Consider the following 71,453-nt stretch of genomic DNA (forward strand, 5'->3'; position numbering starts at 1 on the left):
CCCTGTCTGCCCCTCCTGCAATAAATTTTGCAGGAAGGTCACGCTGTTCTAAATCTTTGCCAGCTATCAGAAGAATTACAGATACGGCTGGGTTCAGCTAGTTCTGTGATTACTGGGGCATCCAAGTGTGCCAAAGGTGAAGAGTACACCGCGAGGAAGACTGCTTACTTCATCTTGAAGACCCCTCCTCACATGAGGAAGACTGCTTACTTCATCCTCAAGACCCCTGCCCACAATCACCGCAGAGCAGCACACAGATGCCAAGAGGAGGAGACTTATGATAATAAGGTCCTGGAGCTAGATATAATATTCCCTGCCTATACGCGGGAATTATGAATATGTATTTGGGTAATGCAATAGTGAAAGTATATAAACCTGTAACAAATGCTCACCAGCGCGCCTCTGGCTACGGTCGTGCACCCAGCGCTGTTGCTTTTGCTTTACTGACTCTGTCCCTCAATAAAACCCTGTTATCTCGTTTAGAGGAGTGAGCTCGTATTTCACAGCAAGGTTGAGCAAGGCGGCCAGGAGAGCTGCGAGAGTCTGCAGAAGAGACGACGAGCGCTGGCAGAAAGAGCAGGCCAAAGGGCTGGAGTGAGCAGGGCCGGGCTCACGGTCAGGCCTGCTGTCCTATACGGTACTGCCGCGGGGGGGCGGCGCAGGGTGGCTACGCGGGCCTCCCTCTAGGCCCCAGCGCCGGGCGAGGCCGCCGGGGTGTCCACGGCAAGGCGCCAGCCGTGATCTGGGGCCTCGCACCCCACCAGGCGGAGTCGGCAGTGTTGTCGGGGGCGCGGCCATGGCCGTCGATGTGGGGCGAGTTTTCGCTCTGCTGGCGGCCAAGGGCACGGAAGAGGCGAGGGCGGCTAGCTGTGGCCACAGCTCCAGGCAGGGCCTGCCCCGCGGGCCGGGGACCGGCAACGTGCGGGGTGCTGATGCTGGGCTGCGGGGAGAGACCGCCGGAGGCCCCCCGCTCTGCCACCCGGGTACGAGCGTTCCGCGGGCCCCGGACGGCTGTCGGTGATGCGCCGTGGCCACGTGTCCCCCAGCGTGTGTTCGCTGGGAGCCCTGCCCGTCCGTGGGCAGGGGAGGGGCGGTCTGGAGGCCCTGCTTCCTCCTTGGAAGAAGAGCGGCTCGGATGCTGCCTTCCCTGGGCTTTCTCTCCCTGCTCGCCCTCTACTGGTGCCAAACTCAGTTTGAGCTTATTCTGAGTAAGGCAAGAGCTTTCACAGCATCCGTGTGATGTCTGAGAGCACGTTCACCTGGGGAATCAGCCCTCACTGCTCTTCTTGGTGTTCCTGTCAGTCCGTGTCTGGGTTGGTAACACGTCCACTGTGAAAATAAAAACTGAGCTCCACGGTTTCACATAACACCCTCTGTTCTCTCCCTCGGACCACTCAGTCTGTCCTCAGTCCCAGAGAAGATGGTAGATGGTTTCTGTGAGTGCTGTTATTAGCACCATAATGTTCTTTTGTTTTAAGCCAGGGGCAGTCGCTCCTTTTATGCCACAAAGTGCCAAGACTGTGGCAGGGCTGCATACTTTATGATTATTTTTAATGCAACAGAAGAAGTGAAGAATTGAGATTGTTATTTAAGTGGTTTTTGCTTTTAATTAACAATTTTTGATTGATTTATCTAAAATATCTTCCAAATGCTTGGTTTTGCTTCAAAGTGGTGAATACCTTGAAGTGTTTGTGGCTGAAATCAATGACTATCAGATTTCAGTCAGGTACAGTCAGATGAGCAGGTTGGTAGCTAAGGTTTTCTTCACAGAAGAGAGGGGGTTATGGACAACTTTTTACTGCGCATCAGCCACTTTCATACAGCCCAGCACTTTGTTTGCCTATGGTACAAAATTTCATCAGTGCGTTCTCCGGAAGGGTTAAAGTGGCAGTTTTGGAGCACTTTTAAAGCAAGTGGTGTGTAAAGTTTTAATAATCCAGTCACTTCACATGCATCTGGCAGTTGAAGACTTTTACCTTTTGTTTTGAATGCAGAATGCTGAAGGTATATTGGCATACCGGTCTTTAGGACAGCTGTTGAATGATTGAATAGATGTTGGTTTCTCCTCTGTCATTTAGCAATGAGAATATGAGCACTGAGATACATCTACTGAAGTAGTATGGACTACTGATTGCTATGTGATGGAAGAGCTCCTAGAGAAATTGGTAAAATCTTGGCTGGGCTTTGAAGCCCACAACTAAAGTGACATTGAGACTGTGCCCAGTCTTAACTGTGTAACAGATTCATCCTCTTCGTGTGTCAGTTGCCTGCATCTTGTTAGTCCTGCTCTGCTGCAGTAAGAATGCAATTTCACTTATTTTTGTCCTATCAGTTGTATCATTCTTCTTGTCTTGTCCTCTTTTGTGGATTACAGAGATATGTGGGAAAGTTGTACATAGGCCACCGCCACAGAAATGGGGTTAACTACAGGCCTGATGGTTCCAAATTCACAGGAGCTGTTTATCTTGGCCGTGTAGAAGCCTATGGGATGCTGGAATGGAAGGATGTCAGAAAATTTCAGGGAACTGGGAAATTGCTGTGCTAATACTGCAATTCCTGTGCCTTTCAAAGTCAGCAGTGGTTTGGTTTGGTGTTTTTTGGTTGTTTTTTTTTTTTTTTCCGAGTAGCTCCCTTAGTATTTTAGTTCTTTAGAGCAAAATTGTCATGCTTTGATCTCCCATGAGTTAGGGTGCTATTTCAACAGCTTAGCTTCTGTACTCAACTTTCCCATGGGGAAATACCGAAGGAGATGATAATAGAATCATTTGAGCTGGAAAAGACCCTTAAGATCATCAAGTCCAACCATTAACCCAGCACTGCCAAGTCCACCACTAAACCATATCCGTAAGTGCCACATCTACATGTCTTTTTAAATACCTCCAGGATGGTGACTCCACCACTTCCCTGGGCAGCCTGTTCCAAGACCTGACCGCCCTTTCAGGGAAGAAATGTTTCCTAATATCCGGACTAAACCTCCTGTGGTGCAACTTGAGGCCATTTTCTCTTTCTACTTGGGAAAAGACACCAACCCCCACCTCACTACAGCCTTCTTTCAGGTGGTTGTAGAGAGTGGTAAGGTCTCCCCTGAGCCTCCTTTTCTCCAGGCTAAACACCCCCAGTTCCTCATCACTCTTGTGCTCCAGGCCTTTCACCAGCTCCACTGCCATTCTCTGGACCAGCTCCAGCACTTCAATGCCTTTTTTGTAGTGAGAGGCCTGAAACTGAACACAGTATTTGAGGTGCAGCCTCACCAGTGCTGCCTGGAAAAGTTTCTTGTTCACGTATCTAATGTATGTAATTTGGGTATTTATTCTCCTTCTTTGATGAAGAGCTTATTTGTTAGACAGTACTCTCAAAAGGCATATTAGGATGAATTAGAAACTGGAAAAGCACTGCATTTTAGGAAACTGTGAAGATAGCACTCTGAAGTTTCCAGGTAGCTAGTTGGCTGGTTTGCATCATTTTCAGCCCTGATGTTGCTAGTAGAAGCTGGAAATCTTGTTTTCTAAGAGCTTGCAGTCCTTCTTTATTTTCCTAAAAGGTATATCTGACCAGTCCCAAGTGTAGGGGAACAGTGCCCACCTGTTCCTGCTGATCCCTGGGTATCTCTGCAAGTCCTCAAATAATCTAAAACATAGAGAGAAACAACATAACAGTGTTTGCATTTAGAGGGCCAATCAACACTGAGGAGACATCAACAAGAACACAGCATTCTTGCTCAGTGTTGATAATGTGGCGTTAATTACAGATTTAGGAGAGCTTTAGTTTGAGTATATGATGTAAAATCTAAAGCTCGGGCGAAAACAGAGAAACTTGAGATCATAACCATACTCAGAATTTTATTCTTGCCAGTATATTCTGCCAGTGATAGTGCTTTTGTCCTACTCATTTATCTGTGTAGCTAAACAGCTCAGTGTGAAGTTGCTGATTTTTGCTCCAAATGGCTGTTTTGAGGTTGTGATAGCTCAGTGTGAACCTGTCTCGAACCATCTGTGTGGTCCAGATACGCATGAGTCTGCTTGAATTTGATGATGTTTATGCCTTACCTACCACAGTGTCAAGGTCAAACTAGGATACCTTTTGTAGGAAGACTGAAACTCCTGTCCTGTAGTGCGCTATTTGCTGCTGAGACTCTTCCGTTGGCATGTCGTGTCATGCTTGCAAGACTATAGATACCCTAAATTTAGTTACATTGTAAGAAAAGAAATGTGCCATTTCCAGAATCTGTGTCTGCGCCAGATGTGTTTCAGAAATGTTTGTTTTGAGAAGGTAGTAAAATCTAACCAAAAACCTGTCCTGGACCAAAAGGCTGCAATCTAAAATTGATCACAGAATAAAATTAAAATAAAATCTTGCCTAGGCCTTAAAAGCGTCAGGAATTGTAATCTAAACATATACATCCTACTGTAGTTAAATTTAGGGCCTTCCACTGTTCGTGTGCTGGAAGATTTGTGTTTGCTGTTAATAGACCAAAGTGAACGTGAAGGCTTTGCTGTTCAGATTGGCTTTGGCAGTTATTGCTCTGTCAATAGTAAGTGGACCAGTAAGGCCAAAAGCAGCCAGATTGGTTTAAATACAATCCAGACTTTAACTGTACAAATTGTTTGCTCTCTGACTGATACTCGTGAGTTTACTTGTTTCTTAAGGGGCTGTACAAATCTGATGAGCGATTTGGACCAGGGGTTGAGAGCTATCCAGATGGCTGTCAGGATGTTGGCTTGTGGCTCAGAGATCATCTAATTAAGCTATGTACTGAAGTACCTGGTTATTTTCCTGTCTTGGATTATCCAGCGCACTACAGGTACACTGATGACAGATCTCAGAAGGGGTATATTTCACTTGAGGAAGACCCATTTCTCCGTAGCTATAAACATCTCCCTTTTGATGGTAATGATATTTTACCTGAAGGAGTCTTTGCATATTCTCGTAACATGGATCGTCTTACTCTGACTCACTCCTTCCTGGAGAGTGTGATGCTCTGTATTTTCAGAAGAAGCTGCCTGAGGAGGACCCTTGGCCTGTTGCAAATGTAACCTCCCTGCTGGTTCGAAGGTAGATGCACGTGCATAAGCAGAGGTAACTGCTGATGATTTGTTTATTATGTGTGGATTTTTAACAATTACTACCCATGGGTGTTTGTTGTTTTCAAATTTACGTTGCAGGATAAAAGCTGCACTCGAGATTGGGTTTTGTGGCCTTGAGATTACAAGTTGCCAATAAGGGTTGTTTTTTGTTAAAAAAGGAAGCAAATAACATATTCATCTCTCAATTTATAGATTTTATTCCTTTAAGTTAAACATTGGGTTTATCCTGGTCACACCTAGAAAAATAATCCCATTACTCATTAACAAGTCAGGGTTTCTGGAAGTCCAGTTTTGAAAAGAATTGGGAGTCAAGGGCTGTAGAGACCTGTTCTGACCTTCGCTGTCCGGAGAGTGTAGTCTGGCATAGAAAAAAAAATATGGGGAAGCATAGCGCCAGGTTTTCAAAAGTACTGAAAATATGGATATTGATAACTCTTTGTGGTTGTCTTGACTCTTGTTCTTCTTCAAGGCTATTCAAAATACGCTGTAACAAAAAAGTCAACAGCTAGTAGAACTGCCAACTGCACATCAGTTTTTATGTAGCTTGGTACTTGTATGTGCAGATGCTTTTTGAGCCCACGGAGGATTTCCTTGTTTGCTTTTCTGATAGGAACACAAGCTACCTACGTATATTTTATAGTCATAGTTAAAGCAGGTGATGAAAATTAGATCATAAACAAATGTCATGACTGTGCATGATAAATTGGGTCATAAAAACACATGGTAGTTAGATTTTGTTTTCTTATCCGTCCATCAAACATCTACTAAAATACTTTTAACTTGTCTAGATAAAATCTATATGCTACTGCCAGCACCCCATTCATATAAGCAAGCTCACACTATCTAAAATAGCTCTTAAAATGATAGCTGGCCTTATTTTCCCATCTTGCGGACCAGCATATTTTATTCTTGATGCATTTTCTTTAGCTGCAGTAGTGGTCCAAGAGTACCTAGCTGCTTAAATGTGCTGTGCTTTTCTCTCCTTTTCTAGGCGCTGTCAAGTGGAGTTCAATTCAGATGTCAACCTCATTCTCAGTGGAGCCCGCAATGCTTATGGGCCTTCAGGCCCCAGAGAACTTGCCTCGGAGCAGCTAATTAAGAAGGCAGCAAGAGGAGACTATGATGGGGTCTCTGCGATTCTGAGGAACGGGCTTGCTCATCCAGACATAGCTGACAAACATGGATACACAGCACTTGCTGCTGCGGCTGTAAGATTCTAAGCATGACTCTTTACCACATGATGAGAAAGTTCCTGGCGTAGTAGGCTGGATTAATTTTTTCTCTTGTTTCATTACATAGTATGAAGGAATGTTCAACAAGCAGGAAACCCAGAAAAGCGGTGTGGCATGAGTAGTGTCTGTAATGACTGGTATCGTGCCAACCCCCATGGTAAACAAAGAACCTAAAAGAAGCCCTTCAGTAAATATTAGCAGTGATTTCAAATGTCAGGTTTGATTTCAGGTTGTGATTATGCAGTGGGCTAGATCTATGTTCTTGGATGTGATTGTGCCCTTATTATTTTTGATCCTATTTGAAATCAGATGCACACAGAGTTGTTTTGTTTTTGCTGAAAAGCGGTTGTGGCTGAAACTACGCATGTACAACTCCAGTTTCTGTAGGAGGGGGATGCAATCTCTCCCCCTGCCTTTTTCTTTGTTTTTCTGTCAGCTGCCTCAATACTCAGCATTCACTGTAAATGCCAAGCAGAAGCTAGATAATTTAGAACACTGTATTTCTCCTATAGCCGTCTCAGTCATTTCTAGTCTCTCTGTGCATGAAACCTCGATGAATTCCTGCAAAATCCATTAGTTGAAATTAACCAAAAAAGTTATGTTCTGAACCCTGTAAGACATTGAGCTTCTGTTTTGAGGAAAATATCAATGTGAATTAGATAAACAGTGTAGAGCATCATTACCTCAAAATTGTGCTGTCAGTTCTTTCCATGTCCCAGGCAAGAAGTGTGTACTTATATATGCAAATATGGATGCTTCCCCTCTACAGGTTCCTTCCCGTAATGCTCTTGTCAATCTTCTTCTTGATAGTGGAGCTGATGTGAGTAAGTGTAGTGATGAAGGATTATCTGCTCTCTCCATGTGTTTTATTCTTGTTTATCCAGAAGAATCTTTTAAGGTTAATATTGCTGAGAGGAGCTTGCACAGTTACAAGGTTTGTTTACTTCTAATCTAAAATAACAGAATCATAATGTAGTATTTTGCCAACCTGCAAGCTTGCTTTTAAAATTTGCTGTATATAAAACTCAGAACTTTAATACATTTTACATTCTGAAACTGCAGAATAATCTCTGCTCTCACTGCACTCACTTCCTAAGTCGAAGAACATGCTCCTATGCAGTTACAAGCTTACTCAGCAGTTGAAATAAGGCACTATATCAATAGCAGAATGCAAGGCTGTGCTGGCTAGGTGTTTAACACAGTGAAGATGCAGTGGGAGAGTTAATGGGAATTACAAAAATGTAAGTAGAACAGTAGGATGTAGGTGATTCTCCTGGTACTACGTAACCTTGCTGGCATCATGGAGGTGGCTACTACGAAGAGATTGTTCTGTCAGAAGTCTGGTGATGCTTGGGGAGTACTCAAAAAGGAAGAGTCGTATCCCTAACCTTTCTTCTGCCACAAAATGAAACACCTGCTCTTACTTCCTGTGTAGGAACAGGATATGAATTTTGTAAGGGTACAAACCTGGGAATGGGAAAGCAATGAAAGCAAGGATGCTGGGACTCACCAGCCAGGATGAGAAAACAGCTGAAAAAGGGGTCTGGGCAGGAACTGTGTGGTCTTAGAAGTGCTTCCGCGTAGCCTAGAAATGGAGGGGTGCCTCTGGAACTTTCACATGAGGTTAGACAGATTAGGCTTGTGCTTTGAGGAAACTTGTTGGAAATTAAGTACCAAATAATCCTTGGTTGCTCTGAAGTCACTGTTCCAGTTCCAAGAGTACGATCATGTGGTCGTGCGAAACACTGCTAAAGTTGCAAGGCAACTATATGGGAAAGGGAGAAGGGGAGTGAGAGAGAACTGCTGCTGAAAACCACACAGAAAATCAGTGTAGAGCTATTACCTCTCATAGTACTATAAGGTAATTAGGAGTAGAGAGGGGATCTTTCTATGTTGGTCGTTGTCTGTAACAGTCTGTGAGATCTGGCGAGTAGACATACACTGCTTTCACTTTTCCTCTGAGTTGAACTTGCATCCAGATTTGGAAAAATTAGCCTTGTAGATCCTAGTATCAGATTCTCATGCAAGCTAATGCAGGTTGAAAATCTGTGTGTGTCTCGTGTTATTTCAGCAATTCTTTTTCTCTTAAGTTAGGTGATGTATACTGGAAGAAAGATTCAACTGTTCTGAACACGCTTTAGACACCATGGAATCATAGTAAAGTGAGGGTCGGAAACGACCTTAAGATCATCCAGTTCCAACCCCCCTGCCACGGGCAACCCCTCTAGACCATGTTGCCCAAGGCTCTGTCCAACCTGGCGTTGAACACTGCCAGGGACGGAGCATTTACCCACTTCTTTTTTGGGCAACCTGTTCCAGTGCCTCACCACCCTCACAGTAAAGAACTTCTTCCTTATATCTAACCTGAACTTGCCCTGAAATTGAACAAGAGAAATATTCTGTTATTTTAAGAAATTAAAACAAATGAACAAGCAAAAACTTAGTTACAATTTACTTCTAAATTATATCCCTAACAGCGCTTAACAAAATTCCAGTATCATTATATGCTGTATTGCGTTAAAGCTGTGATTAACAGGTGTGTTAATATACTGAGTCATGCACTGGAAGAAGATTTGTTTCATTTTAGTAACACTTCTTTTTTCTTTTTTTTAATCTTTAAGTGGACTGAAAAATCAGAATCCTCAGAAACTGTGAGTGATGCTGAAGGCATAGTGTGAGAGTAAGTCTCATGCGCTAGAAATGGGAGACCAACTCTCATAAATGGTTTTGCAAAAAGAAGGTAACATTATTTCACATATTTCACATAAATGTGCATCCGTTGCAAGGAAAGATATTTTTTGATTGTTTAACTGGGCAAACCTTGTTTACGAGTAGAAACCACTAACTGTTTATACGCTCTAATGTGGCTCACGGCAGCACTGAGAAAGACTATAGTTGAAAAGTGCAGTTCAAGCAAAGGACATCATGCTTGAACAAGACAAGATTTCTTGTTAGAAGATTGTGAAAAGCTTCTAAATATGCCAAGGAGAGTTGCAGTGTAGTGCAGACCTGAGGAAGGAGAATATATTTGTTACTTGAAGTCTTGACTACATAGGAACTTGCTTGTTGTTTTCTGCAAGTGTCTGTTCACCAGTGTCAACTGAAACAGTCCAACTGTTTTGCATTTGTGGATCTTTGAAAGGGACACATTTTGCTTTTTGCTTTGCTTACAGAGCAGTCACCAAAGATGTCAAAATTTTTGTGTGGGTTTTATGGCAGTGTAGGTCGTTTTGACATCTCAGACCCCTCAGACTGAAAGTTCGTGGTTGGCCTTCTGACCTCCATCCCTTATTTGTGCCACATTTTACTTTTGTGGCACAAAAGTAAAACATGCTCCCACCTCCCATGATTCTTGTTGTCTGAAATACTGTGCATACCGCATATTGTTCATTGGAATATAGAGATCTGCTGAATGTAGGGCTTGTGGGTAAAGCCGAGTTATTACAATGCCTGCAAAGATGAGTATACCGTGAGAACACTTTGTGATGGAATTTCTGGGTGATATCCAAGCATCCAAGTGCTGTCTGCTTCATTTTGTAGGGGTGTCAGATTCTTTTGTGTGTGTGGATAGTTTGCCTCCATAGAGATGCAGATGGCACCTGGAATATACTGTCCTAATCTAGCATAGCTCCGGTTCCAGCTTTTGTTTAAGAGAAACACTGGACCTTTGTTTTGTTGGGATGGATGGGTGAATGAAGTTTACTTGAGGAAAGAAACTTCCAAGCAGTCTTTGATGGCAGGAGGGAGGACTCTGTTTCTTTCATTAAACAATACGAAGACTAAATGTTTTACAAGTCACATGTGAGACTGGTAAAGACGCAGATAACCTTGCCTAGCTTTTTACCTGTCCCTATGCTGCAGCTTTTCATGACTGCAGAGACTGCTCTTTGCATGCCACTGCTTTAGTTTAGAGGGCTGAGATACACTGACTGTACTGTCTCCTCTTCAGGTCATAATGTTGTTGCCTGACTGGTGTATGACAGTTGTGATGTGACCCTAAAGACTGCCATGTCTTCCCTCTGCTAAGTGACAGTTGTAATGTCTATTACCTGCAAGCCATTTTAGTCCACTAGCTTTTCTTGGAAGGTGCTAATATGTTATTCTGGTATTTTCTATGTCAATTCTAGACGACAGAAGAGATGGGAAGCAATCCAGCTACTGCTTCATCGAGGTGCAGATCCCAACGCATCCTGGGCCCCACCACACCTTCTGTTCTTTGCTGATAAAGCTGCAGACGCAGAAGCAGTGGAACTCCTCTTAAAAAGGGGAGCCATGTCTGATGTGCGGCTTCCATCGAAGGTTTTACTGAATGATATTTCATAATATGGGATTCAAGGTGTGTACTGCAGCTTCAGTGCCCTACTGTAAAATATCTTGCATGTCAGAATCAGCTTTAGAATGGCCAGAAAGCTGTTTAAAGCGATTATCCTGTTCAAAGATTTATTTTTCTGTTTTTTAGTAGAAAGAACTCAAAGCTCCTTACTCTCCAAGTTTCTCTTTCTTACTATGTTTTCTGATTGCCAAGCTTGTGAGTGGTTGAGGAATATTTGCAAAGCTGGTCCTCACGTTGGTTATAGCTGTTGTGATATTTTAACAGGCCAAGTGTCTGGGGCCTTTAGTATTCCACAGTCTTATAAGTCTGGGCTCTAGATTTCTGGTGGCTGTCTGTGAGGCACAGCATATGGGAAGAGTGAGCTTGGATTATTCTTAAAATAATATTTATCACTATTTAAGTGCTGCTTCTGATAAACAGGAGTCTTAATGCTATATTTGTGTTTTCAGTTAGGGGGGTTAACTGCTCTCCACATAGCTGCCTCGATTCCTGGGGAGGAAGGGGTCCAGATAACTCAGTACCTCCTGCATTCTGCCCCAGATCTTAATGCAAGGGCAGAAGATGGAAATGAGCTATATGGTCCAGACAAGGTATGTTGCTTTTTGAGCTCATCTTTCAGCTATTGAAATTCAGATTGCAGAGGACCTGAGCAGGGAGTTGAGATTACTGCCTGCCTGATTTTGCAGTGAAAGCTTTGCATTTCCCTGAAAGAGCCTTAAAAAAAGAAAGAAAACCAAACCCCCAAAAAACTAGAGTCACTTGAGGTGTATTGTATTAGGTTGTAAATAAACACATGCTTCCGGTGCCCCAGAACACTCTGTCATGTCTTACATAAGACAGAGTCTAGAAGTTTCTTATGTGTAGTCCAGTACAAATCATAAAATCATCGAATCATAGAATAGTTACGGAAAGGACCTGAAGGTCATCTAGTTCCCACCCCCCTGCCATGAGCAGGGACACCTCACCCTAGATCATGTTGCCCAAGGCTCTGTCCAGCCTGGCCCTGAACTCTGCCAGGGATGGAGCATTCACAACATCTTTTAGCAACCTGTTGCAGTGCCTCACCAACCTCACAGTAAAGAACTTCTTCCTTATATATAACCTAAACTTCCCTGATTTAAGTTTAAACCCATTCCCCCTTGTCCTGTTGCTACAGTCCCTAATGAAGAGTACCTCTCCAGCATCCCTGTAGGCCTCCTTCAGATACTGGAAGGCTGCTATGAAGTCTCCACGCAGCCTTCTCTTCTCCAGGCTGAACAGCCCCAACCTTTTCAGCCTATCTTCATATGGGAGGTGATCGAGTCCCCTGGTCATCCTTGTAGCCCGTCTCTGGACTTGCTCCAACAGCTCCATGTCCTTTTTATGTTGAGGACACCAGAACTGCACACAATGCTCCAAGTGAGGTCTCATGAGAGCAGAGGAGACGGGCAGGATCACCTCCATCTACCTGCTGGTTGCGCTCCTCTTGATGCAGGCCAGGATACTGTTGCTTTCTGGGCTGCGAGCGCACACTGCAGCCCTCTCATGTTCACATCGACCAAGACCCCCAAGTCCTTCTCCGCAGGGCTGCTCTGAATCTCTTCTCTACCCAACCTGTAGCCATGCCTGGGATTGCCCCGCCCCAGGTGTACGACCTTGCATTTGGCTTGGTTGGACTTCATGAGGTTGGCATTGGCCCACCTCACAGGCGTGTCGAGGTCCCTCTGGATGGCATCCCTTCCCTCCAGCGTATCAACCGAACTACACGACTTAGTGGTGCTGGCAAACTTGATGAGGGTGCATCAATCCCATTGTCCATGTCACCGACAAAGATGTTGAACAGGATTGGTCCCAGTACCGACAACCACAACTCTTTGCATGTGGCCACCCAGCCAGTTCCTTATCCACTGAGTGGTCCATCCATCAAATTGATGTCTCTCCAATTTAGAGACAAGGATGTCATGCGGGACAGTGTCGAACGCTTTGCACAAGTTCAGAGAGATGACTTCAACTGCTTTGCCCCATCCATCAGTTCTGTAGCCCCATCATAGAAGGCCACAAAATTGGTCAGACATGATTTGCCCTTAGTGAAGCCATGCTGGCTGTCACCAACCGCCAACCATTTCTCATGTGCCTTAGCATGCTTTCCAGGAGAATGTGCTCCAAGATTTTGCCAGGCACAGAGGTGAGGCTGACTGGTCTGTAGATCCCTGGGTCATCCATTTTCCCCTTCTTAAAAATGAGGGGTTTTTTTTCCCTTTTTCCAGTCGTCGGGAACTTCACCTGACCGCCATGATTTTTCAAATATGATGGACAGTGGCTTAGCAACTTCATTTGCCAGCTCCTTCAGGACCCGCGGATGGATTTCATCAGGTCCCATGGGCTTGTGCACGTTCAGGTTCTTAAGATGGTCTTGAACCTGATCCTCTCCTACAGTGGGCCCAAGGTCTTCATTCTCACAGTCCCTGTGTCTGCCTTCCAAGACTTGGGCAGCGTGGTCAGAGCACTTGCTGATGAAGGCTGAGGCAAAGAAGTCATTGCGAACCACAGCCTTCTCCAAAGCCAGGGTAGCCAGTTCTCCTGATAGCTTCTGGAGAGGGCCGACATTATCCCTAGTCTGTCTTTTGTTTGCTCCATACCTATAGAAGCCCTTCCTGTTATCTTTCACCTCCCTTGCCAGATTTAATTCTAACTGGGCCTTAGCTTTCCTAACCTGGTCCCTAGCTTCCTGGGCAATGTCCCTGTATTCTGCACAGGCTGCCTGTCCTTGCTTCCACCTTTTATAAGCCTCTTTTTTCCCCTCTAAGTTTTCTCAGCAGTTCCTTATCCATCCATGGAGGTCTCCTGGCCTTCCTGCCACATTTCCTTCTAGTTGTTACACAACACTCCTGAGCTTGTAAGTCAGGATATAAGCATCCCTTCCCTCAACCTGGTTGATCCCTGAATATCAACCAGCAGTCTTGGCCCTCCTGCCCTTCAGGGCTTTATCCCACAGAACCTTACTAAGCAGGTTCCAGAAGAGGCCAAAGTCTGTTTTCTTGCAGTCCAGGGCAGTGAGCTTGCTGTGTGCCCTTCTTACTGTCCTGAGGATCTCAAACTCGACCATCTCGTGATTGCTACAGCCAAGGCTGCCCTGGAGCATCACTTTCCCAACCAGCCCCTCCTTGTTGGTGAGTACGAGGTAAAGCATGGCACCTCTCCTTGTTGGTTCCTCTATTACTTGCAAGAGGAAGTTGTCTTCCGCACAATGGAGGAACCTCCTGGACTGCTTGTGCCAGGCTGTACCGTCCCTCCAGCAGATATCCCCCATGAGGACAAGGGCCTATGAGCACGAGGCTGCTCCTATCTGTCTGTAGAGCACTTCATCCAGAGAGTCCTCCTGATCAGCAGCTTGTACAAGATCTCCTTTGACTGTGACTCACAAGCTCTCTGTTGACTCATCACCTGTCCCCAGACAGAGATCCATACTCAAATGTCTGAAGATATATATGTCTGTTATGGGACTTGCTTGCTTCATCTCCATGGAGTTGTATTTTAGTACTTTGTCCTTAACTAGTAAACAGGAGAACTTAATACCTATTTATCAACAGTATTTAGTTACAGAATGCCCAGACACAGTCTAGGCAAAATTTACTTTTTCAAATATCACTTTTATATTGATCTGGTAACCCTTTATTCATAGAGCTTAAATGAATATGTGAATGAGCCCCACTCAAGGCAGGTCCTTTGTGCCTGAAAGCTTGCTGCTTCCCTCTCACGCCCAACTCTCTGTCATTTGGCCCAGTGAAAGTTATTAACATCTATCTCTCAAATTTGCTATCCCCAGACTTCTCCAGTCGTTTTACTAAACTTCCTAGTGAGTGGTGCGAAAGCCAGCAAGACATGAATGTAAAGAAAGTAGGAAAAGGGTGGCTATTGTTTTTGTGGGGCTGAGCAAGCCATGGTAAGAACACTCCAAAGGGAGGCAAGCCTAGCAGTTCCGAAAAGCTGAAAGGGGCAGGATTGAAGTGTGGTTTCTGCATCCCTGTTTATCTTTCTCCAATACAAAAGCACACCAATAATCCAGAGCGGCATTCTGTTGGAAACTCAGCCATGAGCAAATCTAGAGGAAACCATTTTCAGTATTTTTTATGAAACCAACATTCTACCTTTTGTTCTGTCACTACAAAATTTATACTTTACATAGGATAAGTAGTAGAACAAAGAAAATATTTGTAGTGTGTTGCTGTTCTTTAACTATATTCCGTTCACTGGAAGGGTATCAAATATCTATAAAAATAAATCTGAATGCAATATATACAGCTAGAGGAGCTAGAGTGTGTGCTATGAAAGGGCTGACAACTGCATACAACATGAAATAGATTCTGTATCAAGTCTTTGTTTCTCAACCTTTTTCCATATGCTGTCTTCATAATTTTAAAGTCAATTTTGGTATTCTTCTGGGCAAAAGTGTTTTCTTGCAACACAAAAATTTAGGTTTCATGATTTTTAATGAAATAGTCCCATATCCAACAATTTCTACTGGTTCCTTATGTCTGATAAAGTAATGATCTAATAGGCTGTAAGGGATCAACCTGTCTAATCCTTATCTTTGTAGTAAAGGTTTTGGTTTTTTTTTTTTTCCAAATACGTTATGACTCAGACCAGGTGATTTTTAAAGCTACCCTTTCACAGTATCACAGTATCACAGTATGCTAGAGATTGGAAGGGACCTCAAAAGATCATCTAGTGCAATCCCCCTGCCAGAGCAGGAACACCTAGGTAAGGTTACACAGGAATGTGTCCAGGCGGGTTTTGAATGTCTCCAGAGAAGGAGACTCCACAACCCCCCTGGGCAGCCTGTTCCAGTGTTCTGTCACCCTCACTGAGAAGTTTCTTCTCAAGTTTAAGTGAAACCTCTTGTGTTCCCGTTTGTACCCATTACCCCTTGTCCTATCATTGTTTGCCACTGAGAAGAGCCTGGCTCCATCCTCGTGACACTCCCCCTTTATATATTTATATACACTAATAAGGTCACCCATCAGTCTCCTCTTCTCCAAACTATAGAGACCCAGCTCCCTCAGCCTTTCCTCATAAGGGAGATGCTCCACTCCCTTGATCATCTTAGCTGCCCTGCGCTGGACTCTCTCCAGCAGGTCCCTGTCCTTCTTGAACTGAGGGGCCCAGAACTGGACACAATATTCCAGATTCGATGGTGATGCTATGATTCATGCTAAAAGAAGTAAAAACTACTGTCTGGTGACTGAATTTTTGAGTGTTACTGAAGCTATGACAAATACAGGCCGATACTGCAAGTGTGCTGTGGTAAATACTGTAAAGCTTTAGGGCTTTGCCTGATCTGACCAGGGTCTGGGTTTCCTGCTGTAGAACTGTCAATAAAGGCTTCTCCAGTCACTAACGTGTCACATTTGCATGTGCACATTTGCAGGCAGTGATTGAACTCCTCAGACATGGGGCTGACCCAAATCTGCCATTGATTGGAGCAGTAAGAAGTGCCCTGTGTGCTGCTGTCAGTACGGCTTATGAGCAGCAGAGGACGGCAGCACAGAGGATTGCCTTGGTGAGATAACTTCTGGGTGTTTATTGGGTTTTTTTTCAAACCTCAGAAAACCAGAGAGTTCTGTCTCCTTTCTCTGTAATGGGTAATCTGATTTCTCCCCACTCTTCCTGTGTCTGTTCCTAATGCTGTTTATTTCTGTCCTGAGGAACAGGTGTTTTGTATGGAAATTCATTTTCATGTTCAAGTAAAGAGGATGATAACTTCCTTGTGTAGAAAAGGAAAAACTGCATTAAAGTCAGATGGGGTAGTTGTAGTGCCCACAGTCCTATCAAATCTGACTATAACCTTGTTTATGAACCCAACCAGCATCCACATGAAGAGAGCTGCGTTGTCTTTGATTGTTAATGCAAAATATTCAATACCACTGGTGATGAGTGAGCTTTCTCATTCATGATTAGGTCAATGGCAGCATTTGGCCTTGTGAAAACTGGAGTTTTTTCTCCTCATCCAAGGGAGCACAGGGCTGATCTTATTCAGAGTGGAAGTGAAAGGCTGCAGCTGATGGGTCTGGGAGAGGAGGGAATTTCCTCAGGTGGGTTCTGTTCTGAACCCTCCCTCACTAGTTGTCTGCGCTTCATGTGTTGCTGGAATATCGTGAGATATCCAGAAACAAATAGCTACTGCCTGCAAGAAGGTTTTACTTACAGAACATGTTTAGATTTGACAATTCATCATCAGCTCTAAAGGGGCAGAAGAAATGCATGGTTTGGTGCACAAAATGGTCTCACAAACAGAGGTTAAGCTCTGATGCTCAGCACTGTCTCTGTAGCTGTGGTATGAATGCAGTTTCTGGGAAGGTTTTCTTTTTGCTTGAATGTGTCATGATTTGCTGTCTTCAGGTTGATAAGCTGCTTGAAGCTGGTGCAGATATCCTTGCACCAGTTACTCTTCAGGAAGGACAGAGAAAAGCTGTGGGAACAGTTGTTGACTACGCCTATTATGAGTATTACCAGGTATAACTTCAGTTTCCATATCTGAAAGTCCTGTGCATTTGCATCCATTCAAATATATGGCCTGTTATGTCCTTATGAATTGACCAGGGCCTCCTTCAAAACCTTTTATGGAAATTTGATTTTCTCTTCTTTTTTTGGTGAGACTCAGTTCAGCACCAAATGAAACACTAATCAGTTAAGTTTCAATACCCTCTGATAGTTTTGCCTGTGAAGACAATCCTTGCTGTCCATCTTATCGTAAGATTCCATTCATAATCTGATTGAACAGGGTTACTCGTAGTCTTAAACTTGGGCATTAAAACCAAAAATAGTATGTGTTTCTGTGAGGCTACAACCAAATCAGGGGAAGTTATTATGGGTTATAAATCATGTTAATTTTTGATGTCTTGTAAGCCATGAGAGGACATTATTGGTCAAATTTAAAAATAATGGATTTCCTAACTAAAATACATATATTTAAATAAAAAATACATTAAAATATGTATTATGCATTATATGTTATAGATAAATAACTAAATATATATTTATTAAGTGAATTTACTAAAGGGATCTTTAATCATTTAGTAATGCCTTATAAAAAGAATCCCACTGTGAAGTATAATGAGAAACTTCTGCTGATGTGTTTTTTCTGTATATATTTGTTTAAAAAAACTACTTTAAAAAGGCCTGGGATTCTGTGACAGTTCAATTAAACCTCTTTTTTTTTTTTTATAGCATTCTTATTAACAAGAAAACTTACATGTTGAGCAGATTGCTTATGTCTGAAACATAAACAGCAGTTGTTCTGAAAAGAACGGTAGTAATGGTCACCTTGTTCACAGAGCAGCCTGCTTAGAGCTACTAAGGGTTTTTCATCCCACACCAATGTTCTACGTAGACATTACCTTGTGATCATAGCTGATTCTCAAACAGGAAAATAAATTAAGCAATTCATAGCTGTAATCACAGGTCAAATTTGATCACTGTACTCCATGTATCTTACTGTCTTGCTCTGGACGTTTTTTCTATGCTCTCCTTCCTGGCACTTGCTACAGGGAAGTAGCACGGGAAATTGAGGAGTGTAGTAGTGGGCAAACAGTGCCCCCCAGCTGTCTTTTAATTTTCAAGAAACTTCGTGGTGCTTCCAGACGTGCTGGGAGAAGAGCTCTGCAAGATGAGGGCAGCTTCCAAGTGCAAGGTCCTGCAGATGGGTCCATGCAACCCCTGGTATCAGTGCAGGCTGGGGGTGAAGCAGCGATTGAGAGCAACCCTGAAGAGAAGGACATGGGGGTACTGGTGGTTGAAAAGCTGGATGTGGCCCAGCAGTGTGCACTGGAGCCCAGAACCCCTCACCCTGTGTTGGGCTGCATCCCCAGAGCATGAGCAGCCAGTCAAGGGAGGGGATTCTCCCCCTCTGCTGCTCTCTGGGGAGACCCCCCCTGCAGTCCTGATCCAGCTCTGGGGCAACAGCACAAGAGGGACGTGGAGCTGTTGGAGCGAGTCTGGAGGAGGCCACGGAGATGCTGCGAGGGCTGGAGCAGCTCTGCTCTGGAGCCAGGCTGAGAGAGCTGGGCTGGTTCAGCCTGGAGAAGAGAAGGCTCCGGGGAGAACGTACTGCATCCTTTCAGTACTTAAAGAGTTTATAAGATGGAGACAAACCTTTTAGCAGGCTGGTTGCAATAGAACAAGGAGTAATAGTTCTAAACTTGAAAGAGAGTAGATTTGACTAGATGTAAGGAAGAAATTTTTTACAATGTGAGTGGTGAAACACTGAAATAGGTTTCACAGAGAAGATGTGAAAGATCTTCTCTGTGAAACCTATTCCAGTGGGAAGGGATGCCCCATCCCTGGAAACACCATCCCTGGCTTAGTGGTGCTCTGAGCAACCTGATCTTGTTGAAGATGTTCCTGCTTATTGCAGGGGGTTGGACTAAATGACCTTTAAAGGCCTGTTCCAACCCAAACTATTCTATTATTCTATGATTTTCTCTTGACGAAACATCTGGAAATTGTTTTAGTTAATTTCTTGAGCACTCACCAAACCGATAACTGGAACAACTAGGACATCTAACCTGGACATGTTCTGTGCTCCATAGCATGAACTGAGATCCAAGCCAGGATCCAGCAGGGACGATGCTGTGCTTTTAGAATTGGTTGGCTTTAACTCTGAAACACTAACTTGTGTGCTACTGTTCCCAGGTGTTAGTGAATTATCTCATGTTATGTTGCAGGATAGAATTGCTCACACACCATACCACATACTGCCAGCATTTGAGCAGGAAGCTTTTCAAACACGCCGATCACTGCTGGAACACTTTAGAGTGAAGCTCCGTGAGCGTGTCATCCTGAAAGAGAAAGAGTGGGATGAGGAAGAGCTGAGAAGATCCAAGAAATGTTAGTTCAAGTCTAAGATTAGTTCAAGATTAAAGGTAGCATCACCTGGTGTGAAGGGGAATTGATTATTATAGTTCTCATTATTGTCTGAAAAGGTAACTCCTAATAAAACCTGCTTATCCATGTTTGGTAAGGAGATGTAGGGGTTATGGAATCCTAGAATAGTTAGGGTTGGAAAGGACCTGAAGATCATCTAGTTCCAACCCCCCTGCCATGGGACACCTCACACTAAACCACGTCACCCAAGGCTCTGTCCAGCCTGGCCTTGAACACCGCCAGGGATGGAGCATTCACAACTTCCCTGGACAACCCATTCCAGTGCCTCACCACCCTTACAGTAAAGAACTTCTTCCTTGTATCCAATCTAAACTTCCCCTGTTTAAGTTTGAACCTGCCACCCCTTGTCCTCTCACTACAGTCCCTAATGAAGAGTCCCTCCCCAATTCTACAAATATTAAAGAGAATGAACAGGCTTTGTGAAGAAATCTGAATATGAGTTTAGTGCCTGTCAGCTGCTTCCTGGTAAATCCCTGTACAAGATCTACTACCATGTGTTAAGGAGTGATTGTAGGAGTTGGCTCTTCTTTCATGGGAGAACCTTGGAATTGCTTGTCATTACTGCAGGGATCAGGATACATGCAGTGGTCACTGCGGATATCTAGTGTACCTTCATTCCTTATGGCAACTGACTATCAGGTCCTCTCCCATTATGTCAGTGCTCTTCTGCTATTAAAGTAGCAACAATGAATATATTAATATGTTACATAAATCTTAATTTGGATGGTCTGAGTTACACCCTCAGTACTGGTCAAATGCGTGGTGAAATGAGGCTTAGATCCTAGGTCTCTGATAGGTCTTTGGGACAAAAGATGTAGCACACTTGGGAAGTGAACTCAGAATGTAAGGCTGTTACCTTTGCAGTTCAGCATCACCTGTGACTCTGTGGCTTGTCACAAGCAGGTTGTAAGAATAAGTTATCTGTATGGTTTCTTCCTCTTGGCTGTGACAGGCAGCAATTGGCTCCTATTTTCTTGGCTTCTGAAGCTTGTGGATGGAAGATGCATTTTATTATGTATCTTCAATTTTTCTACAGTAGACAAAGCCAAGCAGACTTTTAATGACAGTGGGTCTTGTGACTAGTATTTGAATTCTTATGTCAGAATACCAATTTTTGTTTTCCCCCCTGTTCTCTTTTGCTGGTGTAGCGGATTCAGCCATTCATAAACGTGTTTCAAAGAAGAAAGGAGGGAGCCAGCATGTGGAAGAAATGAGGTAGGACAGTACTACAGGATACTGCTCTCAAGGATTGACTATTACAAGTCAAAAATCCTATGCCCTGGGGATTTTTCTTCCTCACCAAAATTACTGTCGCCCTGCCATTTTTCTCCTTTCTAATGTTTCTCTCCAGTCTATCCAGACTTACCAGCTGCCATTAGGTTCTTTCTGGGCTCTGATCACATCCCTCCTTTTCAGCTCCAGACTTTGCTATTACTGTTTATAATATTCAGTCTTCTTGTGAGAAGCAGAGTGTCCTTGTGTTTTAAACCAATTAATGACATCAGTACATTAGAGGAGCATGCAAATACTAAGAATTAGGCCCGTACAAATTTTGTAGCTTACATTTCTCCAGAAATTTCAGGAATAAGTTGTACAGTTTGAATGTTATTCTTGGAACTGTGTATTAACAAAAGTTTGAGTAATAATGGAATACTGGCCTCAAGGATATTGAATTCTGTCACCAGTTTCTCATACCGTACGGAATTCACAGGCTTCTGAACTTTGCCTCAGTATTTGAATCAAGAGGAAGTAAGATAGGTGTCAGGAGCTGGGGCCTTTTTGAAGACAGAAATTTTGAGGTAGCATTTTTTTCTGAACCAAGATAGATCAATAGTAGCATAAGATGCAGAAATACCTAGAAGAACATGAACTAACTCAAACTAAAACCTGGAAAGTTAAACTAGTACACCAAGATTTTACAAATAAATCTCAATGATGACTTCCAGCAACAAATGAAACCTTAGTGAAACTTGCTATTTGGAAATGATCCTTAGATGCTTTTAAAAGGATATGAATCTGAAGTCCAGCTTGCACTTATATCTAATATTCTGCTTCCCTGTCCCACTGACAGCCTTAGTCCAAGCAATCTGTTTTATGTTCCAACTTTGGAATAACTGTTGTGGTGCAGAGGCCTATGAAAGCCCTTGTTTGTCTCTGCAGTATTCCAGGGTGTTCTGTGAGTGTTTTAAGTTTGCCAGCTTGGCTTTGTTATCTCTGGCCATATATGATCTGTTTGCATGCCAGTTTGAAAAGAGACATCTCCAGGCCGAGTGTACACTAAAGCATGCAGTGTGCTAGTGTATGGCAGGATGTGGATGTTGGTTTGGTAAAAGCTTGGTCATTTTTCTCACTAGGCTTTTCTGGGGGCTGGCTTTGCAGCTGGTACGCAGTCTGCTCCCCACAAACCCCTGTGATAAGCTGCAGAGACTCCTGTTCTTTATTGCTGAGCATTATTGTTGAACATTATTATTTTTGTATTGTAGCCGTTTTAATGCAGTTTTACTGTGATCTGCAAACATGCTGTCAGCTTGAGGAAAGCATTAACCAAACAACAGTGTGCTTTCATTTTACAACTGTCTTTGTTCTAGATTACCTTTATTTAAATACTGCTATCAGTGTGGACGTTCAGCTGGTGTTCAGCTCTCACCTTGCCAGCATTGTCATGAAGTCTTCACTTGCAGTGATATTTGCAAAAAGAAATCCTGGAATGAGCGGCATAGGCAGGAGTGTTTGGGATTGCTGAGCAAGTCTTCCCATCATTACGATCTGAGTACAGTGGTTTGTGCTTGTATACTGACTGGGGTATGTCTTCCATGTAACGGACCGGTAAAATGTGTTTTACAAAAGAATTTAAATAAGAAGGTTCAGTTCATTCACTTTAGTGGCTGTGATCTTTGTAAACCCACCAGCTTTAAGAGAGCTGCTACTGTGTCATTACTTGGAACGTGAGGAGAAAAGAATCTTTAAGGTGAGTGCAGAGCAAAGGAAATGCTCTCTCTGAGACTAAGGTTAGCTACTGTGAACATCCATAGACAACTTTCCAGGCTGAAAGACCACCATAGAGCAAACAAGTTAGGCAGGGTGGAGCTTTCGGTACAAATTCTACCAATTAATCATCTGTACCTGTATTTTAGAAGAGAAATCAATGAGATTTCTGACTTTTACGCATGGAGTCGTTAATACCACACCACTGTGCTTATTGGAAACCACACTTGTGCTCATAAAAATGAAGCCCCATGCTACCTAGCAGTAGAAGACTGGCAAGGTAGAAATTACACTATTTGAATTATATCAGATGCTCACATAGATTGAATGAGAAATCTGACGTATGAAGTGTGAGGTGGATACAGAACTGCTTTATTCACAGAAGTTCTGCAATTGATGTATCTTCTAGCGTCTGCCTTGAATGGGACTTTTAAATCTTGGATACATATAAAACCCTGTGTGTTTGGAATAGTGGGGTCTGTCCCACTGGAGATAAGTTATATCAAACATAGATGTTTACCAGTATGGGCTCTAGAGAATCAAAATATTACAGAACGGAACAGAATAGACATCAGACTGAAAGTTGGCAGCTGTATACGGCAGCTGTACACTGAAGGACTTAAACATGAAAAAAAGGACGTTCATTTAGAAAACAGAATTTTCCTACCTTGTGTTTAAAAATTTAGTGCATTATGGGTACAGCTGGGTGAAACATCAGGATGTTAACTGGTCGTTATTTAAGTTCTTTGAGGTAAGCTTTTTCCTGTATGGCAAATGCAAAATTTCATTAAATTCAGATTCAGTGACTTCAGAGCAAATGTGAATGCCTTTCTGTAGACAGAATTTTTCTCAGTAATAAACAAGCTTCCTCAGTAGTGTCTCCCTGTCTAGTTAATTTTGAGGTGGAAAGGGTTTTGTTTGTTCCTTTGTTATAGTATTTTCTCTCCCGTTGTGTCCTTGATTTAAAATGACCTGAAATTCCCTCAGATGAGTTTTAGCAATTCAGTCTGTTGCTCTGAGAGGCTCTGATGCCCTTCGCCCCCTTTCCTGATTCCTTTTCACTGTAGTACGATGTGATTAGCATTTATTTTGTACTTCATAAGCAAAACTCTCAATGTTTATCTGAGTTTTGAAGTAACTAATAGTATTAACTGCAGATACATTTACTGGAAGAAGCAAGTGTCATTTACACTCGCATATGTAGTCATTGTTTGCTAGGAAGTTTATAGGTGAGTAGGTAGCCGCAGCTACCCCAAGAGTTGTGTCTGTTAGCATCACATTTAATAAACTATGCCAGAATAGGAACTTCCAGGAATCTTGTACGTGCTTCCAGTTTATTGTTTCAGAGAAACAAAAGTCACACAAAGAAACGTGGCCGGCTTTGGGTTTTTTTTTCAGAGAAGAGTACAGCTCGAGCAGCTCCGGATGGAAGCAGTGCAGGATGCCAAAAGAATGTCACTGGCAAAAAGGGGGAAAATGGAAGAGAAAGAAAAGATGAAGAGAGAGGTGGAAGAAAGAGTAAAACTGGGACTGGTGGAAGAGAGCATCGCAAAGAATGACTGACTTGTTTCAAGTCACTCCTGCTGTTGTTAGGACAAGTTTTAATTCCACTGTTCTTTCTGCCTTGTGATGCGCTTCTGCTAAGCTTGAAAGTGATCTAATTTGACATGTTTTGAGAAAGTAAAGCCAAACCCGTCTTTCTAAGATACTGCATATGAGCTCAAGGATTATAATGCCATCGAAAACCGGTGTGTGTATGTATATGCAAGCTATGTGTTTCTATAAATTTTTGCAATTAGAAATACAGTGAACTTCAGATTGCTTTTAATGGTCTCATGCCACATATATATGTATATATATTTTAAACCACACTATTGCCCCTTATTAAACATCATCACAAATACTCCAGTAGGGAGGGAGTATCTGAGCATATCGAGAGTGACTACATGGCTGGGGGGATGAGGGCTAAGGTCAGCGTGAGTCCAGATGGTTTTCTCTTTAATCCTATTGCCAAATTGGAAAGGCTTAAGGAGGAGTGGATGTATCTTGAGGTTCAGCACGTTGTTGTGCAGCTGTGTCAATGACAACGGTGTGATTTTAAAACCACAGGACCACCTTTGGGGGTCAAGGATTGGTAGGGACAAGTAGAACTTTCCCGACAAAGAAGGTAGAAACCCCTCTTTGCTAACAGACTGGCAAACCTGAGGAGACTAGAATAAGATAGGAGGGAGATGATGACTTCAAGTGAGGAAGCGGTGAATTGGTTTGGCAAGCAAAGGTGCAGAGTGATGTGGTTGACGGTTTTCAAAATCTACAGAACAGGGAAGAACGGTGCACACTCACAAATAAGGAATTGCTGAGGGGACATTAGCAAGGGGTGTGTGGGGGTTGTTCCTCATCTTTCAGGAGTGTCTGTACGCTAATGCAGTCAATATGGGGAGCACACAGAAGAAATTAGAAGTTTACATGCCATTAGAGGGCTACAGTCTCAGTGAAGTCACAGAGATGTGGTGGGAAAGCTCACATGACAGAAGTGCTGAAACGGATGGACACAGGTTCTTTAGGAGGGACAGACCGGGAAAGGGATGAGCGGGAGTTGCCCTTACTGTGACAGTGGCTGGAATCCATGGAGCTCTGCCTTGGGGTGAACAAAGCCGGTTGAGAGGTTATGGCTCAGGATTAGCCGGCAGACTAACATGGGTGATGTGAGTTGAGGTATCTGTTACGGACTGCCTGATCAGGAAGTAGATGAGGTCTTCGTCAAACAGCTGGAAGAAACCTCATGCTCATAGGCCCAAGTCCTAAGGGAAGACTTTAAGCACCCCATGACATGATGGGGAGGAGAATCAAAAGAATGTAACTCCCATGGGTTGAAATAGGAACAGTCCAGTAATTAAGGTATAACACAAACCATTGCTGCTGCCAACAATAATAATAATGATGAAGGGAATAACAAGGGGAGAGAATACAACCGCTCACCATCCACGCACCGATACCCAGCCCGACCAGAGCAGTGATCGAGCCCTTCCAGGTAACTGCCCCCAGTTTCCATAGTGGGCATGAAGTGCTGTGGTATGGAATACTTCTTTGGCTAGTTTGGGTCAGGTGTCCTGTCTCTGCTTCTTCCCGGCTTCCCTTCCATCCTGGCAGAGCATGAGACTCACAAAGTCCTTGGTCAGAGTAAACATGACTGAGCACCAACTAAAAACATCGGTGTTATCAGCGCTGTTCCCAGGCTGAAAGTCAAAAGCACAGCGCTGCACCAGCTACTGAGAAGGAGAAAAATGACTGCTACAGCTGAACCCAGGACACAGGGTTAAACTCTGCCAGCGTGGGACATGAGTGCTGAGCATGGGGCTGGGGACCACACCAAATGTGGGGAAAGGGCCAAGCTGAGGGTCAGGGCTCACACAGAACTTGGAGGTGAAGGCCAAGCATGGAGCTGGAGCCAGGGGCGAGCATGGGGATGGGACTGCATTGACGCTGGGATGGGAAGGCTGGATGGGTATGGCTCTGAGTGTGGGGACGGAGACAGTGACGGGCATGGGTGCAGGAGCACTGGGCTGCAGGAGCCTCTGGGACAAGGCTGCAGCTGGTGGCAAACCAGGGTGGGATCATGGTACAGAAGCAGATAGGGATACCTTGAGACAATGTAGAGATGGACTTTTAGAATCCCTGGAGTTGAGCAGGATAAAAAACAACCAGTTGCAGTCAGGTGAGGGAAAGTCAGTAAGGGTCAACAGAGCACTCATCTGATGTTTGTGCTCGATGAGCTTAGCAAAGGAGTATGTATGGGAGGGTCCACCCTGGAAATAATTGTTTCCCTTTTTGTCAACCAACCCACTCCTGACATCCAAAAAGATTTTTCTAAACATGCTCCAGCACGGCAAGGGCAAGGAAGAGATGAAATTGTTAGCGTAGCAACTTTTGTCTTTAATGGGAGGAAGGATCACAAGGAGAAACTGAGGAACAATGCAAGTTCCCTTGCTAGTTCCCACAGCCCTTAGGGGTCCAGGACCCTTTTTCCCAAAAGGAAGGGGACAAGGGCAAGGATACAGTATACCACAAGGACTTTTTTCCCCTGAAATTGCCCAAGCCAATTGCTGCAAATATTGTGAATCATAAGGCCACTGGAAAAAAGATTACCCCTTTAAGCTGTGTTTTTCTCTGGCATCACAACCTATGCCAAGTTTAACCATGACTTCCAAATCCAGTCCCCTGCACCTGCACAGGAAAATAAATACACCCAAAATTCACAATTACTGGGAATCTGTTATACAGCAACCTTCAGTAAAGCCCACGTGATTTTAAATACCATAAACCCACGTCAAGAGTTCCCACACACCCGTCAGGGGAGGAAGGGGGAGGGGGGGAATTATCTGTGCCCAGTAGATATGGGCACCATGCATTCATCTCTGAACAGCTACAGGTTGGGCAGAGAAGAGATTCAGAGCAGCCCTGCGGAGAAGGACTTGGGGGTGTTGGTCGATGAGAAAATGAACATGAGCTGGCTTCAGTGTGCGCTCACAGCCCAGAAAGCAACCGTATCCTGGCCTGCATCAAGAGGAGCGCGACCAGCAGGTAGATGGAGGTGATCCTGCCCGTCTCCTCTGCTCTCCTGAGACCTCACTTGGAGCATTGTGTGCAGTTCTGGTGTCCTCAACACAAAAAGGACATGGAACTGTTGGAACAAGTTCAGAGGAGGGCCACGAGGATGATCAAGGGACTCCCGTATGAAGACAGGCTGAGAAAGTTGGGGCTGTTCAGCCTGGAGAAGAGAAGGCTGCGTGGAAACCTCAGAGCAGCCTTCCAGTATCTGAAGGGGGCCTACAAGGATGCTGGGGAGGGACTCTTCATCAGGGACTGTAGTGACAGGACAAGGGGTAATGGGTTAAAGCTTAAACAGGGAAAGTTTAGATTGGATCTAAGGAAGAAATTCTTTACTGTGAGGGTGGTGAGGCACTGGAATGGGTTGCCCAGGGAGGTTGCCAATGCTCCATCCTTGGCGGTGTTCGAGGTCAGGCTGGATGAGGCCTTGGGTGGCATGGTTTAGTGTGGGGTGTCCCTGCCCATGGTAGGGGGGTTGGAACTGGATGATCTTCAGGTCCTTTCCAACCCTAACTATTCTACGATTCTAACAAATGACCACAATACATGGACACAGTGGGACTACAATACAGCATGGGAATTGAATAAAGGTCCCCAAGACGTGCCCTTTTTCAGAAAAGGCACCCTTCCAGGTGGGCCACCTATCAATTACACGTTCTTTTGTACTATCTGAAAACAGCCCAACCAGCGTCTTAGGGACGCATTTACACAGCAAACCGCAGGCAAAGTTAACAACCCATTAACAACTACCTAAACTATGCCTGGACGGAAAACCTGCCTACCAATTTGTATAGGATCAAAAAGCCATCAATGACTGGGTACAAATATTCCACCTGATAGTGCCTGATCCATCAGTTCTTGTTGCCTTTATCTCCCAGGGTGGTGATCTCATAGCAGCCTTCCAATATCTGAAGGGGACCTAGAAAGATGCTGGAGAGGGGCTCTTCATCAGGGACTGTAGCGACAGGACAAGGGGTGATGGGTTCAAATTAAAACAGGAAGTTCAGGTTAGATATAAGCAGGAAGTTCTTTACTGTGGGGGTGGTGAGGCACTGGAACAGGTTGCCCAAAAAAACCAAGTGGGTAAATGCTCTATTCCTGGCCGCATTCAAGGCCAGGTTGAACAGCGCCTTGGGCAACATGGTCTAGGGTAAGGAGTCCCTGCCCATAGCAGGGGGGTTGGAACTGGATGCTCTTAAGGTCCTTTCCAACCCTGACTATTCTATGATTCTATGATTTTGATTCTCCCCAACTCCCTTGGGTCTGGGGAAAGAGGAAAAGAAGAGAGAGAAGGAAGAGAGGAAGGAGCTTGCAGAACTCATGGTGCTGGCCAGAGATTCCTCCTCCTGAATGTCAGCCGCCCGCAACAGGAAGGTTGCCATGAGAAACCTTGAGGGTCACAGGGATGTTCCCAAGGGCAATAAGGGAGCAGAGGGGACAGATTTCCCATGGTGTCTGGCACCAAGTCCAATCTCTCTCAGCTACTTGTGGTTAAAGGAACATCTCCATTTGCTGGGAGATGAGAATCTGCCACGTCCTAGGGAAGGAGATCCACAAAGCAGTTGTGATGAGACCTGAGAGGTGGGGAGGATCAGAGATGTTTCCCCTCATCCCTCCCCAGGCTTCCTCCTCGTGCACCCCCAGCCTCATTGCTTTCCAGGTTTGTCTGGGATGTCTAACCGTGCAAGGACAAGCTGGGTGGAGATGGACACATAGGACACTGCAGGGAATTTGGGTACCCAAGGAGAGGAGATGGAGGAGTGTCGAGGGAGGGGATTTTGGGAAGTCCAGCTGAGGTGATTGGTAGGCACCGAAGGAAAAGAACTGAAACAGATCCAAGTTAAGGGGCCTGGGAGGACCACTGTTAGGGGAATTTAGGCTATGGACCAGACAAAATAATAAGCATAGATCTAGGAAGAACTGAAAGGTCATGGAGAGAGAGCAAGGAGGATTTCTTTATGGACACATAACCATAGACTTGGTGGAGGCCCCTCCATGAGTTTGGGATGTGTCTTCACAGGCATGGGACAGATGTGACTATTCACTGTGAACCTGGGCTCCGGGGAAAGAAAGACTTATGGAAGGAAGGAGAGGGACTGATGGGATTGGGTAGCCCCTTGATTGGTCAGGGAGAGGCAAAGCCGAAGAGGCTTGGTCCCCAACATTGCAGCTTTCTTCTGCAGGATTGATGATATGAGCTTGCTGAGAAATCCTACCCCAGTCTCCCCAGAGCTCCCTAGATGTCTCTGGAGGGGCATTTCCAGGCTCCCTGGGATCCCATTACCCCAGGCTGGCACCTGAGGGGCCATCTGGGCACTTACCACATGGTCCAAGTTCAACAATCAAAGAGGTATGATTTGAGCTCTGGAGAGAGAGAAGAGGGCAATGGGATGAGAGTTAAGGACCCAGGACTCCAGAGGCGGATCCATACCTTATGCTGGGACCCAGATGTCCATGAGGGCAAAGAACATCCATAGTCATTGGGATCTCCTGCAGCCTAGACCAACCTCCAGCCTTATTCATTAATGAGGTTTAATAATTTGGGGTCACCTGTGCATCTGATTTGGTGTACCAGACGCTGAGGAGCAAGGCCAAGTTGAGCACTGTGATCTTCATCTTCCTCCTTTGATTTACTATGTTTATTAATTGGTTGTAAAGATGTTAGTGATCACTTGATTCACGCCTTACCTGAACATTTGAAGGTTCCATGCACCCTGTGTAAAACCACAATTGGGTGCCTCAATTTAGCTGAAACACCTTATGTGCGTGAATAAATATTTGTTCTTGTAATTCTGTACTTCGTGTCCTGACCTCTCTTACCTCAGTCAGTGTGAAGTTTTGCGACACCACCACCGTCATTGTCAGCCTAAGTCAGCGCTGTCACCGAGCAAGATGTGACCATTCAGAGTGGACACAATGAATTGTCTGCTTGTCCCCAAGCAGCCACTTGGAGCTGACTGCAGGAACAGAGCTCCCCTGGCTGTAGGAAGGATGTCTGTCCCCACAGCACCTCTGATAAGATGCGGGTTTTTTTGTTTGTCCAGGGCCCACAGGACAAGGATCCTGTCGAGGAAACTTGGAAAGAGCCTGACCCAGGTGGGCTGTGGCAGTTGAAGCATCCGGTATGCCTGGGTACTGGGGAGATTTCCTTCCCTGCCTATCCTGGGCAGCATCCTCTGACCAGTGTGGGGTAGGGGCAGCCATGAGAGCCTGGGAACTTGCCAAGCCTGGAACTGTTCATGCCTGTTTTCAAGCACTGCAACCTCATCGTGCGCAACAATCAACTGCAGTTGCAATAGAGCCTTAAAGCATGGTTGTCAGCCTGGCTTCTTTCCATGAGACAAGCAAAATGCTGTCCACGTGCCATTGCTAGAAGGAAAGGAGAACAACACTGAGAGCACTCTCATAGTTCTGGCCAATCCCGGGCAATTTTCACATCAGGACAAAGATCTGTTTCTCTTGCCTGTTTCTGAAAGGTAACCATTGAAGCATGTCAGGTTTCTCTCTCCAGCCCCGTTCACCTCTCCTCCCCAAGACAGCTTGGCTGAGGTGTCCCACAAGGGATGGGGACAAAGGCTGCTGTTCCCAAAGAACCACTCCAATCCCCCATCCCTATTGGGGTGGCCTGTCTACCAGTCTCTCGAGGGAGCAGAACATCAGAAGTGCTCATGTGCAACTGTCAGCAAACCCACCAACCGCTCTGAGCAACGGCAGCACTGAACTGAGTGGCCATACTGAGGCCCTCTGAGGTCAGTGTCAGAAGAGCAGAGCTGTGAATGCCAAGTTGTTGTCCTATTCTTCAGACTCATCCTCTCCTGAAGTGTCACAGTCTTTCCACATACCAAGCAGAAGCCTCAGCACTTGCTCCCTCTAAAATAACTAAAATAATCCACTGTGAGGATAATTCTACAAGGCTGGTGGGGAAAACCTGACTTGGATCTTGAAGCCCATGGGATATTTCAGGGGAAGCAAGAGGTCACCTGGTTTGTCTCCATTATGATACAGACTCCTGTCGTAGCTTCAAATAAAGCCTGCCTAGTTCGATTCAGATGGAAAGCTAGGAACAAAGAAGCACTGTGTGTGGCTGAGAGCTGAAAATAGCTGGGACTCTCCAGTGAAACATTAAAGGTCATTTCTGAAGATTACCCATTACATGATGAGTGCTTGTTCTTTACAGAAGACTTGGTATAGAGAAGAGAACTGTTGGACAGTTCTGAGAAGATATCAAGCACTTCTGAATATTTGCTTTGGAGATTGTTTAAAGGAGAGGCAGTCAACTGGAAAATTGTTCTGCCTTGTGCATTAGCTGCTGAAGCCACAGAGTGCTGAATAATTAGCATTTCAGAGGGCTATGACACAGCTGTGAAGTCGTTGTTCAAGGCATTGCATGCATGTAAGTAGTTAAGTGCAGTGGGCAGTGCAGCCCACCCAGCCACTCGCTCCGTCCTTGCAGTGAGCTCAATTCTTCCTCTATCTCGCCATCCCCTCCATTCCCCCTTCACTCACCTAGCATCTGTTGGTTTCCCCATCCCTTCCCACTTCATTTCTTCCCTCTCTCCATCCCTTCATCCCTCCATCCATTACTTTTTCACCCTTCCTGAGTCACTCACTCACCAACATCCACAAATATCACTGGGAGCACCACAAATGGACCAGCAATGATTTTATCGTCAGTAAATTGACTCGAGACTTTCTGTACCTTGGACCTTCTGTATCAGCAGTATCAGAGCATACAAGTGAAGCCTACTATGCAGGAGCTGATCTGCCTCCTTCTACAGCTTCATGCCCAACTGGAACATCATCTGCAAGGACCTGTAATTTAGGGGGCTGGAGGATACTGATTACCACCTCAATCAACACCTCTAGGGACTGTGAGAGCCATCTGGGGGATAATGGTCCTGAATGTGAGAAGAGAGAGAGGTGGGAAGCCACCAGATAGTATCTAAATGACTTGGAGGGGGGAGAGATGTGGGGCTCCTGGCCTGGCTGGTGGTTACTTGTGGTCACTTCCGATTTTCAGCTGCCTCTAGAGAACAATAGAGAGGTGACAACTTCCAGCAGGGCACAGAGGTTCTCTGTTCCCAGGGTTTCAGTCACCCCACCCCTGCCAGCAACCCCTATTTCCACAGTGCTGCCCCCAGTGTCATCCCATACACCCTGAGTGCGATCCCAGCATCACCTCAACCCCCTGAACTCCAGTGCTCCCAGTACTCCCTCAGTCCAGCCACCTGCCCCAGTGCCCTCCCACACCACTCCCTGGTTCCCTTTGTCTGCCCCAGTGGTCCCACTTCTGCTTCCTTTCTCTCCCACCTTTCCAGGGCCACTTCTTTGTTCTCTCCTCCTACCCCTGTGCTCCCAGGTCTGCTCTCTCGTTCACCCAGTCTGCACCAGTTCTTCTACTTCTGGTCTCTAATTCCCCTCATTTTCCCCAGCGCTGCACGGGGAGGGTGGACATGGAAGGGCTCAGCCATCTGGGGGTGGTGAAGGCGGACAGACAGAGAAGAATTAGATGAGTTGTACCTATTCATATGCCCCTTACAACACCCTAAAGGGCAACTCCTTTGGCTGCCTTTCTGTGGTTTGTTGCTCTTTTGGGGGTGTTTTTCTCAGAAGGTGATGAGCAGCTGCAGTTGATCCTGCAGCTTCCTGGAATTTGTACGTTCCTGGTGACCACCTGAAATGTGTTTTCAGAAGCATAGCCAATGCTATTTCACTGGGAAAAGAGAGGGATTTCTCAATGCCTGTGCATTCCATGGCCCAAGTGGTAGCTCTATGTGGGATTGCCAGCAACAAGAATGATGAGGGTTAACCTGTTTCTGCTATTTGGTCTGTGGCTTGCCCTCTAGGAGCCTGAGGGTAAGAGGAATAGGGAGGCTCAAAGCACAGGCTGAATGTGGAATTGTCCTGAAGGCCACATGCAGGCTGCATAAAGCAGCTCCGCTGCTCTGTGGGTTTGTGTAGGGTTTTGTTTTTAAAGCAAACAGTAGGGCTCTGCCTGGTCTTAGGGTCTTTTCCCACACTTTTTACTATTGTAATATATGTTAGTTAAACATCGCCATTCTGTAATTCTGTTGTGTGGCAGACTTTTATATAAAAGCAACAGGAATGGCCAAGTAAAACACATCTGACGCTAAAAGGGAGATGTGCACTTTTTTTGCATCATGCCTGCAGGACTGGATTCCTGCTGTGAGATCTTCCTGCATTTACTCTGCTCAACTCCACTTAGTTTTCCAAGACAAGCTGATGTCTCTAATTCTGTCTCTCCTGTTGCACAGGACGACTGGCTGTAACAGACCAGCTGCATCCAGGAAATGGCTTTTTGAGTTGGTGGCTTTGCGAACATCAAAGTCCACAAACTCGGTGGACCACCAGAGAAGTTATGAGGTGGCTTCTTTTGTTCAGAGCTCAGTGGCGATTGTTTTTTTGCAAGACCACTTAGAAAATATCTAAAAAATCCTATTTAAAAACTCCAAACAAACAAAGAAGCCCCAAACCCCAATTTGTAAGCCTTTGGAGACAGACCACCGTGGGTCAATTGGTCTTCAACTCTTGGTGCTTTTGCACAATCTCAATGAATCAGAAATCACTATTAACAATCCCTACACCACAGCGTCTGTCCTGTGCCAGCCCACCAACTGAATTACTGACATTTGTCTCGATGAAAGAGGAAATAGATTTTGTGGTAACATGATGAAGAGGCCGGCGTATGGATTTCCCCTGTGATTTGAGAGCACCATATGATTTAGCTGCTCTCTTTTGCCCAATTCCAAGTGGAAATAATCAAGATTATCCAAGTAAAGCAGCAAATTAATATCATGTCTGTCAAGGGGCTGGTCAGATAAAATCCGTTCAAGACCTCAGTGCAACTGCTATGGAAAACTTGGTTGCTTCTTTGTCAAAGGTCAGGAGGAATTTGAAGCTATTTTTATTCCAGTTGTCCCTCTCTTCTCTCTCCACAGGTGTGTTAACAACCGATGCAGCTTTCTGTTAGTTTGGAAGTTGATCTGTTCTTCGCAGTCCTGAAAGACATGCAGGAGGTGCCCTACAGGACACACAGAGAAGTGCTGGAGCATGTCCAAAGAAGGACAGCAGAGGAGGTGAAGGGTCCAGAGAGCAAGTCCTGTGAGGAATGGCTAAGGGAACTAGGAGTGTTTAGTCCGGAGAAGAGAAGGCTGAGGGGGGGCCTTCTCACTCTCTACAGCTACATGAAAGGAGGATGGAGAGAGGTGGGGGTCAGTCTCTTCTTCAAAACTTACAAGGAGCAGGACAAGAGGAAAGTGCCTCTCGAGCCCAAAAGAGAGAGCAGGTGGCTGTGGCTTGATCAGCATCACCTGAAAGGGGAAAAGGGAGGAAAAGAAGGTGCCCATAGCGCCTTGTTCTCCAGAAGACTTGTCCGCAGTGCAGGCGTCTGGCATAACGAGTTGCTGTACGTGCATTTGCCCTTTGCTGTGTGTTGCTGTGTGTTGCTGTGTGCATGCCTGGGCACCTTTAGCTGAAGTCCCCCTGTCACAGTGGCGGGGAGAAAACTTGATGGAAAACTCCCGTGTTATCAGGACATTGCTAATGGTCTGCTGCTGTTACTGACTGGCATTTCTCCCCTTTCTGGTGAGGAAGATAAAGGCAAGAGAGACAGAGCTAAGGGGCAGATAAAATACATCCCTCAAGGGGTTTTAGAAGGCCTCCCAAAGGAAAGATCTAGTCTCTGATGCAAACTGGAGTGACATGCCCTGTCCACGTGGCAGGGCAAGCTCGTGGCTGGAACTGAGCTGGCAGTGGAATTGGTTCCAAGTCCTAGCTCCAGTTCCCTCCTAGCTCCAGCCAGACATTGCTGGATGCCCCTGCTCTGCCAGCTGATCCCCAGTGTGTGAGAAAGGTCCGATCCAGGGTCTGCTTATGCCTTCTAAACAGCTCGTGATGTGTGAGCGCGCATCAGCATTGAATAGCTGAGCTAGTGAAAGGCAAAGATGTGTTCCTTGGCCTCCCTCTGCTCAGCTTTGGGCCAAGGCAGGGAGCAGGCCTGCTGTCCTGTGGCTGGTCTCTCCGCTAAGGTGGTTGTGTGTTCTCAGAAGCCCCAACAGAAGGTGGGGATACTCAAGGGCTGGTAGTTGCAAAGCAGAGGACGAGGGGCGGGCAGGCTGCTTTCCCTTTCCCAGGCAGTAGTCCTGGTTTTGGCTGAGACAGAGTTAATTCTCTTCCCTGTAGCTGGTGCAGTGCTCTGTTTTGGCTTCAGTCTGAGAGCAATGCTGGTAACACACCAGTGATTTAGTTGTTGCTCAGTAGCACTTATCCTGATCAAGGACTCTTCAGTCTCTCATGCTCTGCCAGTGAGGAGGAGCACAAGAAGCCAGGAGGAAGCAGAGACAGGACACCTGACCTGAACTAGCCACAGAGGTATTCCAGACCACAGCATGTCATGACCGGTATAGAAACTGGGTGAGTTGGACGGAAAGGACCGTTTGATGCTGGATCAGGCTGGGTATCGGTCAGCGGGTGCTGAGCAATTGTATTGGGCAACACTTGTGTTTTCTGGATTTTCATTTCTCTTTTTCTGTTGCTTCCTAGTATTATTATAATTTCTGTTATTGTTGGTGTTGTTTATATTATCACTATCTTTTACTTGCTTTCAATTATTAAACTGTTCTTTTCTCCACCCGCAGGTTTTACATTCTTCCGATTCCCCTCCCCATCCCACCCAGGGGGTGGGCGAGCGGCTGCCTGGTGCTGAGCTACCAGCTGGGTTTAAACCAGGACAGAGGGACACTCCAGTTTGCCCTCATCTGCCCTTACCTGGGGCACACGGTGTGCGGGAAGGGAATCTCCTTTACACAGACACCACAGGAGCCCACATTCCCTCAGCCACTCTGCTCACTGTGGTGATGCAGCCGGAGAGGATCCAGGCATGCGGCCGCTGGCAGAGGAGAGGGGACACAGACACAGACACACAGAGTGCAGCTTTGCTGAACGGGTTTATTGATCATGAGAGGGAAACGGCCCAGGGCTCCCAGGGGATCAGGTGGGGTCCTCCAGGGATGACCATCTCCTCATGGCGCTGGAGGGGGACACGATAAGGAGGTCACCACCACTTCGGTCCTGAAAGACAGATCCCTAAATGAAACACCCGCCCGCGGTGTCTGCTGGAACACGAGAGGGGCCTTGTCCCCGGTGTCTCTCTGCAGAGACCTGAGGAAGGAGAAGGGAATTGGAGACCCCAATATGCCTGGGATAGGGCTTGGCTCCTGTGAGATCCATAGGGCACCCAGACTCCCTTACAACAGGAAGCCTTGAAACCTCCCAGAGCCCTGCCCAGCCCTCACGGTCATCCTGGGGGTCTGTATGGCACCAGAGCCCTTGCCTGGCCTGCACAGTGATCCTCTGGGTCTGCTGAGCCCCGCTGAGTGCAAGGAAAGGCAGCTCTGTCCAGCTTGCCCTGGCACATGGATCATGGACAGTCCCCTCTGTTTCCCTCTTCCATACCCAAGCTCTGGCCACCCCTGAGGGCTCAGGGATTTCCTGGGCCTCAGAATCCCTTGTGGGGCTGGAAATGCCCTGATGCTGCTCACCTAGACACGAAGACCTACAGCCAGGCGTTTCTGGCGGAGAAGCACCAGAGGAACCTGGGGAGAAAGGGAGGGTTAGGGACACGCTTGGGTGCACTGGGGTGTACTGGCAGGCAGGGAAAAGCGATGAGCAATGGGGTCCTTGGAGAAGGTGCTTTCAGGGAGAAATGGGGTACAAGAATTTGCATGGTGGTACACAGAAAGCAATGGGGGTCCTGGGGAAGGGGTCACCTGGCTGCATGGCCGTGTATTGGGGCATCCTGGGGTGCTTTGGGTTGTAATGGGATGGATGGGAGTGCAAAGGGGACCCAGGGGAAGGGGGCCTCCCTGGAAAAACACTGGAGTGTTGTGGCCGTGAGGGGGGAGCATCTGGGGACAGCAGAACTCATGATACCTACCTCAGGCTTCTTCCCTTCCTCTATTTCGAGTTCCCCCTGTAGAGAGACCACAAAACCTCACTGGTCACTGGTATGTCCCCAGTACCAGCAAGGGACCAGCAAGGGATGGGAGGCGTAAACTGCCATCTAGTTCCCCAGATTGGTTGCCCTCTAAGTCCACCCCAATACTCACACTCAGGCCATAATCTCCACTTTCTTCTAAGACTGCCTGGGAAAGAGAGCAAAGAGCTTGTCTGGATTGGACCTCGGTGGGGCTTTGTGTGGGGCACAGGTGTCCCCAGCCTCCCCAGGCCCACAGCTTCCCTCTGGTCTGAGCAGGAAGATCCCTTCTGCTCCCCCCCACCCCATTACTCCAAGTTTCACCTGGGATACCTGTTCATGCAGTGACCAGGGGTGGGGACAGAGGTAAGGACAGCCTGGAGAACTAGGGGTCTCCAAAGGGGATGGGGTGACTGGGACCCAAAGATAGGGCACTGGCGTGAACTAGCCAGGCTGATAGCATTGAAGGGACAGGACCGTGTGGGATGTTAATGTGGGGTATAGGAATTCAGGTGCAGAGGATACGGGGACTTCAAGTGTGGTGGTTGGTAGAGGCAGAAGGCCGACTGCAGAGGACCAAAGTGAGGGGACTGGGAGAGTGTTTGGGAGCTGGGGTTCAAGGAAGTGGCTTTGGGGACATTACCACAGTGGACAGGATGAAAGGTAAAGGACTGAGGGGGGCGACGTCCCAAAGGCATTGGGAACGATCAAAGGGAGGGCATCTGGGGACCCTAGGTAGGACACAGAGGAGATCCCAGGGAGGGGATGCCTGAGGGGACCAAAAGGATGAAGGGGCCCAAAAGGGAGGGGTGTGGGGGCATCGAGAAAAGAAACCGTTTGGGGCCCTCCGAGCGAGGAGATAGATCCGACCATGCAGTGAAGAAGCTGGGCTCTGGGTATCAGGAGCTATACTGCTGGGAAGCTTGGGAACAGACAGAACTGTGGAAGGCAGAAAGCTGCATCGCCTGGGGCTTCTCCCTTTCCTCTTGCTTGGGAAAGGGAGAAGCCAACTCAAGGGGTTTCGTGCTCACCACTGTGATTTCATCCTGCAGGGGAGCTGATGTCTTGCAGCCAACACCTGTTCCCAGCCTTGAGCCCCTCCATGAGGCACTGGGGACTCACCTGAGCATCTGCTGGGGTGCACAGCAGGATGGTGAAGAGCAGGGCCATGCTGAGCACTGCGACCTTCATGTTTCTCTGCGGTGTGGTGAGTCCTGGATGAGGCTGGAGAAGGTGAGGGGCAGATTTATCCCTCCCAGGACTCCTCCTTTGCCCCCAGGGCAAAGCCAGACTTGGCAGAGACACCAGCCCTGGCAGCAAGCCCGGCCTAGGCGCAGTCACCCCTGCCTCCAGCATGGCTTCAGCCACCTTTGCCGGCATCAGTCCAGCTTCCTGCACGAGGCAGCTGGACATGCAAGTGCCCAGGCATCTGGGGGTGGTGAAGGGGAACAGACAAAGGACCCCTGACAGCCAGACATCCTACAGTGTCTGCCCACTGCTCCAACACAAAAGCACCCTCCAACAGCCCCCCAAAGCCGGATCCCCCTATCTCCCAGTGCCCCTCACCTCCCAGCACTACCATCTCCCAGTACCGCCTACCTCCCAGGACTGTCCTTCCCCCCAGGACTCCCCCAGGGATGATGCTAGCCTCAGACCAGGGGTCTCTAAGCAGAACTGTCCCTGCCCCCTCTCCATCCCTTGGGTAAACAGGGGGCTGGGAATGACCCCTCTTCCTGGGGCATCAAGGATCCCAGCATTAGGGAACACTGGGAGGTGGGAGGACAGCTGCGGTGTACTGGCAGGTGGGGTACTGCCGGGTGACTGCGACCTTCAGTCACGGGAGGCAATGGGGAGCACTGGTGAGTGCTGGGCACTGGGAGATGAGGGTTCGGCTTGAAAGCGTGCTGGGGTGGTCCCGATGCCCAGCTCCAGCCCACCCCATTTCCCACACACTGCAGGCCCCAGCCTGGTCTGGTCCCCAGCCACAGCCTCCCCAGTGCAGAGAACAGAGCAGAATATCCCCTGCCCTGGCCACCAGCCTGCCACTGCCTGGGGCCACCATACCCACCCCGATCACTGGAGTCCCACTCTGCAGAGCTGCCTCCAGATGGGGGGTCACAATGACTTTGTCCCCAACAAGGCTCTGGCTCCAGCCACGTCCCTGGGTGGCACTCAGACACTGGTCACCCAAGGCCCGTGTCCCCAAGGCATGTCCCTTCAATGCCCTCATCCTTGGCCAGGCCAGCTCTGTCCCCGAGCAGGATGTGGCCATCCAGAGGGACACCAAGAAGCAGGCGCTTGTCCTCAGGCAGCCACTTGGAGCTAATTGCAGGAACAAGAGAGCTCTCATGGCAACAGGAGAGATGTTTGTTCTTGTCATCCCTCCTCTGTGTGTGTGGCTGATAAGCTGTATTTGCCCAGGGCCAGTGGCACAGGAACCTGTCAGCAAGAGCATGTTGTTGCTTCCAGCATGTTCTGCAAGTTGCCGCTTCATGAGAATGCATAATGGGGGGCTGAGGGGGAACCTGGAGAGGTTAAGCCAGAGTGGCAGAGCCCACCAAGGAGGGCAGTGAAAGAGAGGGGCACCCTGGCCATGAGGCTGCTCCCCTGGGACTGCCCTCACCTCTGGGCTCCAGCCTGTCCCAGGGGAGTGAGGAGCCCCAGTGAGGGTGAGTGTACGGGGTGCCCTAGGTCTGCTCCTCCCTGGTGCCCCCAGCACTGCCCTCCTTGGTGGGAAGGCCGTGGCTCGAGGGTGTGCATGGCTGAGGATGACTGGCTGTCGTCATTCCATGTCTGTGCCTCAGCCAAAACCCTGCAAGGTGAGGACGAAGGGAGAGGAGCAGCGTGAGCAAGGCACAGAGCTCTGAGAGCATCATGTCACTTGACTGGAGCTAAACACTGCCCTGTGAATGCAGCACAGCCCTTCCCTGCATGCTCTCTCCCAGGGCTGTGTCCCCCGCAGGAACAGGGCTTTCCCCAAGGACACAGCCCACCTCAGCACTCCCCTTTGCAGTGCACACAGGTGGCTTCTCTGAAGGGTGTAGCCAGAAAGGCAGATGCTCTGCGTGACCTTTGCCATGGGGTAAATACCACAGAGGAGTCTCCCAAAACACCAACAGTTAAGGAGAGAGAATCACGAATTACGCTCTGAAAGAATCACAGAATCTTAGAAGTCAGGGACCTCTTTGAATAGGAACCTGGAGGTGTTATGGGATGTGCTCTGGTGGCCAAGCTTGTGCTCACTGCTTGGGGGAGCCACGGAGAAAAGGCTGAGTGGGAGGAGGGCTCAGGACTCACCCTGCTCCCCTGGGACAAGCCCTGTCTCAAAGGGTCTCCCAGAGCTGCCCTGGGACAGGACCTTCCCTCAACCCTCAGGTGTCACGCAGCACGCAGGAGCACACAGAGAGGGGCTGTCCCTGGCGGGGACAGGAAGAACTGGTGAGATGAAGCTCCTCTCTTGGGCCCAGGACCTTGCTGCTCTCCCCACACACCCCAGCGCAGGGGTCAGCCCTGGGTGGGGCAGTAAGGGGGAAAAGCCTGGCGGATGTGCCCCATGGAGGGGACTCGCTGAACATGGGCAACCGAACCTTGCCTGCTTCTTCCATGCTGAGCTGTAACCGATCTCCTCATACACGGCCTCAGGGAAGGGCTCCCAAGCTCTCCCAGAGCATCTGGACAGTGGCGGAACTGTCCCAGAACAGGCAGAGAGGGGACAGGAACCCACTCTGCTCCCCCAGCTTTGGTCCTTTGGGCATTGCCTTAGCAGAGGGAAGTGACAAAGTCCCACAGTGTGCAGCCGAGAACTGGGAAACCCTCTGGCCCAGGCAGCTGCTGCCATTGCGGACGCAAGCTGTGCTGCCCAGGAGGGTCCCGTCATGCAGGGGTTGGCAGATGGACACAGAGTGGTTGTAGGGCATGATGGTGAGAAGATAAAACTCGTCTGTGCTTGAGGAGAGAAAGAAAAAGACCTGGGCAGCACATCCCAGGAAGAAGATGGCCCTGGTGTTCCAGAGGGAACTGGCAATCGGTTTAGTGACAGCGGTGGACATGGGGCGCAGGTCCAGCAGGGGAGGTCAAGGAGGAAGAAGTACATGGGGGTGTGGAGGCACTGGTTGCAGGCTGTGGTGGTGAGGATGAGTTCGTTGCCCAGGAGCACAGCCAGGTAGATGCCGAGGAAGAGTCAGGCATGCAAGAGCTGCAGCTCCCACGTGTCTGCAAATGGCAGGCGGAGGAAGCGGGTGACGGAGCTGCCACTGGACATTTGCTGCCTCTTGTTATGGGGGCTTTCCAAAAGGGAAAAGACAGTGGCAATTTAGGGGAGAATTCTCTGAGTGAAACCTAATGCATTTCTCACAGAACACCCTGAAACTGCCTCTTCTCTGGTTTCAGGAAGACTTTTGGCAGGTCCCTTCCATGAGCTCTGGTTGCTGCAGGCTGAGGGTGTCAGTGGAAGGAGGGGGCTCTGCTGGGGGCTCTGGCAGAGCCAGTCCTGCCCTCCGGCAGTAAGGAAATAGGAACATGGCGGGAGCACCTATGGGGGTGTTGTGTCAGATGAAATTCAGACGAGATATCAAAGAGCTGTTCAGAAGATCTCATCTGTCCATCAGCTTTGGTCTCAGCTGTCCTGTGCTGGGTCTTTCAGCAGGAAGATGACTTCCCCCAGACTGCTCCAGCACACAGCCCCTGGGGTGCAGGGACCCTGCTTGGAAGGACAACCCTGGGTACCCCTGGCTGCACACCCCTGAAACCATCCCCGGGAGAAGGCAGCCATCACACACACCCCTTTGATGGTGCACTGGGGAACCCGGTGCTTCTCCAGCCCCTCTACTGGGAAATTAAAAGGGGGAGCTCACAAGCCCCTGGCAGCCCCAAGGAGCTGTCCCAAGGATTGTTGGTGACCCACATCCGCTGCCTGCAGGCTGCCCTGTAGCCATGTCAGCGGGTGCTCCTACCCATCCCCCAGTGGTCCTTCCTGCACACCCTACTTTGGAGACAGATCTTCTACACCACTCTGATCTGACAAACCATTTATCCCTCCTCCCTCTTTTTTATTTGTGTTCTTTTCCTTCTCTGGTTTCAGTTGAGGTTTTCTGGTTTTGCCATCTTTCCATGAACCTGCACTCGATAAATGCAGGTGTAGGCTGTGTTTCCCCAGTTGCTCTTCACGGTAAGTTTGATGTGTGAAAAGGCTCTCTGTGTGTTCTGTGAAGAGAGTGACAAGGAAACTGAGGCGTTAAGTGTGACGGTGCCGTTGACGTTTCTGCCCCTGCCAGCCCTGCTCCTGCTCAGGAACAAGCTTCCAAAAGTGGGTCGGAGTGGCTGTAGGCACCCGAGGCTCCCTGCTGGCAGCGGGGCTCCTGCAGAGACTGGAGGCATGGGAAGGGAGAAGGCACCCTCTGCAGCCTGGCCTGCTGGGGACTGCAGCTCCCTTCCCTTCGCCCCTTTCCCTCTGCAGCTTGCTCCGTGTTGACAGAGAGGCTGGGGAGGTCCTCCTATGCGTGAGACAGGTGGTGTGAAACCCCATGAAGCTCCCGCTATCCTCTCTGCCTGCCTTCCTGCTGGCAGGTGTGAGGGCACCAGGAGAAAAGGGACGTGTTGTGCTGGGAGCAAAGGACACTGTCCAGCCTGTCAGCAGGCCACAGGGTGGAGCGACAATGCTGCCTGGCAGCTTTCCCCAGCAGGCATCTCTATTTCTCCTGGCACGAAGATGTTGCTTTGGTGGAGAGGCCCTGTGTGCAGCTGGCTCCGCTGAAGGCAGCAGCTGCAGCCAGGGCTCTCTCAGGACTGAAGCTCCCACAGGAACAACCCTGCCCCTGCAAAGCTGTTGCTGCTACCACCACCGCAGGCTACTCAGCCCTCCCAGCTCCACCACACCTCCCCGGCAGTGGTCCGGGCCCCTGTGCCAGGGGAGAGAGCATTCACGCTCTTCCTGCCACGGACTTGCAGGCACTCCTGGTTTTCTCCTGGGCATCTTGCCCTCCTGCGTGGACCGTACCTTCAGAGGGAAGGTTTGAATGGCCTCTTTTGCCACGTCGTACACGAACATCCCAAGGAGAGTTTCCTCTTCTCTGTCCACATTCACTCCCTCGAGGAAAAAGCACAAGGAGGAAGGAGAGAAGCTCAGGCTTGTTCCAACAAAGAGGATGTTTGTGTGTGCTGGATCGGCACATGCTGCGTGGGCTGTTATCTACTCAGCCTCTCCTGGGGCTCTAGCAGCAGTTAAGCACTGTCTCCACCTTGTGTTTTATTCAAGGTGCTCTCACCAGAACGAGTCCTGAGAGGGATGGAACCTCTAGACCCCCTGAAGTATCCTGCAAGTGCGCTGCAGGGCTTAGGAGAAAGCAGGACACGAACCTCCAAGGATGCACAAAGCAAGCAAGTTCCAGTCACAGCTTTCCCCCAGGGCCACATGCCAGCCAGCAGCACCCAGCAGAGACTTACAAAGACAGCGATGTCTCGGGGGGCACTGAGGACGGTCCCAGATGGAGAGACCTCTTTGTAGATGTGCTGCACGCTGACAGCAGTCAGATGAACTCGTGCTGGCAACCTGATGACCACCTGGCCCTGGTGCCCTTGTAAAGGCCAGCACTTTCCTGGCGAAATATCCGGCTGCAATCAGAATGTGAGAGCAATGAAAGGTGAGCCCACGTTCAGTTCAACACAGCTGCTCATGTAGCTTGAAGCACAGGTGCTGGTGTGTCTGGGGGGTCTATTCCAGCTTGAAAATGAGGCACGTCTGGGGAAATGGGCAAACGCAGCAGCCTCTCGGTATTACGGAAAAAGGAGAATCCCTGTTACTAAGCCAACCTAGTCCGGGCCTTACAGATACACCTCTGTGCCCAGTGGCTCTGCAGAGGACCCCCTGCCTGCCACCCCAAAAAGGTACTGTTAGGGGTGAGTATGGAAATGAGGTCACCAGGGAGAAAGTCGTTCACCCAGCCGTGACAGAGGACTGTGGGCAAGATGCAGCAGCTGAGCTCTGTTCCCTTCCTGAGGGGAACCACTGCTTTCTAGCAAGCCCAGCCCTGAGTTCAAGCTTTGGTTTCAGGCAACAGATCAGCACTGTGGGCTTGAGCATCACCACTGGACTGAGAGGACAACCCCTAAGGTCAGTCCCCAGCTCCACAGGAAGGAAACATGCACCGGTGATTTCTGCTACAATACCTGCAAAATCAGATCAGGAGAGTTGGGAGCGTGGAAGAACCGTGAAAGCCTGCAGACCCAATTCTCTTTGCAGTCATAAGTCTTTGAAGTTCTCTGCATGTCAATGATGGCACCTGTAAGGAAGGGAGAGCAGGTGACTGCAAGAGGCCACAGAGTAGGACCCCGTGCTCAGACCCTCTTTCTGATGCTGCTGGACAGCTCCGTGTCTGTCAGTCCTCTCCTCATCTCCATGCTGGTAGGGGTGCCAGCTGCGCAGGACGGCAGCACCCGTATGCCTGGTGTCTGCTCCTCTCAGCACCACAAGTAGAAGGTCTGAGGGTGCCGGTGAATGTCAGCAGACCAAAGCTGAGGGCTTGCTGCGTGGGCAATAAAGGATGAGCCATCCGTTCCCTTTCCAAATGCATTGATGAGGAAAGCAGCCCCTCCATCAGCCCTGGAATGTGTGTGGGGCAGTGCCAGAGGCACCTGCGCAGAGGTGGGACCAGGAGGGAATCCAAGAGAGCCACTGCCACAGACTTGCTCTCGGACCTCATGAAGCTCCCCTGCTTTCAGCTCCCCTGCTTTGGAGAGCAGCACCTGCAGGACATCCTCCTTTGGGGAGTGCTACAGACAAGTGCATGGCAAGGAGAATGGGCTGCTGTGTCCATACCAGCACTTTTCAGGGCCCAGTCAGATCTTTCGACGTAGATTTCCGAAGCCAGCTCCAGCGCTGCCTGGTTCACCTCCTGACTCTCCTGGGAAAGACGCAAACAAGCACAGAAAACGAGCACATCAGCAGGCAGTTCAGCATGGCTGCCAGCACCCAGAAAGGCAAAGGGTCAGTGTCAGAAACACAAGGCACGCCTCGTCCAGTAAGCTCAGAGCCTGCAGCTGACGTGAGTCACGAGCACAGTATCTGCGGCCACGACCATGGTGTCCTCACTCCCTTTGTCCCACCTTCCTTGCTCAGGACATGCACACGATGGCTGGCCATGGGAGAGGGCCTGGGTCTCACTGCTGCTCAGGGCCCAGCCACAGCAGCCGGAGGTGCCCGTGCCAAGGGAAGGCTGTTGGAAGACCCGCATTGCCTAAAGCACCAGTTAACCTGGGCCCAGAGAAGGGCCTGGGCAGTGCCACAGCTCACCCAGCAATCCCCTGGCAAAGGCTGGCTTGCTGCGGCCAGCAGGCTGAGCCCACTACTAATCCCAAGGAGTGCTTCCTCAGGGCTTCTGCCCAGCCAAGCCTTCTTCTCCAAAATGCAGGGTTACCTTCTTCAAACTGCTTATCTCCACCTCCAGATGAGCCATCTCCTCCAGCAGAAGCTGCAACTTTTGGGTTTGCTCTGTCAAAGAGGTGTGCAAATTCCTGCAGGAACAGGAAAGCAGACGTTGTCAGAGAGCAGCCCATTCCCTTGGGAGCGTCTGAGCTCAGCAAGGAGCAGAGACACAGGGGCTTTCTGCTTTGTGAATGCTTCCCTTCCTCCCCAGGCTGAAAGAAAGGCAATGGCCAGAGGGAAGTACGGGAACCATGGCTGTTAGAAAAATGGGTGCAGGTAGCACGAGGCTGTACTGGGTTCAGCTGTAGCAGTCATTTTTCTCCTTCTCAGTAGCTGGTGCAGCGCTGTGCTTTTGACTTTCAGCCTGGGAACAGCGCTGATAACACCGATGTTTTTAGTTGGTGCTCAGTCATGTTTACTCTGACCAAGGACTTTGTGAGTCTCACACTTTGCCAGGGAGGAGGGGAAGCCGGGAAGAAGCAGAGACAGGACACCTGACCCAAACTAGCCAAAGAGGTATTCCATACCACAGCACTTCATGCCCACTATAGAAGCCCGGAGCAGTTACCCAGAAGGGCTCGATCACTGCTCTGGTCGGGCTGGGTATCGGTCCGCGGATGGTGAGCGGTTGTATTCTCTTCCCTTGTTATTCCCTTCATCATTATTGTTACTGGTGGTAGCAGCAACGGTTTGTGTTATACCTTAGTTACTGGACTGTTCTTATCTCAGCCCATGGGAGCTACATTCTTTTGATTCTCCTCCCCATCCCTCGGGGAGCACGGGGAGAGAGAAGAGGGGGAGTGAGCGAGAGGCTGCGTGGTGCTGAGTTACCGGCCGGGATTAAACCGTGACAGGTTGGCTGATGCTTCTGCACAGATCAATTCCAGCCCAGGAAACATCTCTTACCTCAGCATCTTTGTTTCTGCTGCAGATGCCCATGTCAGATCCTGAAAGGGAAAAACGCTCTGTTAGAGTATCCACCCCCAGAGCTGCTGGGGCTTCCCAGGAGAGGCTTCCCTAGGAAGCCCCGGCAAAAGCTGCTGCTTCTTTGGGTCACTCTGTGTGCACACAGAGAAGCCCATGATTTAGCCAGCCACTGTCAGCACTGCTCCCTTGCAGGAGCTGCCTGTCCCAAAGGGTCACCAACCTCTCTCTGTGCCTCTGCCCGCATTGTCCACACTGGCAGGGAGGTCCCACAGTAAACACCAGCTGCAATACACATCACCAAGAGACAGTTACTTGGCCTGGGTTGCTAGTGATCCCTGCAGCACCGTGGTCTCCTCCTGGTTGCCTTGTGGCTGGGGCAGCAGGTAAGCCGAGGAGGTGGGGAACATGGGGTGCAGAGAGAGGACGTGCCTCTGACTGGAAGCCATCACCACAGGCTTCAGGGCACTGTGTAGCCACGATCTTCAGGTGTGCTCGGTGACCCAGAGCTATTCCCCATTTCCCCTTACTGCTTCTGTGAGCCCCGAGACCAGGCTGCATCAGCCAGGAGAGGTATCAGGAGGGGCATCAGTCACCCTGCACAGCCCCTCTGGGTATCCCCCCGTTCAGGCTTGGAAATACATACTCCCTTCTCTCGCAGGCTTGCAGACTAAGCAAACCCTTTGGTTCTGTGGCCAGTGCAGCAGCATGGCTGGGAGGCTACCAGTCTTACTGGTAGCTGAAAAGCAAGTCCTTGTCAAGGACGCACTCCAGAAACACTTGGACCCTGCGAGTTTCCACACGTATGGGCCAAAAAGAAAAGCTGGCATCCAGCACAACCAGGCTGTTACTCTCAAATGTGTGCTCAGGCAGACTCACCAAGAACCATCGGAAGCAAGAAGATAATGAATTTCAAGCACCTCTTCTTGTGCACGGCCATCTTTTGCCTGAAAAAGGAGGGTGTCCTATATCTGTCAATGAGCCAGGTTTTGAGCAAAGCAGCGGCATTACCACTTCCAGGCAGGAAAGCCACTGTTTTGGAAGCCTGCTGCTGACAGACAGCTGCCAGGGAAGCGCCCAGAAGGAACACTTTCTGTCCACACCTTTCAAAACTGCCAGCAGCTCTTCCCCAAAAGAACTTCCAGGACTCACTACTCCCAGAAAGTAAAGAGGTTGAGCAAATCAAGACTGTTGGCTCTGCACCCCTGCATCTGGCTACACAGCAGTTTGTCCTACCATGACCAAAATCTGGGCCTCTGGCGAATGTGTGGCAGTGAGACCGCCCAGGGGCTTTACTCTTGGCTCTCCCTGAGAATGGCCACAAGACGAGCAGTGCTCGTGAGAGTGGGAAGCTGGCTGAGGAACACCCCTTGCTCTCCCCTTTGCTTGCACCGGCCCTCAGACGTCTTCTTGCTCCCCGTATCCAACACAGAAACATGTAGTTACATACATATTCCTCTCCCCATCTTTGCTTTACAGCAAAGATGCAGCCTGCAGTGGAGGAAGAGCAAGAAGTTGGCGGCGGCAGCAGCAGTCCCCACTGCTTGAAGCACAGGCGGCAGCACAGCCCAGTTCTCACCCCCTCCCTCCCTGCACCCTGACCCCTGCAGCATGAGGCTACCGCCTCCCCAAAAGCCCAACAGCAGAAACAGGTAGTACATACACAGTGAAGATGCACATGATCAGCAAGTATCTCCACGGGGATGCAAGGATACTTGCTGGGCGGCAAACAAGGCTGAAGACCGTCCCTGGGCAAAGAAACCAGAGAAAAGTTAGGCCTCTCTCTTGAGGTCTCTTCTCCAGGATGCTCAGCCAAGAGTGTTTTGGCTCCCTGCAGGGAGGCAAGCACCGAGTCCTAGGCACCACCTCTCTGGGGTGAAGAGCAGGGCAGCCTGCATTTCTCCAGCCACTCGTGACATTTTGCCAGGCTTGTGGCACAGTGCAGCTCTCGGAGCTCACCCCCAAGGACTCTGCAGCAAGAACCAGTGCTGAGCTTACTTGCAAGTGCTGTGGCCTTGTCATGACACTTTGGTGGCCCTCGAGCGGATGAGCTGGGATTGGACTGAGAAATGCGTTTCGTCAGCTCCACCTCTGTGAAAAGGCTCCTGTGGGAGGAAGAGAAAAAGATGCCAATTGCTCGCAGCGCTCACGCTGTGAGGACCAAGGCCCTTGCCAGATCTAAGCCTGTGGAAGGCTCCCAAGAGATGTTCCAGCTGCAGCAAGAGAGGACAGCACAGCTGGGCTGCTTCCAGGGGCCCCCTCTCTCCTTTCCCCAGCCTTTGCTTTACAGGCCTGCAGTGGAGGAAGAGGAAAAAGCTGGTGGCAGCAGCAGCAGTCTCCACCACTGGAAGCGCACCCTGATAATACATCTAAAACCGCTCCTACAATGCTCAATTGTTTTAAGTGACTCGAGGCTTGCAAACTCAGCTAAAAGTAGCCCATTCATACCATGGAAACACATTATAATATATACATGTGCTTCACAGAGAACCAGCTCTTGCAGGCAATCAAGAAGGACATCTGACACTGCGGTGTGGAGGATTGCTACAGCGAGAAAAAGATGAACTATCACATCTTCATCATCCTCCGTGTGACCTTTGGATAACCCGAGGAAGACAAGAGAGAAGTAACAACCCCTACGACCGCCAGAGCGAGCTACCATGCATGCTCTAGTAGGTTGCAACCTACGTCAGTTAATTCTGGGAAGAAATTATGCACAAGGTTCCTGGGAATTATAACGTATATGAATGAGATGAATTCTCATAAGCAAGAAATCTGTAAGAATCGACATGCACGTTTGGTGGAGCAATTCCCCCATGCATTGGGTGCCATAATAAATAATGCCTGCTTCTTAATGCTACATTTGATGAGAAAAATGAGCACGAGCCGGCTTCAGTGCGCGCTCACAGCCCAAAAAGCCAACCGTATCCTGGCCTGCATCAAGAGGAGCGCGACCAGCAGGTAGAAGGAGGTGATCCTGCCCCTCTCCTCTGCTCTCATGAGACCTCCCTTGGAGTATTGTGTGCAGTTCTGGTGTCCTCAACATAAAAAGGACATGGAACTGTTGGCACAAGTCCAGAGGAGGGCCACGAGGATGGTCAGGGGATTGGAGCACCTCCTGTATGAAGACAGGCTGAGAAAGTTGGGGCTGTTCAGCCTGGAGAAGAGAAGGCTGTGTGGAGACCTCAGAGCAGCCTTCCAGTATCTGAAGGGGGCCTACAAGGATGCTGGGGAGGGACTCTTCATCAGGGACTGTAGTGAGGGGACAAGGGGTAACAGGTTCAAACTTAAATAGGGGAAGCTTAGGTTATATGTAGGGAGAAAGTGCTTTACTGTGAGGGTGGTGAGGCACTGGAATGGGTTGCCCACGGAAGTTGTGAAGGCTCCATCCCCGGCAATGTCCAAGGCCAGGCTGAATGGAGTGTTGGGTGATGTGATTTAGGGCAGGATGTCCCTGCCCATGGCAGGGATGCTGGAACGAGATGATCTTAAGGTCCTTTCCAGCCCTAACTGTTCTAGGATTCTATGGCTGGTGTTAAGGAGTCTTATTCTACCGACTTTCGGTGACGCCGCAGCACAGCCTGATTCTCATCCCCTCCCTCCGTGTTCCCTGCCCCAACATGCCTCTCAGCAGCTCCTCTCAGTGGCTGTTCACACAAGGGGCACGGACTGCTGCCCCAACCACTATCCCGCACCTCTTTCCTGGGGCTGAGCTCTCCTCCCCATGCAGCCTCCCTCTGTCAGTCAGGCGGGTCCCAGGAGACCAACCTGAGGTGCCAGGGGCTGGGACCCCCCTCCCCGGGGCAAAGCTGGGCCCCAGCCCTCACAGTATAAGGAAGCCCCTGCTGCACACTGCCTTTTGGCTGGGAGAGCAAGCCATGCTTTCAGCCAAGGCCCACCAGAAGGGGGCTTGGCAATGCACAGGGCTCTTGTGCAGAAGTGGCTGTCAGCTTCCCCATGCTGATCCATGACCTGCTGGCTGTATTAGGCCATGTCCCAGCTACCGTCCTAACCTGATGCCCCAGGCACGAGCGGCCAACTTCGTACCTAGTCGCCTGGCGGTGGCTCTGCCCTGCAGTCTCTCCTACTGACTGCTGGTCAGTCTCGCTCTCAAAGGAGACGTTTAAGGCCCCTTGGCCTCTTTTCCGTGATGCCTTTCTCCTTTCCATCTCTGGGCAAAGGCAGCCTCCCTGCTCAGCTCTTCCTCCTAAGCCTCAGCAATCTGGGCTCCTCAGGCAAAACCAGCTCCAGCAGCAGCTCCGCGCTGCCCGTCCACAGGAGTGTCCCTGCTCAGGGCAACAGTCACGCGCAGCTGTGGGCTCTCTCCCTGCCCCACCACGCTGTATGGGTGCCCAGTTCTATGATGTCACAGTGGGGCTGAGCAGGGCTCCCTCTGGGCTCCCGTGGGGCAACATGGAAGTTGCCTGCTCCTTAGGAACAACTTGCAAATAGCTTCATTTGACTTGGCTTTCACAAAGTGGCCTGTGCTTGCCGTAGGATTGTTAGAAACTTAAAAATGCTTCTTGTAAAGGCTCAGCTTAGACACAACAGTGAAGCATCTCTTTATTTCAAGTTTTTGCAAAAACAGGCCTTGTAGTAAGGAGGCACACCCTGGTCACAAGGCTTTTATGACCTTTTGATGGCCCACCTCCAACCGCAGAGTCCCTCCCTTGTTTCCCTATTGGCTAGGTACTCCAAGGTTTACAGCCTATCTGAAGTGCCTAAGTTACCCACACCAAGTCCACCCCCGGGTACAGAGTGCATTACTTCCTTTGAGAGCTCACTACCCTCCCACCCCCGACCCCGCCTCGCCAACCTGCTTGTGTGGGATGGCTTCCCTACACTGTAAGCACTAACCCAGCTCCTGCCAAAGTTTTCACGCCTTAACCGCCATCTTTCGGCTAACTGCAAAAACAAGACTTTAATACTTTTTACAAGATTATTGAGAAAAGAAACTGATGCACGGAATGAGACCCTACAACTCAAAGGGAGTTATAAAGCAGGTATGTTTATCATGGCGCCGGCTGCAAGGGGGGTCACTCCTGACTCGCACACCGAGGGGTTAAGCAAGCAGATGTTTATTACACACAAACATGCATATTCATTTGTGATAAGCACATAAATGTACCGGCTTTCGCAAATCATAGGTGTTGCTATGTGGATGTAACTGTATGAGTTCGCAGTAACAGAAACAAATCTCACTAAATGTGAGTTATATGGAAGTGATTCGTGTCAACAACTCAGAAGTCCTAGTAATTATTGTACTTTGTGTGGAACAATGATTTTTTGTGATTATTGTACTTAACGCAAAGAATATGATGAAAATCTCTGTCAATGCCATTGTGAAGTGGGGAAAGAAGGAACGGAATAATCCCCTTGGTTAACTGTATTATTGTGAAAGGATTATGCTTTGTTAAAGTTGCTTAAATGCTCTGAGGGAGAAAAAGGGGGGCGGTTGGGTAAAAGTTATATCCTGTTACAAAACGTTGTGAAACCTATACATTGAACAAATGAGCATATAGGAGATGGAGGTTAAGATAGTGGTTAGGCTGGTGACAGACGCTTCTCGAAACTTCTCAAAACTCCTCGACGATGTTTCTTCACCCGGAGACGAGACCCCAGCAACAAAAGGGAAGCAAGAAGATTGACAAGAGCATTACGGGAAGGAACCTGTAGAGGGGAAGCATCCATATTTGCATATATAAGTACACACTTCTTGCCTGGGACATGGAAAGAACTGACAGCACAATTTTGAGTAATGATGCTCTACACTGTTTATCTAATTCACATTGATATTTTCCTCAAAACAGAAGCTCAATGTCTTACAGGGTTCAGAACATAACTTTTTTGGTTAATTTTCAACTAACGGATTTTGCAGGAATTCATCGAGGATTCATGCACAGAGAGACTAGAAATGACTGAGACGGCTGTAGGAGAAATACAGTGTTCTAAATTATCTAGCTTCTGCTTGGCATTTACAGTGAATGCTGAGTATTGAGGCAGCTGACAGAAAAACAAAGAAAAAGGCAGGGGGAGAGATTGCATCCCCCTCCTACAGAAACTGGAGTTGTACATGCGTAGTTTCAGCCACGACCGCTCTTCAGCAAAAACAAAACAACTCTGTGTGCATCTGATTGCAAATAGGATCAAAAATAATAAGGGCACAATCACATCCAAGAACATAGATCTAGCCCACTGCATAATCACAACCTGAAATCAAACCTGACATTTGAAATCACTGCTAATATTTACTGAAGGGCTTCTTTTAGGTTCTTTGTTTACCATGGGGGTTGGCACGATACCAGTCATTACAGACACTACTCATGCCACACCGCTTTTCTGGGTTTCCTGCTTGTTGAACATTCCTTCATACTACGTAATGAAATGAGAAAAAATTAATCCAGCCTACTACGCCAGGAATTTTCTCATCATGTGGTAAAGAGTCATGCTTAGAATCTTACAGCCGCAGCAGCAAGTGCTGTGTATCCATGTTTGTCAGCTATGTCTGGATGAGCAAGCCCGTTCCTCAGAATCGCAGAGACCCCATCATAGTCTCCTCTTGCTGCCTTCTTAATTAGCTGCTCCGAGGCAAGTTCTCTGGGGCCTGAAGGCCCATAAGCATTGCGGGCTCCACTGAGAATGAGGTTGACATCTGAATTGAACTCCACTTGACAGCGCCTAGAAAAGGAGAGAAAAGCACAGCACATTTAAGCAGCTAGGTACTCTTGGACCACTACTGCAGCTAAAGAAAATGCATCAAGAATAAAATATGCTGGTCCGCAAGATGGGAAAATAAGGCCAGCTATCATTTTAAGAGCTATTTTAGATAGTGTGAGCTTGCTTATATTAATGGGGTGCTGGCAGTAGCATATAGATTTTATCTAGACAAGTTAAAAGTATTTTAGTAGATGTTTGATGGACGGATAAGAAAAAATCTAACTACCATGTGTTTTTATGACCCAATTTATCATGCACAGTCATGACATTTGTTTATGATCTAATCTTCATCACCTGCTTTAACTATGACTATAAAATATACGTATGTAGCTTGTGTTCCTATCAGAAAAGCAAACAAGGAAATCCTCCGTGGGCTCAAAAAGCATCTGCACATACAAGTACCAAGCTACATAAAAACTAATGTGCAGTTGGCAGTTCTACTAGCTGTTGACTTTTTTGTTACAGCGTATTTTGAATAGCCTTGAAGAAGAACAAGAGTCAAGACAACCACAAAGAGTTATCAATATCCATATTTTCAGTACTTTTGAAAACCTGGCGCTATGCTTCCCCATATTTTTATTTCTATGCCAGACTACACTCTCCGGACAGCGAAGGTCAGAACAGGTCTCTACAGCCCTTGACTCCCAATTCTTTTCAAAACTGGACTTCCAGAAACCCTGACTTGTTAATGAGTAATGGGATTATTTTTCTAGGTGTGACCAGGATAAACCCAATGTTTAACTTAAAGGAATAAAATCTGTAAATTGAGAGATGAATATGTTATTTGCTTCCTTTTTTAACAAAAAACAACCCTTATTGGCAACTTGTAATCTCAAGGCCACAAAACCCAATCTGGAGTGCAGCTTTTATCCTGCAACGTAAATTTGAAAACAACAAACACCCATGGGTAGTAATTGTTAAAAATCCACACATAATAAACAAATCATCAGCAGTTACCTGTGCTTATGCACATGCATCTACCTTCTAACCAAATTACACCCAAATTACATACGTTAGATACGTGAACAAGAAACTTTTCCAGGCAGCACTGGTGAGGCTGCACCTCAAATACTGTGTTCAGTTTCAGGCCTCTCACTACAAAAAAGGCATTGAAGTGCTGGAGCTGGTCCAGATAATGGCAATGGAGCTGGTGAAAGGCCTGGAGCACAAGAGTGATGAGGAACTGGGGGTGTTTAGCCTGGAGAAAAGGAGGCTCAGGGGAGACCTTACCACTCTCTACAACCACCTGAAAGAAGGCTGTAGTGAGGTGGGGGTTGGTGTCTTTTCCCAAGTAGAAAGAGAAAATGGCCTCAAGTTGCACCACAGGAGGTTTAGTCCGGATATTAGGAAACATTTCTTCCCTGAAAGGGCGGTCAGGTCTTGGAACAGGCTGCCCAGGGAAGTGGTGGAGTCACCATCCTGGAGGTATTTAAAAGGACATGTAGATGTGGCACTTACGGATATGGTTTAGTGGTGGACTTGGCAGTGCTGGGTTAATGGTTGGACTTGATGATCTTAAGGGTCTTTTCCAGCTCAAATGATTCTATTATCATCTCCTTCGGTATTTCCCCATGGGAAAGTTGAGTACAGAAGCTAAGCTGTTGAAATAGCACCCTAACTCATGGGAGATCAAAGCATGACAATTTTGCTCTAAAGAACTAAAATACTAAGGGAGCTACTCGGAAAAAAAAAAAAAAACCAACCAAGAAACACCAAACCAAACCACTGCTGACTTTGAAAGGCACAGGAATTGCAGTATTAGCACAGCAATTTCCCCGTTCCCTGAAATTTTCTGACATCCTTCCATTCCAGCATCCCATAGGCTTCTACACGGCCAAGATAAACAGCTCCTGTGAATTTGGAACCATCAGGCCTGTAGTTAACCCCATTTCTGTGGCGGTGGCCTATGTACAACTTTCCCACATATCTCTGTAATCCACAAAAGAGGACAAGACAAGCAGAATGATACAACTGATAGGACAAAAATAAGTGAAATTGCATTCTTACTGCAGCAGAGCAGGACTAACAAGATGCAGGCAACTGACACATGAAGAGGATGAATCTGTTACACAGTTAAGACTGGGAACAGTCTCAATGTCACTTTAGTTGTGGGCTTCAAAGCCCAGCCAAGATTTTACCAATTTCTCTAGGAGCTCTTCCATCACATAGCAATCAGTAGTCCATACTACTTCAGTAGATGTATCTCAGTGTTCATATTCTCATTGCTAAACGACAGAGGAGAAACCAACATCTATTCAATCATTCAACAGCTGTCCTAAAGACCGGTATGCCAATATACCTTCAGCATTCTGCATTCAAAACAAAAGGTAAAAGTCTTCAACTGTTAGATGCATGTGAAGTGACTGGATTATTAAAACTTTACACACCACTTGCTTTAAAAGTGCTCCAAAACTGCCACTTTAACCCTTCCGGAGAACGCACTGATGAAATTTTGTACCATAGGCAAACAAAGTGCTGGGCTGTATGAAAGTGGCTGATGCGCAGTAAAAAAGTTGTCCATAACCCCCTCTCTTCTGTGAAGAAAACCTTAGCTACCAACCTGCTCATCTGACTGTACATGACTGAAATCTGATCGTCATTGATTTCAGTCACACTTCAAGGTATTCACCACTTTGAAGCAAAACCAAACATTTGGGAAATATTTTATATAAATCAATCAAAAATTGTTAATTAAAAGCAAAACCCACTTAAATAACAATCTCAATTCTTCACTTCTTCTGTTGCATTAAAAATAATCATAAAGTATGCAGCCTTGCCACAGTCTTGGCACTTTGTGGCATAAAAGGAGCGACTGCCCCTGGCTTAAAACAAAAGAACATTATGGTGCTAATAACAGCACTCACAGCAACCATCTACCATCTTCTCTGGGACTGAGGACAGACTGAGTGGTCCGAGGGAGAGAACAGAGGGTGTTATGTGAAACCGTGGAGCTCAGTTTTTATTTTCACAGTGGACGTGTTACCAACCCAGACACGGACTGACAGGAACACCAAGAAGAGCAGTGAGGGCCGATTCCCCAGGTGAACGTGCTCTCAGACATCACACGGATGCTGTGAAAGCTCTTGCCTTACTCAGAATAAGCTCAGACTGAGTTTGGCACCAGTAGAGGGCGAGCAGGGAGAGAAAGCCCAGGGAAGGCGGCATCCGAGCCGCTCTTCTTCCAAGGAGGAAGCAGGGCCTCCAGACCGCCCCTCCCCTGCCCACGGACGGGCAGGGCTCCCAGCGAACACACGCTGGGGGACACGTGGCCACGGCGCATCACCGACAGCCGTCCGGGGCCCGCGGAACGCTCGTACCCGGGTGGCAGAGCGGGGGGCCTCCGGCGGTCTCTCCCCGCAGCCCAGCATCAGCACCCCGCACGTTGCCGGTCCCCGGCCCGCGGGGCAGGCCCTGCCTGGAGCTGTGGCCACAGCTAGCCGCCCTGGCCTCTTCCGTGCCCTTGGCCGCCAGCAGAGCGAAAACTCGCCCCACATCGACGGCCATGGCCGCGCCCCCGACAACACTGTCGACTCCGCCTGGTGGGGTGCGAGGCCCCAGATCACGGCCGGCGCCTTGCCGTGGACACCCCGGCGGCCTCGCCCGGCGCTGGGGCCTAGAGGGAGGCCCGCGTAGCCACCCTGCGCCGCCCCCCCGCGGCAGCACCGTATAGGACAGCAGGCCTGACCGTGAGCCCGGCCCTGCTCACTCCAGCCCTTTGGCCTGCTCTTTCTGCCAGCGCTCGTCGTCTCTTCTGCAGACTCTCGCAGCTCTCCTGGCCGCCTTGCTCAACCTTGCTGTGAAATACGAGCTCACTCCTCTAAACGAGATAACAGGGTTTTATTGAGGGACAGAGTCAGTAAAGCAAAAGCAACAGCGCTGGGTGCACGACCGTAGCCAGAGGCGCGCTGATAAGCATTTGTTACAGGTTTATATACTTTCACTATTGCATTACCCATATACATATTCATAATTCCCGCGTATAGGGGGGTCTTGAGGATGAAGTAAGCAGTCTTCCTCATGTGAGGAGGGGTCTTCAAGATGAAGTAAGCAGTCTTCCTCGCGGTGTACTCTTCACCTTTGGCACACTTGGATGCCCCAGTAATCACAGAACTAGCTGAACCCAGCCGTATCTGTAATTCTTCTGATAGCTGGCAAAGATTTAGAACAGCGTGACCTTCCTGCAAAATTTATTGCAGGAGGGGCAGACAGGGAGTATCCCAAGCTAGCAGATGTTTGGGAGCTTCTGTCTCTAAACTAACTGATAAGTAGAAGGATAGTGTGAAATAACTCATTCAGGTTTAGTCAGGCCACTAAATTCCACAGACTTACAACACAAACATTGATCTTTCTCTTCGACCTAAGTTAGGCTAAAAGTACTTTAGCCCTATGTTGTCCAGGCACTAGCTTTCCTCAAATCAAAACACCCCCCCCCCCTTTTATTTTTACAAATTCTTTTGTTGTTTGACTCCATTTTGCTCAAGAGTCCTGGCCATTTTCAACTTGTTGCCTAATCTTGTGTCTTCAGCGAGCTTTGTTTGTTACTGCGAACTCATACAGTTACATCCACGTAGCAACACCTATGATTTGCGAAAGCCAGTACATTTATGTGCTTATCACAAATGAATATGCATGTTTGTGTGTAATAAATATCTGCTTGCTTAACCCCTCGGTGTGCAAGTCAGGAGGAGTGACCCCCCTTGCAGCCAGCGCCATGATAAACATACCTGCTTTATAACTCCCTTTGAGTTGTAGGGTCTCATTCCGTGCATCAGTTTCTTTTCTCAATAATCTTGTAAAAAGTATTAAAGTCTTGTTTTTGCAGTTAGCCGAAAGATGGCGGTTAAGGCGTGAAAACTTTGGCAGGAGCTGGGTTAGTGCTTACAGTGTAGGGAAGCCATCCCACACAAGCAGGTTGGCGAGGCGGGGTCGGGGGTGGGAGGGTAGTGAGCTCTCAAAGGAAGTAATGCACTCTGTACCCGGGGGTGGACTTGGTGTGGGTAACTTAGGCACTTCAGATAGGCTGTAAACCTTGGAGTACCTAGCCAATAGGGAAACAAGGGAGGGACTCTGCGGTCGGAGGTGGGCCATCAAAAGGTCATAAAAGCCTTGTGACCAGGGTGTGCCTCCTTACTACAAGGCCTGTTTTTGCAAAAACTTGAAATAAAGAGATGCTTCACTGTTGTGTCTAAGCTGAGCCTTTACAAGAAGCATTTTTAAGTTTCTAACAATCCTACGGCAAGCACAGGCCACTTTGTGAAAGCCAAGTCAAATGAAGCTATTTGCAAGTTGTTCCTAAGGAGCAGGCAACTTCCATGTTGCCCCACGGGAGCCCAGAGGGAGCCCTGCTCAGCCCCACTGTGACATCATAGAACTGGGCACCCATACAGCGTGGTGGGGCAGGGAGAGAGCCCACAGCTGCGCGTGACTGTTGCCCTGAGCAGGGACACTCCTGTGGACGGGCAGCGCGGAGCTGCTGCTGGAGCTGGTTTTGCCTGAGGAGCCCAGATTGCTGAGGCTTAGGAGGAAGAGCTGAGCAGGGAGGCTGCCTTTGCCCAGAGATGGAAAGGAGAAAGGCATCACGGAAAAGAGGCCAAGGGGCCTTAAACGTCTCCTTTGAGAGCGACACTGACCAGCAGTCAGTAGGAGAGACTGCACTGTGACCACCCCAGCACTTCCTGGCCCTGGGCAAATGCAGCTTATTAGCCACACACACAGAGAGGAGGGATGACAAGAACAAACATCTCTCCTGTTCCATCAAAAAAACTGCAACTGCAAGGAAATGTCCTCTTCTCTCCACTGTTTTTTTAACAGGCTGGCAAGCTCTCACGCTGTCCCCTCCCTAAATCATCTGTATGAAGTGTCCCATCTCCCACTCTAGATGGCTTGTGTCTGCCAGACCAAGTATCATACCCTCTTCTCCCTCTATGCATATCTGAGCAGGCATATGGAAGCAAAAGAAGGTTGCTTCCCGTCTTCCTCCTCTGTCATCACCACTGGCAACTCTCAATGTGGGGCTGTTTCTAGCAGATATTTCTGCATGTTCCCTTCTGAAGAAGGAACAAAAGCAAAATGCTCTTTGATGTGATGCTTGCCATACTCTCCAGGTTGGAGTCAGTTCATTAGTATTTGACTAGATGCTCTCAATGAAATTAAATAACTTTCCTGGCAGCCTTGGAAGAACAGGTTCAATAGCAAGGTGTGATTTAAACGATGACCCGTTGCTGGCAGCTCTAAAAAACCTGAAGCATTTAGAAGCAGCTGAAGGGAATATAATTGCTTTCATAAAATTTGCAGCATGCCACTCTGCATACTTGGGACGGGTTTGCCTATATATATACTTTTCTTTTTCTGGATAGGTTTGCCCAGAGAGATCGGAGTCTGGATCCTAGAAGCAGGATCAACAGGAAGGACTGCACAAACTGGGACTGATCCTCTCCTTTTGAAATTAATCATATACAGAGGTCTTTTTCTTACTGAAAGTAATTATAAAAAATGGTGTGACTTTCACTAGCAGTGGCTGAAATTACAAATGGCTTGGCAGCAAATGTAATGCATGAGTTTGTTTCTTAACCTGTTCTGACCCTAAAAAAAAAAAAAAAAAGAAGTTTTTTAAAAGTTCATTTGTTCAGAGCTAGGAATTGCCCACTGTAATGGATTGTTTTCCCTTGTTAGTTTTGCAATGACACCTGGATTTAGGAATTGCCATGAATTAACCTTGAAAAGAAAAGATCCATCAGAAAGGTGAAAGCTTTTTGGGAAAGCAGAAGCAAAAGAGGCAGGATGGAGATTAACAGAGATTTCTTTCAAGTCTATCCATGACAATTTTCTTTTTATTCCATCAGGCAACCAATGTTCAGCTCTCTCCATGCTTCAGTGCTCAGTTACCTACCCAGATTTACTACACTGGCTTATCAATGTGTGCACCTCACTGTGTAGATGACCTTTCTGACAGCCTGGGAAGTGAGTCGTGGAACTCATGTGCTCAGAGTTGCACGCTAGCAAAGGCTGCACATAAAACATTCTTACTTGCTGAAACCAAACCAAGTAACTCCAAAAGAGGCTTTCAAAAGTAGTGAGTACCTCTAAGGGGCATAATCGCCCTGAGCCTCAGACTGTAACACAGCCTGCTGATCTCACAGAAGTCTTATGAAAGTTAATTATTTTGTGTGTGTGTGAAACTCACAGATTCTGTAATTAAGTCTTTCATTGAAAAGAAAGTCAAGAAATCAATAATGCTGGATTCAGGGAGTAATTTGCAACACAAATGGTTTAGTATCCCACATTAAGCATAGGAAGTGAGACAAAATACTGAAGTCTGAGCACTCTTCACTTTGTGCGCTGAGTGGAGCAGGAAAAAAATAGCAGATGTTAATGGAATTTAAAGTAACATGTTGTATAACCACCTGAGGGATAAGTCAAGGCACTCCCGGTATGGTTGCTCACACATAATACACATTTCTATCATGTCGTAATACACATAGTCTATCTTACATGACCCTGGTTCTAACATCTTCCTTTTCTCTTTTATCTTCACAACAATATTTTAACCTTCCAGTCATAAAGCAAAGGCAAATAGCCTGCACACAATGTCAGCTTGGATAAATATTTCAAACAGCACTGGTGGAGTCCTAGCTCTGCAGATGCTTGTTATACCAACAGATGATGGGATCTTTTCCCCTTTCCCTCCTACAGCATTATCCCATGGAGAGTCAATTTTATGATCACATCTCTGTGCTGTCCAAGATTTGCTATTTCAGTTTCTTAAAGGAAACGAAGCTAACACTAAATTGCCATCTCCGTGTCTGCTTGAGCCCTTGTCAGATTTTCTGTTTCCCCGTCCCTCAAGAATTAAAGCTGTTTTAGGAAAAAGAAGAGACATGCGCAAACAACTGCTGCCTGCACGGAAACTAGAAAACTGTGCCCTTACGTGTTCTGAAACCCAATGAGTCTATGAGCACATAACAAATAACAAATTAGCTTACCAAGAGCTCTAAGCCAAATGAATGGTAACCAGGAAAACAGGTAGAGGGCTTGGGAAGGTTGATGGATGAAGTGTAGAGGGGTTTGGGTATGAAGAGAGTTAGCAACATAGCAAGGAGGATTGGGAGACATAAGAGTGTTGGTGGAAAATTGCAGGAGCTGTAGGGAGAAGATTTTGGTAGTGGGGAGAGTATCCTGAGGATGAATTGGAGTGATTCCTGTAAAAACTACAAGCTGCTGCTTGGAAGTTTCTATTCAGGTACTGCAGGGAGGTACTAGATGCTCCCTCCACATTTCGTAACACTAGGAAACCCTACAAAGCCAAGATGAGCAAAGAGCAAATCCTTACTCAAGTCCTGTACTTGTACACTGAACTTTAGGACACTTCCTATGAGATAAGCTAAGCAAGGAGCTTAAATCCTGTAAAGCAGAGGGAGCTGGTATCTCAGAAAGCCAGTTTTGCTCAGATAACCGCAGTTACCTGTTTTATTAAATATAGCATTACCACTTTATGCTGAAATTGGGCTAGGATAAAGCAGATAGCCTTCCTCTGGACCCTTTAGAGTGCACATGGCTTGCAGGGTTAACTCTTGTAACAGACAATTGCTATTTGGGTTTGAAGTGCTTTGCAGTCTTTCAGAAAATACCCCCACACAAAGCTTTCTCCAGCAAAAGAAATAACTTCTTTTAATTCTAAGGGAGAAATCCAGATGTTCCAAATGGAAGGTACATGTCTTCTAGCTCGGAAGCTGCGTGTAGCTTGTGGCACAGGGTCACGGACTGGACTTTGGAGCGTGAAGAAAATGAAAGCTACATCTTACTGGTGCCCCCAAACTGACAAAACATGCTTTCCTGGAATTCCTCTGCTGAGCCAACAGCTCGTAGAGAGCATATCTCTTCTCCAGTGGGAGGTCTTGTACGACGCTGTTAAAGGATGCTGCTATACACTTGTTTAGGCTATCTAGAGGGATTAATTTATCAGTTTTTTCTTACTCTTTTCTTGCTGCTGTAGACCATGTCTTTTGGTTATTTCTGAGCACTGCAGTAGAACCAGAGAGCTGGAGGATCTCCAGTTAGGTCTGTGTTTTCACCACCAGTCCCCAGGGTGAGGAATTCAGCAGGGCTGTTGCTAAACAGCAGCAGCTTCCATAACAAAAAGTAGAGGAAAAAACAAAACCTTATTCCAAAACATACTGCATGCAGCAGGCCTTGTCCATACTGTACTTCTCTTTAAAATCCAGAGAGGAGGTATGTCTTGCAGTTACCCTGGAAGTGAGTAATTTGGGAATTTCCAACATAAATAAAATCATAGTGAGCAGTTCTAGAAACAGCTTGATTTGTTTTATATCCTGGCAAGTCATTCGTATTCCTGCAAGGGTCAGTATGCCTTCCCACAGAGCAACAGCGAGCCATGTTTTATATAAGGTACCCTCTCCTTTTCCAGAAGATGAAGGAGACATTTGAACACTGACATTTTATACAATCTCTTGTATTCAATTTTGGAATGCCTGCTCTCTCTTTCGGCCTCCGACATTCCCTCTACACGGCTCCTCTACTACTTCCAATATGAGTCTAATAAAAAGCACTCCCCAAGAGCTGGTCTCTCGCGTTCAGCTGCGGTGGGAGGGGGTGTGCATGGCTGAGGATGACTGGCTGTCGTCATTCCATGTCTGTGCCTCAGCCAAAACCCTGCAAGGTGAGGACGAAGGGAGAGGAGCAGCGTGAGCAAGGCACAGAGCTCTGAGAGCATCACGTCACTTGACTGGAGCTAAACACTGCCCTGTGAATGCAGCACAGCCCTTCCCTGCATGCTCTCTCCCAGGGCTGTGTCCCCCGCAGGAACAGGGCTTTCCCCAAGGACACAGCCCACCTCAGCACTCCCCTTTGCAGTGCACACAGGTGGCTTCTCTGAAGGGTGTAGCCAGAAAGGCAGATGCTCTGCGTGACCTTTGCCATGGGGTAAATACCACAGAGGAGTCTCCCAAAACACCAACAGTTAAGGAGAGAGAATCACGAATTACGCTCTGAAAGAATCACAGAATCTTAGAAGTCAGGGACCTCTTTGAATAGGAACCTGGAGGTGTTATGGGATGTGCTCTGGTGGCCAAGCTTGTGCTCACTGCTGGGGGGAGCCACGGAGAAAAGGCTGAGTGGGAGGAGGGCTCAGGACTCACCCTGCTCCCCTGGGACAAGCCCTGTCTCAAAGGGTCTCCCAGAGCTGCCCTGGGACAGGACCTTCCCTCAACCCTCAGGTGTCACGCAGCACGCAGGAGCACACAGAGAGGGGCTGTCCCTGGCGGGGACAGGAAGAACTGGTGAGATGAAGCTCCTCTCTTGGGCCCAGGACCTTGCTGCTCTCCTCACACACCCCAGCGCAGGGGTCAGCCCTGGGTGGGGCAGTAAGGGGGAAAAGCCTGGCAGATGTGCCCCATGGAGGGGACTCGCTGAACATGGGCAACCGAACCTTGCCTGCTTCTTCCATGCTGAGCTGTAACCGATCTCCTCATACACGGCCTCAGGGAAGGGCTCCCAAGCTCTCCCAGAGCATCTGGACAGTGGCGGAACTGTCCCAGAACAGGCAGAGAGGGGACAGGAACCCACTCTGCTCCCCCAGCTTTGGTCCTTTGGGCATTGCCTTAGCAGAGGGAAGTGACAAAGTCCCACAGTGTGCAGCCGAGAACTGGGAAACCCTCTGGCCCAGGCAGCTGCTGCCATTGCGGACGCAAGCTGTGCTGCCCAGGAGGGTCCCGTCATGCAGGGGTTGGCAGATGGACACAGAGTGGTTGTAGGGCATGATGGTGAGAAGATAAAACTCGTCTGTGCTTGAGGAGAGAAAGAAAAAGACCTGGGCAGCACATCCCAGGAAGAAGATGGCCCTGGTGTTCCAGAGGGAACTGGCAATCGGTTTAGTGACAGTGGTGGACATGGGGCGCAGGTCCAGCAGGGGAGGTCGAGGAGGAAGAAGTACATGGGGGTGTGGAGGCACTGGTTGCAGGCTGTGGTGGTGAGGATGAGTTCGTTGCCCAGGAGCACAGCCAGGTAGATGCCGAGGAAGAGTCAGGCATGCAAGAGCTGCAGCTCCCACGTGTCTGCAAATGGCAGGCGGAGGAAGCGGGTGATGGAGCTGCCACTGGACATTTGCTGCTTCTTCTTATGGGGGCTTTCCAAAAGGGAAAAGACAGTGGCAATTTAGGGGAGAATTCTCTGAGTGAAACCTAATGCATTTCTCACAGAACACCCTGAAACTGCCTCTTCTCTGGTTTCAGGAAGACTTTTGGCAGGTCCCTTCCATGAGCTCTGGTTGCTGCAGGCTGAGGGTGTCAGTGGAAGGAGGGGGCTCTGCTGGGGGCTCTGGCAGAGCCAGTCCTGCCCTCCAGCAGTAAGGAAATAGGAACATGGCGGGAGCACCTATGGGGGTGTTGTGTCAGATGAAATTCAGACGAGATATCAAAGAGCTGTTCAGAAGACCTCATCTGTCCATCAGCTTTGGTCTCAGCTGTCCTGTGCTGGGTCTTTCAGCAGGAAGATGACTTCCCCCAGACTGCTCCAGCACACAGCCCCTGGGGTGCAGGGACCCTGCTTGGAAGGACAACCCTGGGTACCCCTGGCTGCACACCCCTGAAACCATCCCCGGGAGAAGGCAGCCATCACACACACCCCTTTGATGGTGCACTGGGGAACCCGGTGCTTCTCCAGCCCCTCTACTGGGAAATCAAAAGGGGGAGCTCACAAGCCCCTGGCAGCCCCAAGGAGCTGTCCCAAGGATTGTTGGTGACCCACATCCGCTGCCTGCAGGCTGCCCTGTAGCCATGTCAGCGGGTGCTCCTACCCATCCCCCAGTGGTCCTTCCTGCACACCCTACTTTGGAGACAGATCTTCTACACCACTCTGATCTGACAAACCATTTATCCCTCCTCCCTCTTTTTTATTTGTGTTCTTTTCCTTCTCTGGTTTCAGTTGAGGTTTTCTGGTTTTGCCATCTTTCCATGAACCTGCACTCGATAAATGCAGGTGTAGGCTGTGTTTCCCCAGTTGCTCTTCACGGTAAGTTTGATGTGTGAAAAGGCTCTCTGTGTGTTCTGTGAAGAGAGTGACAAGGAAACTGAGGCGTTAAGTGTGACGGTGCCGTTGACGTTTCTGCCCCTGCCAGCCCTGCTCCTGCTCAGGAACAAGCTTCCAAAAGCGGGTCGGAGTGGCTGTAGGCACCCGAGGCTCCCTGCTGGCAGCGGGGCTCCTGCAGAGACTGGAGGCATGGGAAGGGAGAAGGCACCCTCTGCAGCCTGGCCTGCTGGGGACTGCAGCTCCCTTCCCTTTGCCCCTTTCCCTCTGCGGCTTGCTCCGTGTTGACAGAGAGGCTGGGGAGGCCCTCCTATGCGTGAGACAGGTGGTGTGAAACCCCATGAAGCTCCCGCTATCCTCTCTGCCTGCCTTCCTGCTGGCAGGTGTGAGGGCACCAGGAGAAAAGGGACGTGTTGTGCTGGGAGCAAAGGACACTGTCCAGCCTGTCAGCAGGCCACAGGGTGGAGCGACAATGCTGCCTGGCAGCTTTCCCCACCAGGCATCTCTATTTCTCCTGGCACGAAGATGTTGCTTTGGTGGAGAGGCCCTGTGTGCAGCTGGCTCCGCTGAAGGCAGCAGCTGCAGCCAGGGCTCTCTCAGGACTGAAGCTCCCACAGGAACAACCCTGCCCCTGCAAACCTGTTGCTGCTACCACCACCGCAGGCTACTCAGCCCTCCCAGCTCCACCACACCTCCCCGGCAGTGGTCCGGGCCCCTGTGCCAGGGGAGAGAGCATTCACGCTCTTCCTGCCACGGACTTGCAGGCACTCCTGGTTTTCTCCTGGGCATCTTGCCCTCCTGCGTGGACCGTACCTTCAGAGGGAAGGTTTGAATGGCCTCTTTTGCCACGTCATACACGAACATCCCAAGGAGAGTTTCCTCTTCTCTGTCCACATTCACTCCCTCGAGGGAAAAGCACAAGGAGGAAGGAGAGAAGCTCAGGCTTGTTCCAACAAAGAGGATGTTTGTGTGTGCTGGATCGGCACATGCTGCGTGGGCTGTTATCTACTCAGCCTCTCCTGGGGCTCTAGCAGCAGTTAAGCACTGTCTCCACCTTGTGTTTTCTTCAAGGTGCTCTCACCAGAACGAGTCCTGAGAGGGATGGAACCTCTAGACCCCCTGAAGTATCCTGCAAGTGCGCTGCAGGGCTTAGGAGAAAGCAGGACACGAACCTCCAAGGATGCACAAAGCAAGCAAGTTCCAGTCACAGCTTTCCCCCAGGGCCACATGCCAGCCAGCAGCACCCAGCAGAGACTTACAAAGACAGCGATGTCTCGGGGGGCACTGAGGACGGTCCCAGATGGAGAGACCTCTTTGTAGATGTGCTGCACGCTGACAGCAGTCAGATGAACTCGAGCTGGCAACCTGATGACCACCTGGCCCTGGTGCCCTTGTAAAGGCCAGCACTTTCCTGGCGAAATATCCGGCTGCAATCAGAATGTGAGAGCAATGAAAGGTGAGCCCACGTTCAGTTCAACACAGCTGCTCATGTAGCTTGAAGCACAGGTGCTGGTGTGTCTGGGGGGTCTATTCCAGCTTGAAAATGAGGCACGTCTGGGGAAATGGGCAAACGCAGCAGCCTCTCGGTATTACGGAAAAAGGAGAATCCCTGTTACTAAGCCAACCTAGTTCGGGCCTTACAGATACACCTCTGTGCCCAGTGGCTCTGCAGAGGACCCCCTGCCTGCCACCCCAAAAAGGTACTGTTAGGGGTGAGTATGGAAATGAGGTCACCAGGGAGAAAGTCGTTCACCCAGCCGTGACAGAGGACTGTGGGCAAGATGCAGCAGCTGAGCTCTGTTCCCCTCCTGAGGGGAACCACTGCTTTCTAGCAAGCCCAGCCCTGAGTTCAAGCTTTGGTTTCAGGCAACAGATCAGCACTGTGGGCTTAAGCATCACCACTGGACTGAGAGGACAACCCCTAAGGTCAGTCCCCAGCTCCACAGGAAGGAAACATGCACCGGTGATTTCTGCTACAATACCTGCAAAATCAGATCAGGAGAGTTGGGAGCGTGGAAGAACCGTGAAAGCCTGCAGACCCAATTCTCTTTGCAGTCATAAGTCTTTGAAGTTCTCTGCATGTCAATGATGGCACCTGTAAGGAAGGGAGAGCAGGTGACTGCAAGAGGCCACAGAGTAGGACCCCGTGCTCAGACCCTCTTTCTGATGCTGCTGGACAGCTCCGTGTCTGTCAGTCCTCTCCTCATCTCCATGCTGGTAGGGGTGCCAGCTGCGCAGGATGGCAGCACCCGTATGCCTGGTGTCTGCTCCTCTCAGCACCACAAGTAGAAGGTCTGAGGGTGCCGGTGAATGACAGCAGACCAAAGCTGAGGGCTTGCTGCGTGGGCAATAAAGGATGAGCCATCCGTTCCCTTTCCAAATGCATTGATGAGGAAAGGAGCCCCTCCATCAGCCCTGGAATGTGTGTGGGGCAGTGCCAGAGGCACCTGCGCAGAGGTGGGACCAGGAGGGAATCCAAGAGAGCCACTGCCACAGACTTGCTCTCGGACCTCATGAAGCTCCCCTGCTTTCAGCTCCCCTGCTTTGGAGAGCAGCACCTGCAGGACATCCTCCTTTGGGGAGTGCTACAGACAAGTGCATGGCAAGGAGAATGGGCTGCTGTGTCCATACCAGCACTCTTCAGGGCCCAGTCAGATCTTTCGACGTAGATTTCCGAAGCCAGCTCCAGCGCTGCCTGGTTCACCTCCTGACTCTCCTGGGAAAGACGCAAACAAGCACAGAAAACGAGCACATCAGCAGGCAGTTCAGCATGGCTGCCAGCACCCAGAAAGGCAAAGGGTCAGTGTCAGAAACACAAGGCACGCCTTGTCCAGTAAGCTCAGAGCCTGCAGCTGACGTGAGTCACGAGCACAGTATCTGCGGCCACGACCATGGTGTCCTCACTCCCTTTGTCCCACCTTCCTTGCTCAGGCCATGCCCACGATGGCTGGCCATGGGAGAGGGCCTGGGTCTCACTGCTGCTCAGGGCCCAGCCACAGCAGCCGGAGGTGCCCGTGCCAAGGGAAGGCTGTTGGAAGACCCGCATTGCCTAAAGCACCAGTTAACCTGGGCCCAGAGAAGGGCCTGGGCAGTGCCACAGCTCACCCAGCAATCCCCTGGCAAAGGCTGGCTTGCTGCGGCCAGCAGGCTGAGCCCACTACTAATCCCAAGGAGTGCTTCCTCAGGGCTTCTGCCCAGCCAAGCCTTCTTCTCCAAAATGCAGGGTTACCTTCTTCAAACTGCTTATCTCCACCTCCAGATGAGCCATCTCCTCCAGCAGAAGCTGCAACTTTTGGGTTTGCTCTGTCAAAGAGGTGTGCAAATTCCTGCAGGAACAGGAAAGCAGACGTTGTCAGAGAGCAGCCCATTCCCTTGGGAGCGTCTGAGCTCAGCAAGGAGCAGAGACACAGGGGCTTTCTGCTTTGTGAATGCTTCCCTTCCTCCCCAGGCTGAAAGAAAGGCAATGGCCAGAGGGAAGTACGGGAACCGTGGCTGTTAGAAAAATGGGTGCAGGTAGCACGAGGCTGTACTGGGTTCAGCTGTAGCAGTCATTTTTCTCCTTCTCAGTAGCTGGTGCAGCGCTGTGCTTTTGACTTTCAGCCTGGGAACAGCGCTGATAACACCGATGTTTTTAGTTGGTGCTCAGTCATGTTTACTCTGACCAAGGACTTTGTGAGTCTCACACTTTGCCAGGGAGGAGGGGAAGCCGGGAAGAAGCAGAGACAGGACACCTGACCCAAACTAGCCAAAGAGGTATTCCATACCACAGCACTTCATGCCCACTATAGAAACCCAGAGCAGTTACCCGGAAGGGCTCGATCACTGCTCTGGTCGGGCTGGGTATCGGTCCGCGGATGGTGAGCGGTTGTATTCTCTTCCCTTGTTATTCCCTTCATCATTATTGTTACTGGTGGTAGCAGCAACGGTTTGTGTTATACCTTAGTTACTGGACTGTTCTTATCTCAGCCCATGGGAGCTACATTCTTTCGATTCTCCTCCCCATCCCTCGGGGAGCACGGGGAGAGAGAAGAGGGGGAGTGAGCGAGAGGCTGCGTGGTGCTGAGTTACCGGCCGGGATTAAACCGTGACAGGTTGGCTGATGCTTCTGCACAGATCAATTCCAGCCCAGGAAACATCTCTTACCTCAGCATCTTTGTTTCTGCTGCAGATGCCCATGTCAGATCCTGAAAGGGAAAAACGCTCTGTTAGAGTATCCACCCCCAGAGCTGCTGGGGCTTCCCAGGAGAGGCTTCCCTAGGAAGCCCCGGCAAAAGCTGCTGCTTCTTTGGGTCACTCTGTGTGCACACAGAGAAGCCCATGATTTAGCCAGCCACTGTCAGCACTGCTCCCTTGCAGGAGCTGCCTGTCCCAAAGGGTCACCAACCTCTCTCTGTGCCTCTGCCCGCATTGTCCACACTGGCAGGGAGGTCCCACAGTAAACACCAGCTGCAATACACATCACCATGAGACAGTTACTTGACCTGGGTTGCTAGTGATCCCTGCAGCACCGTGGTCTCCTCCTGGTTGCCTTGTGGCTGGGGCAGCAGGTAAGCCGAGGAGGTGGGGAACATGGGGTGCAGAGAGAGGACGTGCCTCTGACTGGAAGCCATCACCACAGGCTTCAGGGCACTGTGTAGCCACGATCTTCAGGTGTGCTCGGTGACCCAGAGCTATTCCCCATTTCCCCTTACTGCTTCTGTGAGCCCCGAGACCAGGCTGCATCAGCCAGGAGAGGTATCAGGAGGGGCATCAGTCACCCTGCACAGCCCCTCTGGGTATCCCCCCGTTCAGGCTTGGAAATACATACTCCCTTCTCTCGCAGGCTTGCAGACTAAGCAAACCCTTTGTTTCTGTGGCCAGTGCAGCAGCATGGCTGGGAGGCTACCAGTCTTACTGGTAGCTGAAAAGCAAGTCCTTGTCAAGGACGCACTCCAGAAACACTTGGACCCTGCGAGTTTCCACACGTATGGGCCAAAAAGAAAAGCTGGCATCCAGCACAACCAGGCTGTTACTCTCAAATGTTTGCTCAGGCAGACTCACCAAGAACCATCGGAAGCAAGAAGATAATGAATTTCAAGCACCTCTTCTTGTGCACGGCCATCTTTTGCCTGAAAAAGGAGGGTGTCCTATATCTGTCAATGAGCCAGGTTTTGAGCAAAGCAGCGGCATTACCACTTCCAGGCAGGAAAGCCACTGTTTTGGAAGCCTGCTGCTGACAGACAGCTGCCAGGGAAGCGCCCAGAAGGAACACTTTCTGTCCACACCTTTCAAAACTGCCAGCAGCTCTTCCCCAAAAGAACTTCCAGGACTCACTACTCCCAGAAAGTAAAGAGGTTGAGCAAATCAAGACTGTTGGCTCTGCACCCCTGCATCTGGCTACACAGCAGTTTGTCCTACCATGACCAAAATCTGGGCCTCTGGCGAATGTGTGGCAGTGAGACCGCCCAGGGGCTTTACTCTTGGCTCTCCCTGAGAATGGCCACAAGACGAGCAGTGCTCGTGAGAGTGGGAAGCTGGCTGAGGAACACCCCTTGCTCTCCCCTTTGCTTGCACCGGCCCTCAGACGTCTTCTTGCTCCCCGTATCCAACACAGAAACATGTAGTTACATACATATTCCTCTCCCCATCTTTGCTTTACAGCAAAGATGCAGCCTGCAGTGGAGGAAGAGCAAGAAGTTGGCGGCGGCAGCAGCAGTCCCCACTGCTTGAAGCACAGCCGGCAGCACAGCCCAGTTCTCACCCCCTCCCTCCCTGCACCCTGACCCCTGCAGCATGAGGCTACCGCCTCCCCAAAAGCCCAACAGCAGAAACAGGTAGTACATACACAGTGAAGATGCACATGATCAGCAAGTATCTCCACGGGGATGCAAGGATACTTGCTGGGCGGCAAACAAGGCTGAAGACCGTCCCTGGGCAAAGAAACCAGAGAAAAGTTAGGCCTCTCTCTTGAGGTCTCTTCTCCAGGATGCTCAGCCAAGAGTGTTTTGGCTCCCTGCAGGGAGGCAAGCACCGAGTCCTAGGCACCACCTCTCTGGGGTGAAGAGCAGGGCAGCCTGCATTTCTCCAGCCACTCGTGACATTTTGCCAGGCTTGTGGCACAGTGCAGCTCTCGGAGCTCACCCCCAAGGACTCTGCAGCAAGAACCAGTGCTGAGCTTACTTGCAAGTGCTGTGGCCTTGTCATGACACTTTGGTGG

General features: G+C 48.8%; 1 pseudogene across 1 annotated transcript; it reads left to right on the forward strand.

Annotated features, from left to right (window-relative positions):
- Positions 1–1,877: 1,877 nt before the first annotated feature.
- Positions 1,878–33,454, forward strand: LOC308228365 (ankyrin repeat and MYND domain-containing protein 1-like; annotated as a pseudogene). Its single transcript has 13 exons — positions 1,878–2,521; positions 4,647–5,076; positions 6,076–6,292; positions 7,086–7,250; positions 8,938–8,990; positions 10,444–10,615; positions 11,099–11,239; positions 16,057–16,188; positions 17,028–17,141; positions 19,352–19,514; positions 20,720–20,786; positions 33,011–33,020; positions 33,440–33,454. The product of its transcript is annotated as an ankyrin repeat and MYND domain-containing protein 1-like (transcript).
- The last annotated feature ends 37,999 nt before the right edge of the window (positions 33,455–71,453 follow it).

The sequence above is a fragment of the Psittacula echo genome (genome assembly GCF_963264785.1).
Source record: "Psittacula echo genome assembly, chromosome: 18".
NCBI classification, from domain to species: Eukaryota; Metazoa; Chordata; class Aves; order Psittaciformes; family Psittacidae; genus Psittacula; species Psittacula echo.